Genomic DNA, 72089 nt, shown 5'->3' on the forward strand with positions numbered 1-72089 from the left:
TAAAAACATTTTTTATTCTTTTTCTGCAAAAAAGAAGAAGGAGGAATATAAATTAAATGCTTTGGCAATCATATATCTTGATTAAATCTTAATAAAAAAAAAAGCATAATTCTTGAAGCGAAAGAAGAGAAAAAAATTTATTAGGAATTAATTAACAAAGTAATTCGAAACTTACAAAAAAATATAAAATAATAAGCATATGTTGTTTTAGTTACATATAATTTTTATTTAAATACAAATTGTACCTATTATATCAATAAACTAAGCTAAGCAAATATTAACAATTAATTAAGAAGCAAAGTAGGAGATTAAAAAGTAGATAATTGGAGCAAAATATTTTTAAAATATATAAAAATCAAAAGACTCAAGAGATAAAATGAAGGATAGGGAAGGATAAGAATAGAAGAAGAGGCCGTGTGATAGCTCTGATGATAAAAAGCATCAACATTCCAATCTGAGCTGCATTTGAATTCACCAGCATACAACCAAAAACAAAAAAATAAAATAAAATAAAATAAAATGATAAAGTAAAATGAAAAAAATAAAAATAAAAAGAAAGAAAAAAATTGAGTGGGGGCGCGATCCTATGTGGGTCCGTTGTTGACTTGACGGCAAACATTTATTAGTTTTGTTTTTAAACAAGCCATCTATTTTATGAACAATTGCCAATTGATTGTATTATAAATTATTATTTTAATTTAGATACATAAATTTGGAATGAAATGCATCTATATTAGTCTGCGGGTAAAAATTTTTATTTCATAAAGTTAGAGATTTATAAATAAAAAATTATTTTATATATATTTACCACAAAACACGTGCAAATCCTTTTTTTTTTTTTTTTTCTGGTGAAATCTCGTGCACGTCCTTGGTTTGTATTATACCAAGTTTTGATTACCCTGGTTAACATGAAGTGAGGAATGACTAGATCATTCGCACCTTGTATTAATTAAACAAAAAAATAAAAAAGTATACCTTGTATTAAATAAAAAGTTATTTTTTAATTTTAAAGTGACCTCTCGTCAACGAATGTCTTCTGATAATTTTTTTATTAATGAATATTTAATCAGAAGTAAATCTGACTATTAAGATTTGCTCACCAACTGGTGAATGTATGAGGATAACTTTCTTCCTTTATTATGAATAATTAAACTAAGATAAAATAGATTCTAATTTTTATATATAGTTCAACGGACTTGCTATTACAGATGATGTCTTCCATAAAAAAGTAGAAAATAAATATTTATTATTGTTAAATCCATAAATTAAATGTAATCAGATTTCAATTACCTATTATTTATATAAGATTAACAATGCTCCTTCATCAGATGACGGGCGAACTCGTCCATGTTAACAAAATCGTCTCGTCCAATAAACCAAAAATATACTGCTGCATGATGTGATCCATGACTTGAATAATATGCACCGTCAGAATTAAAAAAAAAACAAAAATAATGCCAACTATATTTTTTGCTTTAAAAAATAATACCAACTATATATATATATATATACATGTAATTATATATGGATAGGTGAAAGTGGGATGATTCTATACCATTCAAATTATGCATAGGCAGATTAAAAAAAAAAACCGATGGTTTTTAAAAAAATTATTATTTTTTCTTTGTTTACATATAAAAAAAAATTATTTTTAAAATTTTTTTTTTTTTTATCTGTATGCAAACAGTCTGGATAATAATTGAACTTAACAAAAGTATATCAAATTGTTTTTGCTTAAAATTATACCCAACTCACAGCCTTATAAATGGAAAAGGAGCAATTAAAGAAATAAAAAATAAATAAACAAAACAATAAAATCAAAGACAACACACACGTAAAGTATATGCCGCCTTTCCTAGTAAACGCTTATGCATGTGAAAGAAACAGAAAACAAAAATTTTAAAGTCAATAAAAATTTAAAGGCCTACTACAAGGGCCACCGAATGTGTACACTAAATGATATGTGTAGATATATGAGTGGTTGAAAAAAAATTAAACCCTAAATTCATTGTATGTTAATCCAAAAATATTCCACCACATCATTTTTGGCTAATATGATTTTGTTGACTAATTTGTTGTCCCAGCATAGCAGTACTCATTGATAATAACTTTGCAGATACCAATTTGTTTATCATTTATTTTTTTTATATGAACCGAAATATAATATTTCAACTTATAATGAATTTCATAAATAAATAAAATTGTATCAGTAGCATTATTTTAAAATTAAATAGAAAAAAAAAATTGGAAACTAGCAAAAAGAGAAATGGGGGCATATTTTATCAAAAAAAAAAAAAAAAAAAAAAGAGGAGGGGCATACGAAAATGGGAAAAGAGAATCTGAAATCTAATGATTTTGGTTGGAAAAATATGAATCTCCAAAATTGGTGACGCAACAGTGGCCATTGTTAGTGGGAAGCCACTTTAGATTGCACTTGAAAATAACACCACAAATGGGAATAGGAAAAGCAAGTGTATACGTGACGTTTCATTTTTCTTTAAATTCTAACAAATAAACACAGAGAATATGAAAAGGAAAATCACTAAGGAATCATCCAACCAATTCATAGGCACCCACCACCTTCATTCTAACTTTACACACATAATTGGCCACCATTACCTAATTGTATATTATTTTTATACTTATCCTTACCTTATTTTGCTTTTTACAATTAAAAAAAAAAAAAGATCACTCTTCCCTCTATGTAGATAATCCATATACCTGAAATATATATATTAATTAGATACAATACATATTATATATATATATATATATTAATAATATATGATTCAAGTTTTTAGTACAAGTTTTACAATTTCGAGGACATAAAGGATGTAGTAGCAAGTACAATGTTCGCTAATTAATAATTATATGTACATGATGAATTGAACAAAGATTCCTCTTGCCCCCTTTGATTTTTCTATTGAATTAAAAAAAACGTCATCCAAATCCCCTTCATCTCTTCATTACCCAAAAAACAACAAAAAAAAAAAATTCCCCTCACCCCACCTTCCCCACACCCCCCTCCCCCCCCAACCCAAAAAAAAAAAAAAAAAAAAAAAAAGCAGTAAAAACAAAACCAAAAAATAAAAATAAAAATAAAAATAAAAAGAAGAAGAAGAAGAAGAAGATGGGTTAGGGAGATAAACACATTTGGTCCCAATCATCATTGTCGTTATATATATGTATGTGTGTGTGTCCGTGCAATTAGTAGCTAGAATAGACCCAAAGATTATTGTAGAAAAGTAATTACATATCTCAGTTGGAATATGCTTACTATTAATTTTATTATGGACGATAAAACTATGTATTGTATTTTTATGACCAAAAAAGGTCTAAATTCTTACATATTTTTAGCCTCATGAGCTCAACTTACACGAGGGGATGCATTAAAGTGCCACTTGGGGTATAGAAAAGGACAGTTATATTCCCTTTGGTCTTCATATATATAATTATAATATATATAGATATGGATAAAAGCAAAAAGTAATGTCTAGTTAGATTTCTATTCTAAAGCAAAGGAAAGTAGTTTTTTTCATCAAAAAAGGGAAGTAGTTTTTTTCTTTTTTCCTAAAGTGATACACTAAAGAGTCTAAGAGATATACAAATACACGCACACATACATCTTGTACACACACACACACACATACATCTTGTACTACCACCATATAGAAATCAATACCAACTATCTATATAGGATCATGACAGATCTAAAACATTGGTCCTATCAATTTTATCAATTTAGTACTATGTTTCTTTTTTCCAAGGAAAACAACTAAGCACAAATGTACTACGATTATATTTTTAGAAAGCACTCTTTCATAGACGTCCTATAGGTTCTACTTTTGGCTCTTTCATCGAAAAAGATTTATAAAAGGTCTTTTTTCCGACTTCATATGTTACTATGACCTTTTTGTACTTATATATATCAATGTAAATTGTCGAGGATTTGTGTGGATCACCGCCTGACCACCATCTAGATGTTGGACAGTTTAATAGTATAAAGTCATTATTATTATTATTATTAATTTTTTTTTGGGGGGAAAATAGTTAAAAACAGTATGGTTTCAAATGATGACATTAAGTATCAATATCAATATTATAGTAAAACATATGAAGACGTCTTAATCAAGTATTTGCATTTGCAAAACTCAACAACTTCCAAGAATGAGTTAAAACATATGAAGAGCACACATAGGCAGATTTCATGACAGATTAAACTTCATTGGATCCATTTGTGGAAAAATTTGAAAGAAATTGAAGATTTACAGTTTTCCAGAGTTACACTGGACTCGTAGGAATTTAGGAAAATAAATTCTCAAACAGGGTAGAAAATTAAGGGTAATGACCCCCATCAATCAAACAAACCATAAAGACAGTGCAGCTTCCATCGTGGTTGTCTAATAGCTGAATGATCGCGTTCTTTTTTCTTTTTTTTCTTTTCTTTTTTTTTTAAGCTTAAGTTATTAAAAATGGATCCTTCTTATATTTATATTACCTAAAAAAGGATTGGCCGAGTTCTAATATGCTTGAATAGGGCTTCTTGGAAAAGGCCAAAATGCCTTTAGATTCGTAATTTTTTGGTAATTTGGTGTACAAATATTATTTTTTTATTAATAATCTTGGACCTTGTTAATATATAGTATCGCATAAGCTAGTTAATTAGTGGATAAATTTAGTGAGTTAAGTCAACTCAGTAATTCAGCCCAACAAAAAAACAAGAGAGATAAGTCAACTCAAAGGTCAAAACCATTGAAAAAATCATGAGAAACATTCAAATTCTGTACTTTTTGTACATTTTTAAGCTGCTGCTTATCTCATTTAGGTTGTCATCCTTTGAAAACTATGTAATATTTTTGTACATTTTAAGGTGGTGCTTATCTAAGTTGTCATCCCTTGAAAACTATGTAGCATTCAGATTTGAAATTAGATTAAAATATTAAAGATTTAAAATATTAAAATATCTATAGAAATATTAAAAATTTAAATATTAATAAAAACTCATAATAAATGATAGAAATTGATAAAAATTTATTTAAAAAAAAACTTTTAGTGAAACTTTAAAATTAATTAATTTATTTAATTAATTATTAAATTGGCTATTAGAATTATAAAAATATTAAATAGATATTATATTTTTTTTAATCAATTGATTTATTTTAAACGTTAATTGTTAAAAAATACTATTTTTAATAAAAAATGCAAAAAAAAATACAAATTTAATAAAATTATTTATTACTTAAGATATAGAAAATAATTATTATCATTATATTATATTTTATAAATCTTATTTTAATACTATAAAAATTTTTTTGAGTAGTTGAGAATTGTTTGTATCTTTATCATTCTCATTTTAAAATATAAAATTTAAAAAATAATTATTAAAAATGTATCTTTTTAATAATTTTATATATAATTGTTAATATATCATCGATATAGATATTTAAGATTTAAGTTTACATGTATCAAATATCATTAATACCAAAATTACAAACATATGATGGAAATTTTCATGGAAAATATGGAAAAATATTAAAGTTTTTTGTGGATATTATAAAAATTATATCCGTTTTCATTTAGAAGTTAAATTTCTTTTTAACGTATTTATAAAAATAAAAATTTTACAGAAATTTCACTAAAAATATCGATATTTTAAACGGCATTAGGCGTCAATATTCATTAAACACAGATTTTGACATACCAAAGAGTGAACATTCACGCATGATTAGTGGCGTATAACTTTTTATGAATCCCAAGAACTATAGTTGGTTATGAGGATTAAAGTTTGAGTGGTTGTGGACTTTAAGGCAAACGGCTTCTGGCTGGCCATGTTAATATCATTTAGGAAAAGATTTTTAAGTCTTTTTGTTTGTGTTTGTTTATTTAGTGTAGACACAAATTTATATTATAAAGCTTTTTGGGTAAATCTTATAAACAATAATTATTTAATTAGTATTTTTATAAGTTATGATTAAATTGTAAGTGCAGGGTTTGATTGAAGAGACCACCATATATTGGTGTTTTATGTATTTGAATGCTTAAATTGTTGTATATACGTTTAGTTTATGTATTTATTTAAAAAATGAGAATCACCTTTTTTAGTGGAAGAACAACTTGCTTTAACTTAAAAGTATTTAATTTTCATAAGAGTTTTTAAAAGAGTTCGCCGGACGAAAGCCAAAAGCTCTTCAAGAAAAATAAGAGAAGGTGTTTTAACCTTTCCATCTGGCATGACTTCTTTAGGTAGAGTTTTTGCTATTAGATCTGTTGTGAATAGATTTATTCAAAGAATAGCTTTTATTCAAACGTTACTTGGAAATGAAGATTTTGACTTTTAAGGGTAGTTCTGTAATTTTATTTCAGAGAATGTAAAGATTTTATTAGACAATAATTTATTCATCAAAGGAAAATTGAAATTTCCTTGCAAGATTATTCTGAATTTTTTTTCCTTTATAAAGAGGAAAAGTAATTTTTTAAAACCCCATAAGCTCCTATTTGCAGCCAAAAACCAACATTTTATGCGAGTAGAGCTTTTGTGTATAGTATAGCTTTTGTAGGATACGAAAGCTAAATCAAGCAGGCTATTAAAATTTTTAGAATAAACCTTAACTTTTCAACTTAATAATTTAAATTTTTTTAACTTTTAATTGACAGATGTAACAGTTATCTGGCATGATTAATATTAAAATGTATTAAATTTTGAACAATAACATACTAAAATGTAAAATTTTAAAATTAATTCTATAATTTTATATTTTTAATATTTTCTAGTTTGAAATTTAATACAATTTAATGTTAGTTAGATGACTTGTATCAATTTTTTTTAATAATAAAATATACTAAATTGCAAAATTTTAAAAAACAATTATAATATTTTACATTTTAATATCTTTTAATTTCAAAATTGATACAATTTGATATTATTCATATGAGATAACAATTATATCTTATGAATAACAAGTTAAATAAGTCCAAATTGTAATAAATTGAAAATTAAAAACCTAAATTACTCATTAAAAAATTAATATCTTAAATTGCAAAAACCTAAAAAGTTAAAGATATCAAAGTATAATTAATCCAAACTTTTATCATTTTAGTTTTGCTCTTTTACATTCAGTAACAAAAATGAAATACCATAATTAAGGAGAAAGTAAAAGTAAAAGTTACCAAAATATGATTGCTGTCGAGCCTAAAAAATCAAAAGTATATATAGCTTTTTAAAAGGCATGCATACGCGAATTTGACTTAAAACACAAATATATATTTATTTAATAGTATTAATATCTAATTAAATTTAAAAGTTTAAATTGCCTACGTAATTTGTTTGGTATCTTGCACTATCATATGCATATAATTTTCATCTTTCCCAAACAAAATCAAAAGATATATAACATTTAAAAATAATATTCTCTTATATCATCGAGAAATTAAAGGGAATGATTTCTGTCCAAAAAGTCCATATCAACGAGTTAGCCTTATTCATACACCAAGTAGATTCTGAACCCACAATTATCTAAGCTTAATTACCTTCCACTTTATTTACCATAGAATATATGCTCTTTGACTTATAAACCATTTAGAACATATCAAAATATTATTTCTTTTTCTAATGCAACTATCTTTCACAATTAATGTCGAAAATAAAGAAAGAAAAAAAAAGGTTAGGATTATTATATTTTCTCAATTATCAAAATATTATTGTTATGTATACTACTAGACACCAAACTTGAAGGAGTTGAGGTCACTTACACCTGTCCCTGTAAGGATTTGAAGAGCCAAATGACCAATACACGTCTAAAAGTACATTAGGTATTCAGGATCATCCAACTTCCAATCAAAATATATAAATAATATACAAGTATGGACAAATATATATTGATATAATATGTAATCTTTTGGAACTAATGGTCACAAGCTTCCTTAATAATATAAGTCAGATGGTGAAACCAATATTGGGTTCACATTATATTCCAATATTGGTACATTTGAAACTACAATAGAAGATCAAATAAATTAAATTTATTTTAATTTATTCGAGTCCTTTAAGTAAATCTTATGAAGCATGCACGCTTCCGGTCATAAAAATCTTCAATACAAAATTTTCATTTTAATTTTGTTTAAAGCAATTCATTCCTTATACTCTGAAAACTATTATCTTTGTTTAGCAAATAAATTAATATTATGAATTTTTCAAATAAAGGTAATAGATAAATTAATCTGCCTACTGTGTTACTTAATCAGATTCCGAACTTCTGCATTTCTATATATTAATTTTGTTGTCAGATTATCATTTTTTTTGGGGATAAATTTAGAATGATCAAATTTTTTTATCAAAATTTTAATATTCATGATTTGTCAATTTTTAAATAATTTATCTACTCATTTATATAAGGCAATATACTTAGTTATCAAAATTTTGGTAAAAAAATTTAGTACATGTAGCATTGCTTTTTTTTTTTTTTTTTTTTTTTTTTTTTTTTTTTTTTGGGTTGGATTGCTTTATGTTTGTTAAACTTTTTAAAAAGCCTGACCCACCCAATTTGAAATCTTCATCCCCAATATTTGAAAAAAATAAAAAATAAAAAAAGCTCAAAATAAACTACCATTAATATGTGAACCAAAATAAAAATAAAAAGTACCGTTACTCAGTAGTTTAGATATTTTATTTTATTATTATTATTTTTTTTTGCAAGATGGTAGTTTAGATTATAAATGGTTTAAATTATATTTAACCATTTTGTTTATATATAAATCGACAAACAATTAAAATGTTTGTAAAATATTGATGCATATTTTTTTAGGATAAATATCAGTGTGGAAAACAAGTATTAAAATTAAATGAAATCGTATGAGCTATAAAGAATAAAGATATAAACACAAAAGTCAAAACCAGACCAATAATCTATATCAAAAATATAAATGAATTTACTTAAAGCAAATTAAATTTAGCTTCCTAACCAAACAACAACATTATAACAGATACCAACTTGCTTATAATATTATTTTAGTAGTCTATATTGAGTTTCAATAATTCATTATTTTTTGGGTCTAATTTCACCAATTCATTTAAAAATTTATTTAACATATTTAGTTTATATTACTCTTCTTTTACTATACTTTTATGTATTACCACATTATTTTGTAAATAAATTGTAAAAAAAAAAATTTATTTTTCTTATTCTATAAATATTTAAGTACAAATTATTAAATTTAATAGTTAATTACATTTTAATATCTTTAATTTTAAGATGTTGCAATTCAGGTTATAGATTTTAAAACCCATTATAGCTATTTTTTCCCCACATGGAGCCATTTATTTTTGATTTGGTATACATTGATTCAACTCTACCAAATTCTTCAACATCAATCAACAAAAAAATTATTTTCAAAACGTTTTACATAATGTCGTAAAGTATAAACAACATCCATTTTTAACTTCTAAAGATCACAGTCCATACTTCCTAATTGTAGTAGGGGTTAAAAACCATAGCTATTAAATCTATAGAAAGCCCTATAGGTATCAAATCACAAATAGATGAATCCATTTTATAAGTTTTAAAATCCAAGATCTAAATGTTAATATTCTAAATGGTTAAATACACTATATCCTTTTGAATACTATATCTTTGACACTTTTTGACACTTTACTACCTTAGCTTTTAAAAATATCATATAACCATTTGAACTATTGTTTTATTTGTCATTTTAGTACAATTTCTCGATTTTTTCAAATAGATTTAACAAAATTAGACTGTAAATATAATTAAAAATGAAATAAAACAAAATAAAATTGTTTTTCAATAGAATTTTCTTAGTTATATATAATTAATTTTATAAATTCATTTATGAAAATAACAATATAAGATTAAAATGACAAAAAAAAGTTTGCACGTTAATGTCAAAAGATATAATAGTTGAGATGGACAAAATATGTTTTCTCTTATTTCAAAATTAATAATATTAAAATACAATTAATTTTAAATTTGAATTGAAAAAAGACAACTCTGAATTTTAATAAGTTTGAATTGCTAAGATGGGCCAAAGCTTCTGGACTTTTTTGAACCCCAGCGGGCAACGCAGGATCAGAATCCTCAAGGCAGTTGGCATAAAAAAAAAAAAATAAATAAAAATAAAATAAAATGCAGGGTACGCATTTTAAACCTAAATGGTGGTATGCCCCTCAAGATTCTGATATTCTCAATTCGGTCCTCAAGAGGATCTAATTCTAATTCCAATTCTAATAGTAATAGCCGTTACTATTCCCACTATAAAAATGGAAAATCCCCAATTTAGGAACACCGACCTCACACGCAACCCAAAGCGCGTGTCCGCACGCTCTCTCCCCCTTCCAACTGCCACTCCATTCCCGCGATTGCCACCAAACTCCTCAGTCCCTCTCCCACGCGCCTCTTCCACGCGAAAACCTCAAACTCCAAAACCGAACCCTTTTCCCTCATCTCCTTCCCCTATCCTCTTCTAGATTCCGCCGGAGATACGATTCCCCGCCGACAAGTCCGCCGGAATATGACGTCAGCGGAACACACACTCTCTGAAAAAAAAAAAGCACATACAATTGGAGAGGAGAAGTTGCACAGGTTAAAAGGATGCGCAGTAAACCAAATCCACCTGGTGCGCATATTAGCACGTAGTGGAAAGATGACGACCACGGCGCTCAGCTAATTTCCAAGCTTTGACTCTCTGGGTCTCTCTCTGTATAACACTTTCAGACAAAACAAAAAATATATATATTTTTTCCAAAAAAAATATAAATTAATATTAATGAACAATAATTGAAAAAAAATAAATTAATAAATAAGAAAATTAATATTTTAATCGGAAGATTAGAATATGATTAATAGTTTGCAAGTCATTTTTAAGCTGTCGTGTTCCCATTCGATTCTTCTGCAAGAATGATGAGACTAATTAGGGTTTTGGTTTTGAAGAAGATAGATTTTCGATTGGGACTACGTGCTCGAAGAGCTTGGATTTAGCTCTGCCAAAAAAAAAAAAAAAAAGACAAAAAAAAAAAAAAGATAACACAAAAAAAAGGTTCGGGTTTTTTTTTTTTTTTTTTTTTTTTTTTTTTTTTTTTGGGTTCTCTGTTTCATACTCTTATAATTTTTTTTTTCCGTTTTTCTTTTTTCATCCCACGTTTCTGCGTCCGTTTGTTTCCTGAGAAAGCTGAAGAATTGAGAATTTGGGTTTTTTTTTTTATTTATTTTTTATTTTTTTGGCTGTTTTGTTTGTGAACATAATCGAAAATTTAGCTTGGGTTGAGCTTTTTTTTTTTTTTTTTTTTTGTTGGTTCAAACAGAACAGAAGTAGTATACAAAAGAAGTACAGACATACATAATACAAACATACATATATACATTTACATACATACACATATACATACATACACATGTGTGTGTATATATATGTTTTCAAACTGGTGAAGAATTTGAGTCTTGTTTAATTTTGGTTATTCCTGTGTTTTCTGATTACTAGAGGTCGTTTTCTGTTAATACTTTTGAGTTTTTGTTACATGGGTCTGCGTATTGGTTTCTTGGTCAATGAAGTTTGGAAGAAAGTAAACAAAGCATGGTAGCATCGTCTGGGAAACTTTCTTCATTCAAAGTTTTATGTACAGTCTTTCTCTTGCCTCTCCACCATTTTGATGCCTTTTCTGGAAGAGTGGCAGAAAAAAATAAAAAAAAAATAAAAAACCAAACTCGGTGTTTCCATACTGGTTTTTCTTTTAGTGAATAATTGTTTATATTATCATGAATAGAATTTGTAATTTTTATTCTTCAAATGTGAAAACTAGTGTGTGGAATGGTCAGATTTCTCTGTTTAATTGGCTCTGGGAAATTGTATTTATTGGTTGCAGCCGTGCAAAAAGGTTCCTTGTGGTTATCTTTTATATTTATATATATACATATTACATATCTATATATGTATATATAGATATGTAATATATTCTCTTATTTGAGACGATCTTCTGTTTTAAGGTCTCCTAAAGCTTTATCTTTCTCTGCTTCCTCTCCTTCACTGTTATGTTGACGTTTCTTTGCTTTGGTTCTTGTTCGTGTTTATAACCTTCTCTTCTGTTTTATTTCCCTTTTCGTGCTGTTGTTTAGCATTTATTTTTATTTAGTATACCACTCAATTGGGGCCATGTTTTCTTCTTTTTATAGGACATTGTGCATTTTCAATGATGGAATTTAGAGGTGTCTTGTTTTCATCGGGAATTCTGAGAATTAATAATATATTTGGTTGAATCAGTAGTTTTCTATACAAAATTTTCCTTGGTTCTCTGGTTTTTAATTTTTAATTTTGTGTGGTGGATGTTTATATAGGCTCATAATCCGTGATACTGGATTTGGTATTGTCAAAGTATTACATAATTGGTTCTCTTCTGAATTTTTGTTTGAATTAGTACCAACTTTGCTATCAATTAATATCAGACACTATTTCACTGCTATTTGCTTATGTTGAAGCAGAAATTAGTACATAATCTTTTAAAGAGTGCTGTTATCATTTTAGGATGGAACCACCGAAGTTCTAATTTATATAATTTGTTACTATTTTGGCTTTAGTTTGTTTTCGTTTTTGTGCTGTGCTTTTATGCAAAAAACTAATTGAGCTGCATTCATTGTCAGTTAAAAAAGCATGAACTTTACATCCACCCAGTTTGTTACCTCAAGAAGGATGGCTGCGTATGAGCCTCTCCACCAGATTAGCATGTGGGAAGAAACCTTTAAAAATAGTGGCAATTTTAATGCATCAGCATCAATAATTGTGGAGGCGGACACAAAACTAAGTGCTCAGGTGCAATTTTTGATTTTTCGAAGTTTAAATTCTTTGGTTCTTGATATTTCAGCAATATTGAGCTAACTCTTTAACTTGTTTAATTTTACCAGTCAGAGGACACTTCACAGGGAATACTGGGAACTTCTAACAAATATGATCAGGAAGCAACAAAACCTGTGGATAAGGTAAAAGTTATATGTTTCCGCCTCAATGCCTGGTGATGTTTCTCCATTCAACTCTCTTAGTTTTCAGTTCAAAATTGATTGTGGGATAGAGACCTTGACAGAGTCAACTTTGGAGTTGCATATTACGGTTGCTTGATTGTATATTCATTCTGCAGAACTGTTTTCGTTCATCCGTCTGTGGGTGAACTTATGTTTTCAATGTCGAATGTTCGTTGTATACTTTTAGATTTACTGTCTTGTGCCCTCTCAATTTAATATAGGTGTATGCTCACAGTTGAGCAATTCAACTAATGAACTATTCACTTTTTTCTTTGTTACTTTATTTTTGTAGGTTTCTAATGAGCCTTTTACACCAGCTACTTATTGCCTGGTCCCAATTTTATTGTAAAAATTGCAGGTACAAAGACGACTTGCACAAAATCGGGAGGCTGCTCGTAAGAGCCGTTTGAGGAAGAAGGTGGGAGGCAGATATGCATTGGAAGAAATTCTAAACACACCAACTGTTTGACTAACCCTTTTTTTTTTTTTTTTGGTTTATTATTTTTATTTATTTTTGGTTTTTAACTTCTGCTCTGCAGGCCTATGTTCAGCAGTTAGAATCAAGTCGTTTGAAACTTATTCAATTAGAGCAAGAGCTTGAACGAGCTAGGCACCAAGTAAGACTCTACAAGATTCGCTTCCTTGCAGCTTCTTCAACTTGTAAAATGATTTTCATTAAAGTTCAATAACTTTTTCTTCCTAGAAAATTAATTAGAGCAATGGACTTTTACTGCAGGGCATGTATGTAAGTGGTGGATTAGATGCTAATCATCTGGGGTTCTCTGGAACTATGAATTCAGGTACATTATTAATATTTGTGACTGCTACATCTTTTGTTTTTTTTCACCTGTTTCGCACATGTTGATATTCCATAACAGTTAACATTGCATGTCTCAAACATCCTGCTTTTTAAAATGTAGAAGAGACACTTTTATTTACTGTAGCATGAATATCTTATTGTTTCATAGAAGCCTTCAAACTTTTAACTGCAAATTTGTCATTGTGCTTATATTTTTAAAATATACTAAGGAGCTTCATGTATATTTTTAGTATGGTATTTTTGAGTTCAAGCTATTAGGAGGTCATTTCAAGTATGTATATCAAGTTAATGCTTTTCATTTTTCTTGTGGTTTAAAACTACCTAAACTATGGGTTCTTTAGGTATCGCTGCATTTGAGATGGAGTATGGACATTGGGTAGAAGAACAAAATAGGCAAACTTGTGAACTGAGGAATGCTTTGAATGCTCATATAACTGATGTAGAGCTTCGCATGCTTGTGGATAATGGCATGAGCCACTATTTTGATCTTTTTCGCATGAAAGCAACTGCTGCAAAAGCTGATGTTTTTTATATGATGTCTGGGATGTGGAAAACATCAGCTGAGAGGTTCTTTCTGTGGATTGGTGGGTTTCGTCCTTCAGAGCTTCTTAAGGTGATGTATGGTTCAATTTAAAACATTGATGTAAAGTAATGCATCTCTTGTTGCATAGAGTGCTCCCGATGTGTTGGATTAGTAATTGAAGGATCTTGTTCTTAACCTTAATTTGACCGAGTTGAAATTTTTGTTAAATCTTAAGATTAAAGAGTCGGTCACATAACAATGACACAAATATGAGATAAGCAAAAACATTGGACATTAATAACTAAAACATGAGATGCTTCAGGCACATATGTGGCTGCAATGATGTATACAGACACTGGTTTAGATATTATATCATGTTCTCTTTTGTTCTAGCTCCATCCACCTTGAGAAGATGACTAAATTCATTTGCTTCAGAACCAACAGGGGAAAAAAAAAAAAAAAAAAAAAAGTGGCTTTTTTCAATCTGTCTGTCTCCTTTATTTTGTCAGTAAATTTCCCTGCTGAATGGTTAATCCTATCTAATATGGAAATGGATGTGTAAAGATTATCACTCTTCTGTGGAAGAGGATTGTGGCATCTCTCTTAGGACCAACTTACTTTTCTGTTTTGAGTAGTTCTTCTTTGGGAGGGCTGGGTCCATTTGTTTATTTGTTTTTACTTAAGATGACTACTGTACTTATTGTAATGCCAAAATTTTCGCAGCTTATGAACTGTCGAAGTTTATGATCAAGCATGAGAAGATGCTAATAAATAAGTTTTTTGTTATTTTACAGGTTCTTGTTCCCCAACTTGATCCCTTGACAGATAAGCAACTTACTGATGTTTATAACCTTGTAAAATCATGTCAACAAGCTGAAGATGCTCTTTCACAAGGCATGGATAAACTCCAACAAGGACTGGCTAAGGCTGTAGCAGATGGTGAACTAGGTGAAGGAAGCTATGCCCCACAGATGGGCACTACTGCAATGAAGAAATTGGATGATCTGGTGACCTTTGTTGCCCAGGTAATGCGTTGTTTCTTTATCATATACTGATAAATGGTTTCCTTCCATTTTATCCAAGTGTAGTTTATCTGTGTGGCATAACCTGCAGGTTTGTTCTTTCAAACTTTATAGTCAACATTGAGTTTTCAAATGGTATTTCAGAATTTCGTGGCTTACATGTCTCTTATGAGAACTACTAGTGTAACAACATTTATTGATACCCAAGACGATGTTTTTAAAAAGTGCTGAGGGAATTGGAGTGTGATTATTATTATTTTTTTCAGGCTGATCATCTTCGGCAGGAAACTTTGCGGAATGTATCAGAGCTCTTGACCACACGCCAGACAGCCAGAGGTCTGCTCACTTTGGGTGAGTACTTTCAACGGCTAAGGGCTTTAAGCTCACTATGGGCTACTCGTCCCCGTGAGCCTGCCTAGTCTTAGCATGGAAGAGCAAACAAGCTAAAAGTTTAAACTTTGTCAGCAAGATATCACCACCAGGGGCTGTGCTTTCCGATGGGAGGCGCCTTTCCTAATGCCATATTAGTCATAATGTAGACATAATTGAAGCGGCTTGCAGTTTTCACGCAGTCTCCCTTATCAATCCGAGGAAAGTTGTAAATATGAATAGCCAGTTTTTCCAGTCCTAGAGGTGAGTGGTTTGTATAAGTAAATTGAATTGTTATGCCTTTTTTTTTTTTTTTTTTTTGTACATTATATAAAAAGCAAATGTGTAGGATGCACATTTTCAAGTCTATAACAGATGGAAATTATGTGGTGTAGATATTTATTTTGTGATCTCAGTGCATCACATACATTATTCGTGTATATTGTAAAAGTATTTTCTTCATGTTAAGAAATGAAGAGATTACTTTATTCTTGGAAAGTTTATATATAAATTGTAAGGACAATCCTGGTTGGTTCCAGGGAGACGGTTTTCCTCTCCTTCTTCTTCTTCTTCTTCTTCTTCTTCTTCTTTCTTCTTCAGTTCCTATTTGTCTTCCGGGCTTTGTTTAAAGCCTAAGATAATAAGCGGTATTTATCTTTATGGACAGAAGTAAATATATTAAACTTGGGACTTTTTTTCAGTAAAAATATTAAGCTTCTAAGCAAGATCTAATTAGACGAGCTAATAGCTATTCAAATTCATATTATCTTATAAGAATTTGAGCTATACTTACGTCAATTACAGTGTTGGTAACTTGGTATGCATATTCATTTTGATCATAAATCTCTTTCATCAATGTATCTCCAACCTTGTGAACAAACCCATCACTGTAATAAAAAGTTTGGGATTTTGTTTTCCTTTTTTTTTTTTTTTTTTTTTTTTTTTTTTTTTAATTCTTAATATTTATTTATTGATTCTTTAAATTTTTAAATTTTTCATTTTTTGCAATTTGATTGACTCAAAAGGAGTTTGTGTTTGTGTAAAAAGGAGTGATTTATGAAAGTACCAGTTGGGATGAATGTGATGGAAAAGAACAAACAACTAAAGTAGAAAGAATTAATAGAGACCGGAGGCACATCAACGAAGGTGCTTATATCATCTAAAAATGGTAGATGCAATCCAATCCATAGCTACTCAACTAAACAACTACAGAAAGCGACTAACAACTCGATGGATGATGATGATCATCATCACTGGTTCAAGGCGCATTTAGACTGCCTGGTTTTAATAATAAACTTGTTACAGAGCTCTAATCAAGATGTTTAATAATAAACTTGTTACAGCTAATGCGGCATGCTGTGACATTGCCAATGCATCGCAAATGAGCAGTCACAGTGGATTTCTGAAAGTACGAGGCTGTTGTTTGGGCATTGGTTTATGAGGATGCAGAGCATGGATCTTCCAATTAGCACAGAGGCTTAACTGGTTCGAACAGGAAAAAGATAATACGCTCCCATGGAAGATAGGATTGAAAATTGTTCAAGGATATTGCTCATGCATTTAACTAATTCCACACTGCATTTTCCAGGCCTATTATCCGTAGCAATTTCTATCTTTCAATAGTAGTTTTAGGCAAGGATTTTGTTGCCAAATTGATGGCTTCCATACACTATCTGTTGTGGAGCAGAGTGATGTGTATAGCCTTGGAGTATTTCTATTCGTCCTCCTAACCAGACAATCAGCTTTTAGTTCCAAGCTGATAAAATTGGTACAGAGAAACCTTGGCGTTAAATAGTGGATCCTAAAATGCTGAATGAGCTAGCAGGAGTTAAGGATGGATATTGGAAACTTTTTGCAATTGCATTAGGAGGCTTTCCTGAAGGTGGAACTTAGATGCACTCGTTTAAGAATTGAAGATAGGCCAAACGAACAGATTCACCATTGCACCTTAAGATCTCAGTTTGAAATAGAGAGCTTCTACTTATTAACTACTCAAGCCAAACTCATATTTCAAATAAACCTATTTCGTTTTTCAAATTGGTTCATTGTTATGACCAAGTCACGTTCGAATGAGATATAAAAGCACGAAATGCAATCATCTGAACTATTTATACCCCCTAAGCTAATCCCACTTTTTGTCAGCTACACAGGAAAAATAAACACATTGATAGAGCACATTTTAAACCAGTGATTGCAAACTGAACACCTCAGTACAATGACCTATAAGGGTTTAAGGTGAAAGCATAATGGACAAGTTTTCATGGATCCTGACTCAGGTGCCCTATATCTATGGCGCATAACGACTATATAGTGACACCATGCCTCCCCTCACGGTTCTTGTAGGTCAGCCCAACAGGATGATTGATATGAAACTTATAGAACTCGCTTGGGGAGGGGTTAACAGAAAAGATAAACTGGGTTTTATCATGCTAGCAAATGAGAACAAATTCAACAAACTCAATTGGTGCATAATTGGAGTTAAATTCTTTATTTATAAGCTGAGAGCGTTAAGCGCATTACAACAATCATGGTGACTCAGTACTGAGTAATCCTCACAGCCTTGACAAACTATAGTCCAGAGCGTCCACTAGAAAATCTGCAGATAAACATGGATAATGTAAGTATATTTTTACACCCCCGCATGCCCAAAAGGAAAGAAAAAGAATGTAATATAAATAGAAAACACATCTAATCCAATTCCCAGTTAAGCTGTTCATTCTCAGCTTTCAGAATCTTTTCCCAATTTCGACCTCTTTTCAACCAAGACAAGGTTTCTTGAAAGTAGAGTGATAAACACGAAGAATACCTGCATCATCTTTGGTAAAACACATTGGTGGTTTTATTCTGAAAACAGTGCCATGCAGTCCTCCTTTCCCAAGTAGAATTCCAAGCTCTTCATTCAGGAACCAGTTAATGATTTTTATAACCGGTTAGGATGTTTTGGAGGAAATTGTAGGGAGAAAAAATATATCTCCAAATGTAAATATTCTTAATTCAAGTTTTTGGTAGGGAAGAATATGAATTACCTCTCATTTTCTCAAATACAACAGCAGTTTCTGCCTTGGCAGGTGTCTTTTCTTTTCTGTCACTAACAAGTTCTACGCCCAGCATTAAGCCTCGGCCTCTTACATCTCCGATGACTGATAAAATACAAAGTCATGCACATATAAGCGGTTCTACATTACGTAAGATTTGGCCACTCTATAAAGGTCAATATATCGCACAACAAAGAGAATATACAGGATTAAAAATATGCAAACTGAAAAAGCACAGAATAGTGACTAAGCAAAAAATTCAAGTGAACAAATGATTGTCATCTGAAGAATAACAGACATTCAATGAGTAGGATGCACAAAATATCTTCTTCTTTTATTCTCTCTCTCTCATTAAATTTATCCTGGATAGGTAAGGACATGCAGTTGAAATATTCAACAATAAAAAAGAAAAATTAATTTACAAGGAGAACTGCAACTTTTCTTGACCTAATGCAGAAACACAAAAAACGAAAATGCTTTTATTGATTGTTAATCCAAGAAACAACTGCAATGCACTGTTCAAAATTTTCAATACTAAATGACTATTCTAAAGAGACTGGATAACTAACTTTGTCTATGGAGTATTCTTGTTATAATACTTAGTTCATTCACAAGCAATATGGTAAGCCACTAACTGGGTAAGTAACTTTGTCTATGGAGTATTCTTGTTATAATACTTAGTTCATTCACAAGCAATATGGTAAGCCACTAAACTTACTCCAGCCGAAACATGCTTCTCAAAATATTTTTTCCTGAATCCTAACCAAACAAATGTACTGTGAAACTCCTATTCATTCAATTTCATCTTTGTTCTTCTTTTGGTAATGCTCTATATAATACTGATTAGGGCATTACCCTCTATGCATTAACATAATAAGAAAAATGCAAATGTGGACACAATCCATGTTCTAGCCCTACATGCTAAAAATGATCCCATTTTGGTCATTGTAAATAATTAATTCAAACAACTCTCAGTCATATAAAAATCTCCATAACAGGGTTTAATGTTTGCCTACATTCAAACCTAAAGAGCTCAACTGATTTCGGTTTGATAAAGGGCAACCAGAACCATAAAAGCAGATGGCAACTGAATCTAACTTATGCAAGATATATATCCAGATGATAAAGAATTGAGTTAGAATAACAAGTTTGAGAATAGTTACTATCATGTCTTTGCTGAAGGGCTCTCAAACGGTCAAGTAAATGAGAACCAACATCATGGCAATGAGCTTGACGCTTCTCCTTATCAATAACTCTGAGCACTGCAAGTCCTCCAGCAGAACACACAGGGTTTCCACCAAAAGTATTGAATCGAACTTTACCGGCTAGGACGCTTGCTATTTCTGGTGTTGTCACCACTGCTCCCAATGGTAAACCATTTCCAATACCCTAAATTGTTAATTGAGATTATGATGGCATTATCAGTCAAGATTCTAAGAAATCCAAAGTGCTTCGTCTAAATGAAAAAAAAGTCAAATAAATGGAGAAGCTATAACAAGCAATGTGTTTAACGTAATTTATATGACAAAACCTTCAGGAAAAACTATTAAACTTCAAAAGATAATTTTAAGACCTTTGCCATGGTAACTATATCAGGGATGACCCCCTGAGTCTCAAAACCCCAGTAATGGCTTCCTGTGCGACCAAACCCAGTTTGTACTTCATCAGCAATGCAGACACCACCGGCCTTGCGAACAATGTCATACACCAGTTTCAAATATCCAGGGGCCAATTCAACTGCTCCTCCAACTCCCTAAAATTGAAAAAAGAAAAAAAAAAAAAAAAGAAAAAAAAAGTGAGACATAATTTAGAATCATCAGTGGCTCAATCACAATGATCATAATTATCAATTTAAAGTCTCATCTAAGAAAAAAATCACTGCCAACCTGAATTGTTTCAGATAAAAATCCAGCAACTCTTCCTGAAGTACCATAAACTATATGATCTTGAACGTCTTTTGCATAAAGTTTGGCATCAGATCCGAAGACTCCATGATATGGATCTGGATTTACAACATGATGAATTTCACCCTGCATATTGTCACAGCAGTTTTTGGTTAAGTCATTTCCACATGAAAAGAATGAAAGATTTACAATTGTTACATTCAAAGCTGACCACAGAGTGAAGCTGTGATGAACGAAAAGAAAAAGAATATTACTGATTTACGTGCAAGTATCCAATCAAATTAAAATTTGAGAAAACAGGATAATGAAGGAAAGTTAGAAAATGTGATTGTTTGAGGTGCCCCCTAAGAATTCAACTTATCCTTGTTTTCTGTATAGCTGACACCATATGATATTAAAATATGTTGTCGGAATAGGATGATGTAAGATAACATTTTTCTGAAGCTATACAAAATTACAAACCTCTGGAATTGGGTACTTCCAAGTATTCAGTGCTGTCAATCCTAATGTACCAGCACTTCCTCCATGATATGCATTTCTCAATGAAATCATGCCAAGATTACCAGTGTATAGACGGGCCATCAACATTGCTAATTCGTTTGCTTCTGAGCCAGAATTCACAAAATAAACTACCTGCATTTAAAATGGTCTCGATGGGGTTAACATTCTAAATAAAGTTTGATGAAGATGCCTATAAGATTCTGCATATCTCATCTACATTATTGGAGAAATATCAAGAAAATAAAATCAAAGCAAAATAGAATCCAAGAAATGTCCATTTCCTCAGTAGGGTCTGCAATCAGCAATTCTAGAATCATAATTAACAATTTCATTGCTCTATATCAATATATGAGTAATTCTCATTCAAAGAAAGGCTTTAATCTTGTATGTTACATGGCAAGACTTTCCAATATCATATGTGACAGACCATTATGAAGAATTATATTTAATGGTAGGATTTGAATAAGGGTAAAGGTTGAGGAAGATGAACAAACCTTTAAGTTTCCAGGCATTTTTGATGCTAATGCCTCAGCAAAATCAGTTATTGCATGGTGTAAGTATATGGTTGTGGCATGCTGTAGAAGCTTGCTCTGCTCCGTGATAGCATTTAAGATATCGGGATGGCAGTGTCCACAAGAAACAGTGACTATACCAGCAAAAGCATCAAGATAGCGCTTTCCATTCTCATCAAATAAGTATTGCATTTTCCCCTCAACAATATTTAGCTGCGTACATGACGAAAAGTTAGTAGCAGAAATTGGTTTATAAATAAAATCCTGTTCAGACTATAGCCGATACAGAAATTTCTGGAAGAGAAAATACTGACTGTTAGCACTATTATACAACAACAACATATGGAAGCCAAACCTGTCATATTATATCACCAAGCTCAACTATTATACTGATTATTTGACTTCCAATTTCTGTTTGGTCATGCTAGTTCATCCATTAACAATTACAAAATGTTGTACCCCATATTAATTTGAACAGAACAAGGTCATAACATGATCCTAAAATGTCAACATTCAAACTGATTTACAGATTTCAAATTAAGTTTGAATAGATAACAACAGCAACAATGACAACAACAATCCAAATCCAAGATGCCTAATTGCTGTACAGCTCAACCACCACAACGAACTGTAAAGGTTCAAACTAATAAACATTCCAAATGATATGATCAGAAATTGTATCATTACTAGATCATGTGCAGGATGGGAAATGGAAGAGCTACCATACAAATAATTGACCTAGAAGTACAATTGGTAAAAGGCTTCTGAATAAGATGCAATTCAAATGGAAGAGCTTACATAATAATTGACATATAAGTACAACTGGTAAAAAGTTTTTGAATAAGATGCAATTTAAAACTTTCACAACTCCACAGAACAAGAAGAAGAAGAAGAAGAAGAAGAAGAAGAAGAAGAAGAAAGACATGTAAGAACCCAAAAATGAGTCCAAAATTGGCTGGAAGTATATTTGAGGGAGTGTGTTAAGGTGATCTACCTCGGAAAAATGGTAATTTAACAAACTTAATTGGTAATTAAACAAACATAAAATAACCAAAATAATATATATATATATATATATACAAAAACGCCGAATGAGGTGAAGAATATTATGGTTTTCACATATGTACAGGTTTGTTCATTTTTTCATTTTTTTCACAACCAAAATTTCATGTATCTATGTCTCTACAATTTTCCTCTGGTTTCCAAGCAGCCAAACGGACCAAAATGGTAAACTGCATTAAACCCAACAACTAGGAAAAAACAAAGCAAAAAACAAAATAAAAACAAAAGCAAAAATCAAAATTCAAAAATCAAAATGGTGAAGGAATTGAGTGCATGCAGAGAGAAGAGAGAGAAGAGAAAATTAACTTACAGGCTTGTTATAAAAGTGAAAGAGACAAGGACCCAGAAACTTCTTTCTTTTCTGGAAAACTTCATCAGCCAAAGGTCCATTGTACGGTTTCGGCTTGTAATCAAACGGAGGCAGAACAGGCAAAGCTTCATGATCAGAAGCAGCAGCAACAGAAGGTGAAGAAGAAGAAGAAGAAGCAAAACCGCAGCAGCGAGAGAGCCTATAGAAATGGTTGATGTTAAACCTGGTGGGTTTAGTTTCTCCTATTGCTTTCTTCAAAAGAAACGCCATGGCCGATTAGATTCCGTTTGAGGTTGTTGCAGAGAGTGAGTGAGAGAAAGAGAGAGAGAGAGAGTGAGTGAGTGCAAGATAGTGTTAATCCTTGTTGTGGGTTTTGGCCTTTTTATGTGAAAAACTAAGGCAGTTTTTGTTAATAATTGCATTGTTTCTTTATCTGTTTCTGACGTGTGTGTTTTTATTCATTCCATTCTATAATAATATCTTATCCTAACTTATGGCCGAGCTCCTACTGCAATCATCAGCATGGCCAAATTTTGTAAAAAAATAAAAAAATTTAAACCTCCAACCTATACGACTGGTGGTAGGCCTTACAAAAAAAAGGAAAAGAAAAAGAAATGGAAACACGTGTTGAAATCCTTCTGGCATTCATTCAATCTCTAATGCACGAAAGAAAGACACTTATCGACGGAAACATCAAACCGTGCTGGCATCCAAATCAATTCAATAACGTAAGGACTAGACATTTGAAAGAATGATGTTTATAGAAGGAAATATCAAAGGTTTCAAAACGAAACACGGAAGAAGGTGGGTTCATTCCATAAAAATATTGGATATCCCATAAAAACAGAAAATTACTAAAATATCAATATTAATTTCAAAAATTTGGAAGGGATATGGAAAAAGAAATTATAAATCTTTTAAGTATTACATTTTTCACATTTTGATTCTCCACTTTTTTCTTTTAGCATTTTGCTTTTTAAATTTTGCATTTTGTTTTTAAGAATTATATATATATATATATATATGTATGTATGTATGTATGTGTGTGTGTGTGTGTGTGTGTGTGTGTGTGTGTGTGTGTGTGTGTGTGTGTGTGTGTTTACACTTTTTTAGCAGCTTTGATTTTTGAAACGCACTTACAGTAGCTATAAAATAACAAAATTACAAAATTACAAATAGATAATTCTATTTCAGAAGATTTGTATATATCTCATTAAATGCGTTACATAGTTCAAATTTGTTAAAAAAAAAAAAAGAAGGGAAAAATGGCTAATAATAATAATAATAATAATAATTATTATTATTATTATTATTAAAATTTAAGAATTAAAGTGCAAAAAAGTAAGTTGTGTTGTTTGTTAACCTATTTATATATATATATATATATATATATTTTAAAATTATATGCAATTTGCTTACTTTAATAGTTTATTAATGATAGTTTATAGTAAATAGATATTCCTATTAATTATAAATATAAGGAGATAAAAAAAAACAAAAAAAAGAGAAACAATATAAAATTGGTTTTGCTTTTGTTGTAGTTTATTTTTTGTTTTTTTTTTTTCATATTTATAGTTAATTGATATGTCTAATCAATTTTAATTACTACTAATTAACATTAATAAGCTATGAATGTAAACAAACTACATACAATTTATAAGGAAAAAAAAAAGAAAATTAAACACCTTAGATGTTGCTTGTTAACATATTCAATATTTATTTTTGGTTTTTATTTTTTCATGATAAATTGTATGTAGTTTACTTATTTTAATTGTTTGTCAGTGGTAGTTTTAATTTATTAGACATATCAATTAATTACAAATGTAAAGGAAAGAAAAAAAAATCCTAAGCCAATATAATTTTAAGTTGTATGTCATTTTTTGTTTATATATATATATATATATTTCCTTACATTTGTAGTTAATAGAGATGTATAAATATCTTCAATTAACATTACAATAATTTTTTCAACCTTGGTATCTTAAATCCATGACCTCATAATCTTACATGTAAGTGGCTTAACAATTAAGTTAACCTTATTTAACTACTTTTAACTAACATTAATATATTATTGAAGTAAGCAAGTTAGACACAATTTAAAAAGAAAATGAACACATTAACAAATGATACTGTTTGTACCAATATTTTTTACCTAGATAAAAGAAAAGTAGAATGTAAAAAAAATAGTATTTATCCTACATTATTTTGTTGGCAAAAGCCACATGATATATTGAAGTATAAGTATTGGGCTTTTATCCCACATCAAAAAATCAAGAGATTGGTGGGTGGTTCTAATGCCATATATTGAAGCCTCCTATGCACTTTGGAGACACATCTCTCCATCTATTACACTTTTCTACCCTAGAATATTGCTTTAAGTTTTAATTTAGTTTTCAATATAGAGTAGGCTTTGGTTATTATTTTATTAAAGCCTATTATTTAATTTTTGTGCTGACCCATAGGTTGCTTATTTTATTGGTTTTAATTATTTACTTTTTTGATTAATTATTGAATATTATTGTTTTTTTAAAAACAATAAACAATGCTTAATGTTGGAAAATATTTTTCCCAACATTACTTTTTGGCATGCTCGATGGGATTCATCAACTAAGAAGCTAAGATAAATTCAACAGATTTAAAGCTCATTCAAGAAAATAATCAAAAATTAACTAATGCAGTACAAGAGCTTACTAAATTACTCCAAAGTTTGGTGGACTCACTATACTAGTAATAGATATTGGCTCCTCAGGCCACTCCATTTTTTTGCTGGTCCTTCAAAATATATCTGCCATAATACTAGTCTCGAAGACCACATCCACCCTAATGTTAGCCACTCAACTGTACCTAAACTTATTCAAGTTAAAGCCCCCTAAGCCACATCTAATTCATATATAGGCCACTCAAATTGTGCCAAAATCTATTGGGTGCATGCTCCTTAAGCTTCATCTATTTAGGTGTCTAGGCTGTACCTAAATTTATTGAAGTATTAGCCCCCCAGACCATACCGAAATCTATTAGAGTGCTAGCCTCAAAAGTCATCTTTGCCCTGATATTGGTCAATTAGTTTGCACCAATCCAAGTGTAGGATTTTCAATAGTAACCAAAGCAACTAGAATGTTGGCCTTTAAGGTCTTATCCACCCCTGTAGCACCTAAAGTCTTATCTGTCATGGAACTGACCCCTCAATAGATTACATTTACTAGAGTGCAGACTATTAAAGTAGTGCCTATATAAATGAGACAGGTTGAACGTGTAAGGCATAAAGTTCAATGATATGCTCCTCCATCAATTAAAAATCAAATTCAAGTTGGATAGAAACAATATATGCACCAAATCCATAACTAGAAATATGGCCGATATGGCAACCTTCAACTATATCAGGTTAGCCTTAAATACCTTAGTTGGAGGAATGGACATTATGATCTTCAAACCAACTGAGACTTTAGAGCGGTCTAAAGCAGAATGAACAAAGACTTTAGCATGGATTTAAAAGTTGCTACAAACATCATTTTGAAGATGACCTATAAGTTTCATCAAATTATTATAATTTAATGAAACATGGGAGAATAATGTTTATAATGATATTTTGGCCAAGATAAAAGTGGTATTTATCCTACATTGTTTTGCTAGCAAAAGTCACATGAATGATAAGGAAGAGGCAAGTGGTCAGGAAGGAAATGAGTGGGGGCTGAAGTCTGTTGTTCAGTTCGAGGAGGCGGGCCTTATCAAGCCCCCTCCTCAGCCATGAGTATTCTATTGTAGAGTTGTTGGGGATTGGGGAGATCCTCGGCAGTAAGAGGCCTAAAAGGCCTTATATGACAGCACTCCCCATTGGGACTCTTTCTATGTGAAACAAAGGTGCAGAAAGAGTGACTTGAAAAAATTCGGAGAAAGTTGGCTTTTGAAAATCTTTTTGTGGTGGACCCTGAGAATAGGAAGAGTGGCTTGGCATTAATGTGGAACAATAATTGGAGATGGTCGATCCTTTCAGTGACTAATAGCATTATCGGTGTGCTGGTTGAATCAAGTTCAGGTGGTCGTTGGATGATGTGGTTCTGTCACTGCCCTGCAGAGAGAGTGTTGAGAGCGGCTTTCTGGGAGGACTTATCCCTTAAGGTCCAATCGGGCTTGAATTCCTAGGTGTGTCTCGGGGACTTTAATGATGTAGTTGACCAATCAGAAAAATCGGGGGGTGGGGGGGTGGGGAGGGGGGTGTAGACCAATAACTTCCAAATCAAACTTCTTCCTGCGACATTTTATGCTCAACGTGGGAGCTATCGACTTAGGGTACCATGGGAATACATGTACTTGGTGTAACAAAGAGGAGGTTCGGCTAACATAAGAGAACGCTTAAACAGGGTGTTAGCTAGCACAGAGTGGAGATTAACCTTTGATAGAGTCGGAGTCACCCATTTGTCCAGTGCTTGCTTGGATCATATTCCCATCCAGTTGAGTTTAAACTTAGACCACCATTACAAACCTAGACCTTTTAGGTTTATGGAAATATGGACGAGGGATGCTATGTGTCAAGAAGTAGTGGACGGGGCTTAGAGAAGTACTGATACCAAAGTGAGGACATCCTTGGTGCGGTATAAAATTCAAGTACAGCTTTTGCGCTTCGGAGATGGAACAGGGATGTGTTCGGATTTTGTTAAACAAGGATCAATGAAGTGGAGGACAGAATTCAATGGCTTCAGAGTTTGGAGCCCTTTGAGGAATATCTTACAGAAGAAAGGAGCGCCCGACGAGATTTGGATGAATGGAGGAAAATAGAGGAAATTCTCTGGCGACAAAATTCTAGGGAGATTTGGCTTAAGGCGGGAGACCGAAATTCTAAATTATTTTATGCCTCAACAGTGAACAATAGATGGAGACTTTTCATTCTGGATCTAAAAGATTCTAACGGATGTGGCGCGAGACCAGAGAAGAGGTTGGGGCCCTGCTGACAGAGGAATTTTCTCATCTTTTCAAAGCGGAGGATATCAGGGGGAGCAATAGATTAAGAGATTTCATCCTGTATTGCATCTTTAAGGAGGAAAATGTTGCCTTGGATGCCATTCCTACAGAGGGTGACATATGGAATGCAATCAAAATGATGAATCGCACCAAAGCTCCTTGTTTGGATGGTATGCCAGCCCTATTCTTCCAAAAATACTGGCACATAGTAGGCAGGGATGTAATAAGGATGGTGTAAAACGTATTCAGGTCTGGCCTCCTATCGAAGGACATAAACCGTTCTTTTATCGTTCTTGTCCCAAAAGTCAGTTCAGTACAGAATTCAAACATCTCCATCCTATAAGCCTTTGTAATACTGTGTATAAGATAATATCAAAGCTCATAGCGGAGAAGCTGAAACCGGTTCTAGCAAAAATAATATCTCCAAATCAATCAACATTTGTCCTAATCAACATTTGTCCTAGGGCGATGGATTGGTGAAAATGCGATTCTAGCTAATGAGGTGGTCCACTCTACGATGCGGAAAAAAAGTTGTAAATGAATAGTCGGAATCAAAATCGATATGCAAAAGGTTTACGACAGGGTGGATTAGGTAGTTATTTGCAGAATATTAACCCTCTTCGGTTTTTCGAATAAATTTGTGAAGTTGGTGCTCAATTGTATTTCTTCAGTGTCCATGGAGTTACTTCTCAATGGTAGTATCTTTGGGAAAATTCCAATGGAAAGGGGATTCAAATAGGAGGATCCCATATCCCCGTTTCTTTTCATCATTATGGCTGAGCTCCTTTCAAGAATGCTTTATAAATGGGAATTTGATCAGAAATTTCATGGAGTCAAGATTGGAAGGTTAGCTCCCTCAATTTCCCACCTTATGTTCGCAGATGTTATTATTGTATTTTGTAAAGCCAACCCAGAAGAAGTTCGAAATATTCAACGTTGTCTTCAGTTGTACTGCAAATGGACCGGTAGGCCTTCAATAGAGAGAAATCCGGCTGTTTTTTCTCTCACAGTATTGGGCAGAGAGCTAAGGTAGATATCAAAAGATGTTTATGGATGAAAAAGCTGAGCAAGGAGTCGAAGCACCTAGGCTTGCATTTCTTTGTGGGAAGGAATAAATCTCAAACCTTTGAGGATCTAAGTAGGAGAATTGAAGCTAAATTTCAAGGATGGCGAGCTAATCTTTTATCCCAAGCGGGTAGACTAACTCTAATAAAACACGTAGCCAACTCAATCCTAGTGTATACTATCTCTGCCTTCTTGCTTCCCAAAGGGTGGAGTGCGAGATTGGAAAAGAGTACTCATGCCTTTCTATGGAGACATGACAACAATTCGTCGAGTGGATGGATTCCTGTACCATGGTAGAGGATATGCAAGCCAAAATCATGTGGAGGGCTAGGGATTAAAAAGATATGGAGCTTCAATAAGGCTATAATAGCAAAACTGGGATGGAATCTCATCTCCGCAGAGCATAAGTTTTGGGTCCAAACGATGAAAGCCAAGTATTTTCCAACCTCTTCCTTTATGAAATGCAGGAAAACAAGTGGGTCTTCTTGGCTTTGGAATGGTGTGCTCCAGGTCTGGTCCTTGCTAGCAAAAGGGATATGTTTCAAAATAGGAAAATGTGATAAGGTGAATTATTGGGAAGACCCGTGGATCCCAATTAGTCCTGATTTTGTCCCCAAACCAAGACTAAATGCCCTTGATTCTTATGGAATGGTGAGCTCACTAAAGAATAGTAATGGAGATTGGGATTTCAGAAAGCTTGAAAACCTCTTTGATCATGAGTCGGTAGAAAACATCAATAAAATGTTTTGGGTCAACAACGAGCAGGAGGACAAGATAATTTGGGCAAAAACCAAGTTGGGGCTTTTTAGCGTTAAGTCAGCTTATCAGATGGAAGAAGGTACTGTAGCCATAGATAGTACTTGGTGGAAACACCTTTGGCGAAGTTCAATCCATGAGAGGACCAAACTTTTCCTTTAGAAGCTTGCCAATTTTGGCCTTCCACTTAAGTCAAATCTTGTGGCAAAAGGAATCTTGGTGGATACCCAAGAGTGCATGCATGGATGCAATTGTGAGGAAAATGAACTCCACTTGTTTTTCCAATGTGACGTAGCACGGGAATTTTGGTTTGCAAGCCCTTGGGGACTTAGGTGGGAGGTTTTGGATGGTGAAGAGCTTGGTTTTTTTCTAAATTGTTTGAGCAACCCAGTAGGGTCACTCCTCGTTCACCCGGAGGATCGAGATGCATTCTTCCTTTACAGTGCCATTATGTTAGAACATATTTGGTGACTGTGGAACAAAGTTTGCTTTGAAGATTATGTTCTTAATGCTGTGCTCTCAATGAATTCAATTAGAGGAAGGGTAGAAGAAATATCAGAGTCTCGGAGTAGAGAGGAAGCCATACAAAATGATATGGTGAATCCGAGTGAGAAGCAGGTGTAAAGATGGAGAAGACCACCAGCTGGTTGGATCAAAATTAACTCGGATGCAGCACTCACGGACAAGGGCAGTCTCTTAGCCATGGTTGCGTGCAATGACAAAGGAGAAGTGATACACGTTAACTCAAAAGTCTCCATACTAGAAGTGGCGGAAATTGCAATACTATGGCATGTTATGAATTTGGCATACCATCAAGGATGGAACAGGGTTATTTTCAAAATAGATGCCCAATCAGTGGTGAAAGCCTTATATATGAAAGACCGGTGTATTCTACACTGGGCATCGAAAATCTTTTTTTGTAATATTATTATGTATAGCCATAAATTTGACCAAGTCAAGTTCCTTTGGGCTCCTAGGTCCGCTAATAGTTTGGCCCATCTTGTCTGTAAATGGGGGGCAACGCATCTTATAGTTGGTCCAGTTCTTTTGAATTGGTTGCCACCCTCCCTTTTGAAATGTATGACTCATGAGGGAGTTCCTATGGAAGCCAATTGAGTTTAGGCCGTGTTAAGCCTTTCCCTTTTGGTTTTTATAAAACCCCTGTTTTAACCAAAAAAAAAAAAAAGTCACATGAATATTGAAAGTATAAGTATTGAGATTTTGATCCGAACAAGATGTGGTAGAAGAAGACGATTGAAGACCAACATGGTCAAGCCAATGTTTATCGAAGGCTTGTAAGGAGAGCTAAGCCAATGTTTATCGAAGGCTTGTAAGGAGAGCTAAGGCCAAAAAGTTAACTATAAGTTTCATCAAATTATTATAATTTAATGAAATGTGGGGAGCAATGTTTATAACTATATTTTTGGCCTAGATAAGAGAAAACTAAAATATGAACAAGTTGTATTTATCCTACATTGTTTTACTAGCAAAAGCCATATGAATATTAAAAGTTATATTTATCCTACATTGTTTTACTAGCAAAGGCCATATGAATATTAAAAGTATAAGTATTGGGATTCTATCATACATTGGAAAGACAAGAGATTGACAAGTGATTTAAACTTATATATTAAAGCCTTTTATGCACTTTAAGGACACACATACTTATATTCTACACCTATTTACACTAAAATATTTCTGTCAATTTTAATTCTAATTTTTTTTTTTTTTTTACATTGTTCGTATTTATTTTTCCTAACTGATTAAAATATTTCATTATTAAAGGATTAAAACCTTCCTAAAGGATTGAAACCTTCTTAACTGTTTGTTTAGCAATTAAATATAACCATTTGATTTATTTTTGTTTTTATACAATTATTATTATTATGTATTTTCTTCAACGTAAAAGGTGACGCCCGTATTGAAAAATATTTTTCCCGGCAGACACCTTAACAAACGCACCTAAATATGTATGGATTCTAAATACCCATTTTTTAAACGGTGGTACAACGGTCATATGAGCCACTCCATAAAATATTACTTGATTAGGAAAACTCAATGATAACGCACAATCATACAAAATGTGAGGCGCGTAACGTTAAAATAAAGAAGTTGTACAAAAAAAACATGTTTCTTTCCTAACATACGGCCGAGTCTCTTCTGTTTCTCTTATCTTTGTTGTTATCATTATTATTTTTTTTTGGGGTGAATTCTCTTATCTCTAATTTAGAACTTCAAAAACAGTATGATTTTTTTTTTTTTCTTTTAACTATTTTTACCACTTTCGTCTAAAAAACTATACCTAATGAGTACAAAAACATGGAAATCCACCAAATTGTTGAAGATTTATCTATTTATTTGGGATAATTTCCATAAGTTTAAGATTTTAATTTTGTAATTACTAGAAGAAAGGTTTCTTAATATTTTATGATTCTTACTTTCTTCTTATTTTTCTCCTCTCTTGCAAATAAGGTGGTTTTATTTAACAACTAAACATTTAGGCGAGGGCCGGTAACCAGTGTTTTTTTTTTTTTTTTTTTTTTTTTAATTTCCAACTTAATTTTGTGTAATTTACTATACCAAATGTTAGTTAATGATAATTATAATTTCTTAAACATTTTAAAAAACAAAAAAAATAAAAAAATCAAAGAAAGAAAAAAAATTAAGGAAAAAAAATTAAAAATCAACCATGTCACAAAATCACATTTCAATTTGACAAGTAATTTTGTTATGGTAATTGTCTCTAACATTCACATTTTTGAAATCGCGATTACGACAAATGATTTTGGTCACCTAGTTGCATGTCACATCCATGTCTGTAAAATTGTGGGTTACCAAGTCAATTGATATTCAAATTATTGGTAAAAAAAGGTTGGTTGCCACGGTTGTCCTAATCGACTATTTGTGTTGCTCTTTTGTAAGTCTGATTGTGTTTTTCTGAGGTGTATCAACAAGAATCGAGTTACAAATGAATCTTTTTTGAACCGAGTTTATTTTACATTTTAAACAAGCCTAAACTCTTTTATTTTTTATTTTTTTATTTTTTGTTCAAGATGAACTTCAAATTATTTAAAAATGAGCTAATTTAAACAGAATTGGAATTTCTGAGTCAATTTATGGTATGCTTGTGCATAGATTCAAAATATCAACCTTTTTATTTCAAAACGTATTTTGTAAAAATTTAATTTAATTTACTTTTTTGTTTTATAAACGAATTATTGGAAGCATTTATGAAGACAACAAATACAACTAAATTATGTGAAAGTGTCGGTGCAATTTTATTTATTTTATTTTTTATTTTTGGTGAGTTAGGTGTCAGTGTCGGCTAGCATAAGTAGCTGGTAGCATATACACAATTTTCGACAGCGTCCGTATACAAAACGACATTGCTGACACAGCCTGAGAGATAAAAACTTTTCCAGAGGCCAAATTGATACATTATTGATAAGCACTCAGACTCAAGGGTTGCCCTTTTTACCAAAAAAGAAAAAATGGGCCTCAAAAGTAGAAAAAGACATATTGCATTAAGATTCCTTTTAGCTAACTATGCAATTGGGCAACATAAAGATAAAATTAAGACAGACAGGCATGATAGGATTGCAGTTTGAGGGTTTCTTCAAAATTTTGTCTACAATATAACTACTTACAATTTTACATTATGCAACTTTTGAGTGACGAAATCTGAAGGGTCCTAATTATAGGAAATTCTTGAATCACCAGTCACTAGTTAATCTCGTAGTTTAGAATGAGATTAGTAATCCCAACTTAAGCAGAGAAATCATGGAGGAGCATACCTACAGGACTATGATAGGTGACATATATATGGTAATGACCTTTTTGCTGCGTATATAACACTGGCAGGTGCAGGTGGTGCAAGACCCTTAACATCATTCCCAGGGATGGAGAAGGCATCCATCCTATTTTTTAAGCGGATTCCAGCACTTAATACATGCACTCACAGCAGTAGTCATGGAATTGGAGATAATATTTTATTATCAGTATGATCAGCAAATGACTGGTACCATGTTGATGGATCTGATTTGACCTGTTAAAAAAACAAGGATTTCATAGAAGTATTTAGAATTTAAATTGTGAGTACACATGTAGAAGTACTATGGCCAGAAGTGACATATGAAGACCAGAACAAGGTATTAGCTTGAAAGATCTACATGATTATAAATGCTCACGACAGTTAAATCACGGTTTAAGCTATAGAACTTTCCTTAGCCTTCCAAATGAATAGAAAAGTAAACCATCAGAGCAAGTAGGATCTTTTTTCCCACAACATAGTCCCATGTGATTGGGCGATTAAAATAAGTTTCATGCACTTAATTCAGGTTTCAAGATTTATCAACCCTTTCTTACTGATGGTCTAGATGTTAAAATCTTTGCAATTGTGCTAGACCACCTGTATAGTACTCCGTCATCGCCCAGACCATAAAACTATACGTTTGACAAGTACATATTTTTGTGAATATTAGTTAGCAGCCAAAAATTGAGACATCGGGAGCAAAAAAAGTAATAAAAAAATAAAATTAAAAAAAGCCGTCAAAACTATGTTTCTCTGGTCAAAACTATGCTTCTCTGGTTGGCATTTCATTTAAGACATATTGAAAGCTCAGAAACCAGCAGATTAAATTTTCTAAAGATGTTATCAAGATGACCAAAGCTACCGATTCCCTAAATGTGGCACTAACACATAACCTTGGAAGCACGGACTGTACACTTACCGTAGCCTAACGGCAGAATTTGTGCATCCACAAGTTCAATACAACATACAGAATATGTAGAACAATTACAGGATAGCAATTTGAAATTTTAGATAAATTAGATAAAATTTTAGTAATTAGAGGATGGATAATATGTTGTTTGGCATCACAATCTTGCAAAAGTAAAAAATTTCATACCTGGTTGATGAAAAGATAAAGATTGGAAGATGGAACACCATTTTTATAAAATAAAACTATAGTAAAGTAAGAACAGTAGAGTTAATGAGCTTACAACAAGTTTCATACCTTCTTCTACCAATGGGCTCTTACAAGCGGTCTCTAGTATTCTGGCATGTAGTATGGTATCCAAGATATCTAGCAAATTAGTATTTCCTACTTCAAAAATATTAAATTGATCTCAGAGAAGAAATTTCTTTACATATAAGTACCACCTGCCTTTTCTCCATGAATCAAACTTTCCGGTAGGAGGTACTAAATAGACAAAGTTTAATTCTTGAGTAATGAATCGTTCCCATCTCATTTTTTTATAACTACCAATAGTCACGACAAGAACACATACCATTCTTGAAATGATGAAAACGAGTAGCATCTCTCACAATGATTTCTCTACCCACTAGCTTGGATATAAATTTAATGGCAGAGTGGCAATCATTACAGACTCTGAGGTTCTTCATGATCCTTAGTGTGGTATTCTCCGGGGTACTTATCAGCCCAAATGCAATGGCAAGTTTCTCACTGTGATGTAAAAGTATGCGCTCCTTCACTTCTTCTTCAAGGTCATGTAATACTGCCTCAGTGTCAGGAATGAAACCCATCTTTTTAATCTCGTTCCATATCTTTTCCATCATCTCATAGATGGCATCTTTCTGTGGGTGAAATCCATCTTCTGCCGCAAATAGATGGACTTTGTTCTGAATCTGAATCCAACTGAAACCTTGCTCCTTCTTCACTCCCCTATCCTTCATCGACTTTCTAATTTTTGCAGCATCATCCCAATTTCTACAAGCTGAGTATAAATTAGCAAGGGCCGTGTAGGCTCCACTATTATCAGGTTCAATAAGGAGTAATCTTTCTGCTGCAACTTTAGCCAAATCAACATTCTTATGAACTTTACAAGAAGATAAAAAAGAACCCCAAGCTATAACATCTGGTTCTATAGGCATAGTCTCAATAAAATCGAATGCTTCTTGAAGCAATCCAGCACGACCAAACAGGTCAATCATGCAAGCATAATGGCTACTGGTGGGTTCAATTTTGTGGATATTTCTCATCAAATTATAGTAGCTTTTGCCCTTCTCCACCAATCCTGCATGCGTACAGGCAGAGAGAACACCAACATAAGTTATTTGATCAGGCTTAATACCAAGTGTGAGCATTGTTTCAAATAGTTCAATGGCTTCTTCCCCAAGACCATGTTGAGCTAGTGCTATAATCATGGAAGTCCAAGACACAGTAAATTTGTTCAACTGTATCAGATTGAATACTTGCTTTGCAGCATTGATGCATCCAGCTTTGGCATACATAGTAATTAGACCATTGCTAACAGAAACTGATGACACTTCCCCTGATCTTAGGGCACTTGCATGAATTTGTTTTCCATGATCCAAAGAAGCTAAAGTTGAACTGACACCCAACATGGCTGCCAAAGTATAATTGTTTGGCTTGGGGCCTTCTCTTATCATTGATCTGAACAGCTCCAAAGCATCATTATACAGTCCATTTTGTGCATAACCTACAATCATGGCTGTCCATGCAATCACATCACGGTTTCTCAATGAGTCAAATATCTTTCTTGCTGGGCTTATATCCCCTAGCTTAAGATATCCATCTAATAGGGCTGTAAAAGCAATAACATTGAGATCTGAGGTCCTGCTGTCTACTAAAATCTTTCTTGCAATTTCAACACCACCAGAATTGGCATACATTGAGATCAGAGCATTTCCTACTTCAACAGAGGTATCAAAATTATTTCTTATAATGTGAGCATGGATTTGTTTCCCAAGTTGCAACTTCTCAAGATTAGCACAAGCTGACAAAACACTTGCCAAAGTAAAGTTATCTGGTTTTAAAGAAGAATCTTTCAGCATATTTGAGAAGACAGTGAGTGCTTCCACATCACATCGATGTTGATTGTATCCTGCAATTATTGCATTCCAAGAAACTATATTCCGTTCAGTCATTTGCTCAAACAGAGAGACAGCAAGGTCAAAGCGACTGCATTGCATATGCAAAGAAATCATAGCATTCAAGGTCAAAATATCTTTCGATCTCATGCTGTCAAATACAACTTTTGCAGTCATTGGGTCCCCAGACTTAGCATACATGTTTATCAGTGAATTCGCAACGGAAACGTAACTACTCAGCCCAAATTTAACAACAAAGGAGTGAATCTTCCTACCAATACCTAAACCTTCAATTGCAGCACAAGAGGCAAGAATATTAGTAACCGTGAACTGAGTCAGTGGAACTCTATTCCAAATCATGTCTACAAACATCCTAACAGCATTGCTAAAACGACCCATGTGATTGTAACCCACGATCATGGCAGTCCAGGAAACAGAATCACGTTCAGGTATCTCATTAAAAACCCGAATGGCCATATCAAACTGACCCCGTTTTGCATAAGCCGATAGAATGGTATTCCAGGAGAAGCAAGTCCTAACAGGCATTTCATCAAACAAACGGTGAGCATCAGAAACAGACCCAGTTTTGGCATAAAAGTTCATTAGGTTATTCATCAAGTAGACGCTGAGATGAAGACCAGCTTTGATGACTAGAGTGTGGATTGCTTTCCCAGCAAAAGGGTCTCTCAATTTGAGGCATGTTTGGAGGTGATACGCACAGAAATCCGAAGATATCAAAACGGGAGATCTTGGGGCCTCCATTATCCTCAATGCTGCTTGTCAAAGACTTTCTATGTTGGTCGAATCACTTCTTTGTATGTATACCGTCCATTGATGAGTAAAAGCTCGAACCCAACATTTGGGCGGGACACAGCAAAATGGCATTGGCGGCGATAACGATACTGGTCAGTGGGGCAGAGAGCCGTTGGAAAAGCAACCACAATCCAAGTTGGGTTTAGGAATTTTGCCCCAATTGGGCCTATTTGTGGCTGTTGATAGAGGCGAATCAGGATTTTTAACCCCTCCCAAGATCCAAAAAAAAGCCCGTCCGATTCTAAGTTTTAGATTTTTCACTCATGGTACTTTTTTAACATTACCTTTCTCAAAATGTTCTTATTGTCTAGGACGAACGGAGTAGTTTTAATAGTTAAGTATTTATTTATATTGTAAAAATATAAATTTGAATCATGAAAAAAAAAAATTTTAGATAGTTTATAAATAGGTGAATTGTTTAAAGAAAAAAAAAAACTATATTTAGCAAGTCTTCAAATATCTTATAATAACTAAAGAGGAAAAAAAAAAAAAGAAAAAATCTTTTACTTCTCTCTCGCATCTCAAACTACAAAGAAGAAAAATCATCATATTATTTTTCTTTTCTTTCCATAATTTGTTATTCCCATAAAAATGATTCTTATTTTTTTTCCCCATATCATCGAATTGTTGATTTCTTTATTTTTTCATAAAGAATATCCAATTGCTGATTCTCTTTTTATTTTTATTTTTTATTTTAAAAAAAAAATCATTTAAGATGTCAAAAATTAAATTTTTTTTTTTTTTTTATAGAGTTGGACATAAAAACTTTTTTGCAGCTGAGTTTTCACTGTCTAATCTAATCATGTAAATCAGACTCCCTAATATGATCATGTATATCATATCTTCATATCTCTTTTATTTTTTTTATTTCTTCCAATAACTAACCTATACCCAAAAAAAAATATATATATATATCTTTCATTTCTCTCTCTCCCATCACAAACTTCAAATAAAAAAAAAAAAAATCATCCTAATTATTTTTCTTTTTCTTTCCATAAAAAAATCGTTATAGTTGACTATCTTTATTTTTTTATTTTTTTATATCATCTATTACTTCCCTTTTTCTCCATTGAAAAAAAAAAAAAAAATGGTCCAAGACATAAAAATTGAAAAGTTTAATGCTTTTTTTTTTTTTTTTTTTTTTTTTTTTTGGGTATTGGACATAAAAGCATTTTCGCAGTTGGGTTTTCACTTTCCAATGGAGTCTTGATGAGATGTAGAAGAAGGAAACATTTTTGCTTGATCCAAATGGGAAAAAAGAACAAAACATAAATAGACAATGTAGAAATTCTAACATTTAGTAGAAAATCCCTATTATATTTTGAGTGTCATTATATGTCACCATGATAGTGGGTCCAATATCTATATGATTTTTATGTATACATGAAATCTACTACGATATATATTATTTTTACTAATATATATACATAGATCCACTGTCATATAGAGTGGTGACAATCACCACTGATGACAAATATCATTTTTCTTATATTTTATAGGTCAGAATTTATTTCTCTAAAAAACGTTGCTCTCTCTAATATAAAATCGAGATCTCATATTATATATCCTGATTCATAATAGTCAAAAATTCCTATTTTAATTTTTTTTAAATGAACTAATTAATCCTTTATTTAGAATAAATTAAGGTGATATTGTACTCAAACCATGTGTATCGGGTAGCATATTATATTTACTTATTAGTTTTTTTAATTTATTTTGATTAAGAAAATGAAAGGTTGATTTTGCATTTCAGATTTTCTTTTAAAATCCTTAGTAAAACTTTTGCATTTTTCTCTTTAAGCTTTTTTATGCTCTTTAGCTGTCAAATTCAGCTTACTTTTTTAAATTTTTTTATATATTTGTTAAAAAAAATTTATTTCAATCAAACCTCATCATTCTAGCAATGATCTATTGGTTGAAGCCTTAAGGATGATGTTGGTTCTCCTTCGATTTGACTATCTCACTAACCATCGGTTCATCAAGTTGACTAATCATCCATCTAGTCAACCATCACACCAACCATTAGTTTACTAAGTTAACTACTCGTTTATCTGACTGACCATGTTAGAGATTTGTCTAGAAGCCTGTTTCAGCTTAACTGTCTCTCACAAGTGGCTCAACTAAGTCAGGCATGTAGTTATGACAGCTCATCTTCTTATTGATAAAAGGTTGACAGCTAGCAGTCTTGCCAACTCATCAATTCGTGCAACTCAATGCTGGCCAATCATATGACAGTTGCATATATTTTGTTATTAGTTCGTTTTCTGTATAAATACAAGACAGGTGGTGTAATTCTTCTATTATGATTAATGAAATGGAAATGCTCTTGAGCTCTCTTTACTTTTCTTTTTTATTTTCTTGATTTCCAACAATTCTTTAGTTTCCCTGCCAACCAAGCAGTTTCATCTAACACCATTATTTCACAAATCACGTTCTAAATTTTCTATTATGGTATCAGAGCCTCGGCCTATGGCTGAGCACAACTCGATTCTAATGGTGTCTCCCTTTCCTAGTAATAAAATCAAGCTTGATGACAACAATTACTTCATATGGAGGTCGCAGGTCTTGCCAGTTATCAGAGGTCACAAATTTATCAAGTTTTTGAAATTTTCATCCTTTGAAGACTTGGTCAATGAAGAAAAACGAGCTCTTAGCTCAGAAGTTGATGTTGAAAATCCAGGCTCAAATCATAGGGATTTCATGCAAGATAAAGAGAATTGGTACATTCAAGACCAATTCTTAGTTGGATGGTTGAAAGGAACAATTTCTCCTGAGATTTCTAGTCATTTCATTGATAAAGATTCAACCTGCAAGCTTTGGAATGCAATTGAGAATAGATATGCAGCCAAATCATAGAGTCGAATTCTACATTACAGAAAATTACTACAAAATACTAAGAAAGGAAATCTGTCAATCGATGCTCTGGTATTAAAAATGAAAGATCTGATGAATAACTTGATTGCTGTTGGAGATAATGCTTCTGAGACTGATCTTGTGACATATATTTTTGGAGCTCTAGGCATTGATTATGACCCTATCTAAACAATTCTTGGAATCATGCCTGAACAATATACAGTAGAAGAGGTATAAAGTCACTTACTTGCTTTTGAATCTAAACTCGAACAGATACATTCAACAGCTTCTTTTACTCTGGGTGATATATCTGCTAACTACATACATGCTAAACCTCATGTTAATGTTGGACATACATTTGATGCGGTATTGCATAATAATAATTTTGGTTCTGGCAATGAAATACCTTTTTTTTGCAATAATGTTGTTGCAAATGTGTCCTCTGTTGGTGAAAATTTTGAAAAACTTGAAATTGAGAGAAATTCAACTGGTGACAAGAGTTATGAAGGGTATAGAAATTATGGAAGAGGTGGAAATTCCAGAAATGAAGGATATAGACACTATGGAAGAGGTGAAAATTTTAGAAATGTCAACATGATTGATCAAGATAGATCTGCATATAATAGACACACTGGTTACATACAGAATTTTAGACCACAGTTCTTTCGAGGAAGAGGACGAGGGGGTAGGAGTAGGCCTCAGTGTCAAATCTGTGGAATGCTGGGTCACATAGTAACAACCTGCTATTATAACACAGGAACATCCTTTGGAAGACCTATTACTCCAGTTTTTGGTCATCAACACAGAGTTCAGTCACCTGTTACAAGTGTGACATACTTTCCAGCATCTTTTGGTTCTTCACAGATCAATACTTTAGTTCCATCGTCTGGAGTCCCATATTTTCCTTCAAGTCAAATTCTACATAATTCAGCTCCTGGTGCATCTGTCTTTACTCATGGTAGTGCAACCACTAATAGTCAAATTGCCTCACCTCCTTTTCAACAACTTTATCAGCCTGGACACAACTTAACTGTTAATTTTGGTCTGCCAGTAAATCAGTTTTCTCAGTATCAAGCTTTCGTTGCTGGTATGCCTTACCTTAGAATTCCATTGTTGCCAACATAACTACCCCTATAACTATTGTAGATCCAAACTAGTACCTAGACAGTGGTGCCACAAACCATGTGGTCAATGATGGCAATGGCTTCGTGCAATACGCTGAGTACAATGGTAAGAGTCAATTACTTATTGGGAATGGTTAAGGAATAATGATTGTTGGTATTGGATATACTACAATATCTTGCTATTCTTCTTCTCAATTGATACTAAAAGATGTTCTTGTAGTTCCTCATATCTTTAAGAAATTGATTAGTGTCTCAAGATTAACTCAAGATAATTCTGTCATCATTGAGTTTCATTCTAACTACTGCCTAATCAAGGATACGCAGTTGGGAGTAGCCTTTCTAAGAGGCACATTTGAAGGTGGACTTTACAAGCTGGATGTATTGCAACTAGTGCACGGAACTACAGTAGCAGAAAGTGACTTCTCCCAACATCATTTGAGTAGACCACATATTGCTGAAAGTGTAGCTGCAACAAATGAAGCTGAATCATTGTAGTTGTCTCAAACACCTATTTTTGTTAATAATGTACCACAACAATTTTATAATGCATTTGTACTATCTGGTGTGGTTTCTGATGTCAATCTTGAAGAGTCTGCTGGAACTATTTCAGTCAATACAGAAACTGATAGTGTATTTGACACTATAGATGCTGAGAAAGATGTTGATATTAGTGATACAGAGATTTCCTCTCCTAAGCAGAACATAGGAACTGATGTGAACATTTTACATCAGAGACTTGGACATGTATCTTTTCCTGTTTTACATAAAGTCTTACAGTTGTGTAAACAATCTCAGAATGTTAACAAAGATAGTCTCTTGTTTTGTGAAGCTTGTAAATTTGGCAAACAACGTCTACAAAGTTTCCCTTCTTCAGTCAATAAAACTAAACAACCTCTTGAGTTGGTTCATTCAGATCTCTGGGGACCAGCACCAACTTTATCAAAGGAAGGGTATCATTATTATATTCATTTTGTTGATGACTTCACTCGGTATACCTAGATTTATCCATTGAAGACTAAGAGCGAAGCTCTCATTATTTTTATTAACGTTCATAAAATGATAGAAAGAAGCACAGGGTCTCTACTTAAATGTCTCCAAATAGACTGGGGAGGTGAGTATAGAAGTTTTCTTCCCTATTTGAAGCAACATGGAATTAGTATACGACACCCTTGTCCTTATATACATGCTCAAAATAGAAGAGCAGAGAGGAAGCATCGACATATTGTTGAAGTTGGATTATGTTTGATTGCTCAAGCACACATGTCATTACAATTCTGGTGGGAGGCCTTTCAGTCAGCGATTTTTCTTATCAATCGGTTGCCAACAGCAGTACTTAACTTCAGTAGTCCTTTTCAAAGGCTATATGACAAAGTTCCAGATTACTCTTTCCTCAAGGTGTTTGGTTGTGCTTGTTACCCTTTTCTTAGACCATACTACTCTCAAAAACTCAATTTTCATACAACTAAATGTGTGTTTATTGGATACAGTCTAGAAAATAAAGGATACAAGTGCCTAGATTCAAAAGGAAGAGTTTACATTGTTATAACGTGTTGAATTTAATGAAAAAGAATTTCCTTTTGCACATGGATTTTCTTCCTCAGCTTCGACTGGTGGTATATCTAGTGTTGCTGCAACTCAAAACTCAACATGGTCTACTAATCCTCTTTATATTGTTTTAAATAAGTCAACACACAATGGAACTGTTGATATTGCTAGTAATGATACAAGACCTGATTAGGGAACTACTGAGGGAATTTCTACAGAGCCTACTTCAGAGTCTACTTCACACATACCTTGCTCGGATACAGCAGTAGAACTTTCTACAATTCCTGCTTCAACCTTTAAGGACACAAATACTACAACCTTGGGTGTCTCAAGTGTTGACAGGTTAGAAATGCCTACTTCTGCAGTGTAGCGTTCTCAAAATTCATTTATTCCTATATCTGCACAAGAACTTCATTCAAAATCATCTGCTGCTCAAAATACTCATCCTATGCAAACATGATCAAAAAGTGGTATAAGTAAAGCCAAAACTTTTCTTACTCAATGCCAAGGTGTTTCAAAAGAATCTAATACACAAAATTGTCCTATTCAAGAGTTACCACAAACAGTTAAACAAGCTCTTAAAATTCCTGAATGGAAAGCAGCTATGGACAGTGAGTATGAAGCATTGCAAAGAAGCAAGACTTGGAGCTTAGTACCTGCAACACCTGAAATGAACATTTTTGGTAATAAATGGGTTTTCAGAGTGAAGTATAATGCAGATGGGTCTATACAAAGGCACAAGGCCAGACTTGTTGCTAAGGGTTTTCACCAACAACCTGGTTTTGACTTCTTTGAAACATTTAGACCTGTGGTGAAGCCTACAACTGTACGAGTAATTCTTACTTTAGCTTTAGCTTATCACTAGCCTGTCAAGCAAATTGATTTCAATAATGCATTTTTAAATGGAGATTTACTTGAAAATGTGTATATGAGTCAACCTGAAGGCTATATCAATCCTCTTTTTCCTACACATGTGTGTTAGCTGCACAAGGCTCTTTACGGATTGAAATAAGCTCCTAAAGCTTGGTTTGATAAACTGAAGACTGCTTTACTACAGTGAGGCTTCACTGTCTTAGTTGCTGATTCATCTCTTTTTATTTTAAAGAATTCAAGTGTGCATATTTTGCTGCTGGTTTATGTTGATGACATCATTATCACAGGATCAAATTCAAGGTACATCACAGAACTTGTTTTCAGTTTAAATAAAGATTTTTCTATGAAAGATCTTGGAGAGTTCATTATTTCTTAAGCATAGAAGTTCAAAGATCTGCTACTAGAATGTATCTTTCACAGACCAAGTATATCAAGGATTTGTTGAGCAAAACCAAAATGCAAGCTGCCAAAAGTTGTTCCACACCCATGATTGTAGGTAAGCAACTTTCCTGTCATGAAGGGGATTTACTTACCAATCCTGAAGAATATAGAAGTATAGTGGGTGCTTTGCAATATTTATTACACGACCTGAGATCACATTTTCTATGAACAAATTGTGTCAGTTTGTTCACACTCCAAAAACTAATCATTGGGAAGCATGTAAGAGATTACTAAGATATTTGAGTGGAACCATTCATTGTGGTTTGCGTTTCAGTATTCCTGCTCCTCAAAAACTTATTTTTCATGGCTTCACTGATAGTGACTGGGCAAGCTGTCCAGATGATAGAAGGTCATGTAGTGGCTTTTGTATTTTTCTTGGTCCAAATTTAATTTCTTGGAGCTCAAAGAAACAGTCTGTTGTTGCTCGACTAGTACAGAGGCTGAATATCGTGCCTTAGCAAATTTTTCTACTGAACTTAGTTGGCTGTCTGAGTTGTCTAAAAAGCTACAACTAAGTTTACAGACACCTATTGTATGGTCAGACAGTTTGGGAGCAACAGCTTTAGCCTACAATCCTGTCTACCATTTTCGTACAAAACATATTGAAGTTGATGTGCATTATGTTCTAGAAAGAGTGGTAAGACAGTTGCTTGAAATCAGGTATGTTTCTACTGCTGAACAATTAGTAGATATTTTCACCAAGCCTTTGGGCACATCTCGTTTTTACTTTCTCAGATCAAAATTACAAGTAGCTCAAATTCAAGATGTTTCAGCGTAAGCTTACGTTCTTCAGTGTCAAACAAAAGTCTACGGTTAGTTTGAGTTTATTACAATATCTATTTGTTTGTTGGGGGGGGGGGTGTTAGAGATTCTTCTAGAAGCCTGTTTCAGCTTAACTATCTCTTACAAGTGGCTCAACTAAGTCATGCATGCAGTTATGATAGCTCATCTTCTTATTGATAAAAGGTTGATAGCTAGCAGTCTTGCCAACTCATCAATCCGTGCAACTCAATGCTAGCCAATCATATGATAGTTGCATATATTTTGTTATTAGTTCATTTTCTGTATAAATACAAGACAGTTGGTGTAATTCTTCTATTATGATTAATGAAATGGAAATGCTCTTGAGCTTTCTTTACTTTTCTTTATGATTTTCTTGATTTCCAAACAATTCTTTAGTTTCCCTGCCAACCAAGCAGTTTCATCTAGCACCGTTATTTCATAAATCACGTTCTAAATTTTCTATTAGACCGTAACTCCTTCTGATCGACTGTCACTCCATTGATTGATCACGATTTAATTGTTTCTAATTACTATCAGACTACTAACCTGCAACCAAAGATAGAGTTAAACCATTGGGATGCTGGTGTTGTGTTGTACTAACCAAAGGCATTTTGACATTCAAATCAAAAATAGACTTTGGTGTTTCGTAGAAGACTTATTAGAGATAATTTTTAGAACATACCATTCTTGGAGAAGCAAGAATTATTTATAGGAGTGTTTGAGCCTTTGAAGATGGATGTGCTATTTGAAGTTGAAATCATCAAATCATAATTCAAACTATGAGTAGATAATGAGATATTCTTTTATCCTTAGATACTGAATTATTCAAATAAGTGATAGTTTATTCAATTATACATTGTATCTGTTATTATTCAAATTTTAAGCTTATGAAAATTCTTCTCTGTGACATCCATGATATCGATGGTAGACAATATATCTGGTTGTCGTGAGACCATTTTCTAGTTAAGTAGATGAGATTGGCCCCTGAAAAGATGAGACTAACACCAAGTTGAATTGAATAGATGAGATCAACCCCTGATCAAATAGATAGGATCAATACTTGATCGATATGATCATCATCATCACTCTATTTAATGGTTTTAACGATAGACAATTATGATTGTGCCATGTGCCCTAAACTTATTTTTTCCACAACAGTGTTAGCCATTACTTTTGTACTTTGCTTTTTTTTTTTTTTCTGGATTTTTTTTCTTATGATTGAAAAAGTAAGTACTAGATGCATGCATGGGTTTCTACAAGCCCGAATTTGGTGGATTTGAGTAGGAAAAAAAAAAAATCAAAAGAGATTTTTCCAATTTTAAGCTCCATTATGTGAATGAGGAAAAGTTGGTTATTTGATTTTTTTTTTGGGGGGTTAATTTGTGTTTCTGGATTTTGTTTGATAGAGAAAGAAAGTTTTATATAAGATCAAGAGAGATCCAAAGAGAAAAAGAGAGTTTAGGTTCAAAAAAAAGAAAAATAGTGTAATCATGAAGTCAAGTCTCTCTTTCTTTTTTTTTCTCTCTCTCTTACAAAAGTTGAAGACAAGGGTATCTTTTTCTCTCTCTTACAAGGGTATTTTGGGAAGACAATATGAAAATGCTATTAGGGGGACAAAAATCTATACTTTAGAATTGGATGGTTGCTTCTCTTTAAATGGATCATTGGAAGGGCAAAAATCATAATTGCCATGTTGATACATAAGGCACACTTCCTCCTTGTAGTCGTTGATGTGATTTCATGGCTTATAACCTTATTAGGATTTCTACCCCTTCCGAAGTTCATTTGAAGAGAAAAGTCTTATAATTCCCAAATATTAGATTTTTGTCCCCAATAAGCTTTTATGTTTTTTTAATTTTTTTACATATTTTATTTCTTTCAAAAATACCTTCATTTTTAACCTTACATTCTCTTTTATTTCTCTCTTTCCTAATTTCTTTCTCTCCTATGATAACTAATCTAATAAAAAAACCCATATTTTATTTCTCTTCTTGCTTTGATTACTAAGCCTCCACATACTAAAAAAAATCTGCAAAAAAAACCCCATTGCAAATTTTTTTCCCATTTAAAAAAAAAATCATATCTGGAATGTAATTTATATGTACTTTATGTGTTCTCGATTGGTCCATTTAATCGAGTCAACCCTTGTAGGAATGGAAAACTCCAAGATGGTTTTATTCATTTAGATTTGTATAGAATTAAATGTCCAATTAAAACTTGTCATATAAGTTGGTGATTGTCATCAATGGTTATAAATAACATGACTTTTTGTACAAATAGTACATACTATGAACCAAAAAAACTATATATGACCTGCAATCCTATTAATTCCATACATATACAAAATCCATCGACCCACAAAGTAAGCATGAGATTGCTCTCTGACTAATCCATTCATTAGGTAATTGAATATCTAACAACCGTGCAATATATATATATATATATATGCCAATTAATGCCATTATTCTTATTTTTTTAATTAATACCATTAAATATGTGGCAATTAATGCCATTATTATGTTTAAATATTTCAAAAAAAATTCTTTTATAAGGAAAAAAAAAAATTAATACCCATAGCTTTTCAAGTAATATGTTGGTTCCATCTTTGTAAAACATCTCCACCCCTAAAGTGGGGATTCCCTACTCAAGTTCAGGTGCATAAAATATACCACTATATTTTAAAAATCTTGACTTTTAAATTAAGGATTCCCTACTTAAGGTTGGGATTTTAAAGTAGCATTTATTTGGTTTAATGTCTTTCCTTGAAGTCCCAAAAGTCTCTGCCTTAGAGATGGAAAAAGAAAGTTTAAAACCAATATATATATAAACATAAACTCTTTTTGTCAATGGCTTCAAAGGAGATCTTCCATGCAAAAATCAGTTACATTTTTCTAATGCTATCAAGTTGAGACAATCTAGTTGGTTTCGATGCTATGTATGAATTTGAGGAGAGTCTGATATATGGGATTTGAACTAGAATTCAATTTCAGCTTTAGATCATTGAAGAAATTGATACCCATGAAGGATTTGAAGAAGTTGGGTGGTAGGAACGTGAGCCTCATACAAGCTGAGAGAATGACAACGTTGAAAGTGACCTCTGCAACATTGCCAGTTAACATACTGGACAAATTGAAGATTTTGAAAGATAATTATAAAGAACAAAGAAGAAAAGAAAGTGATGAAGATGGAGAAGATTATTATGATGATGATGAAGAAAGTGAAAGAATGTCGGATTTCGAAAGGCATAGATTAGAGAAGGGTGATGAATGCAATTTTAAGAAAATTGGATTTGAAGAATGAAATTAATAGATATATATATATGTATATTATTTTTGTTTAACATTTATCCATAGAAATCAGTTATCGAAAATTTTTTTGGTAGCCCAATGACTATAGCTATGTGTTACATTTCATGTAAAAGGGGTGGAATCCTTGAGGTTTAGCCGGAAGGTTCGACACTCTCCATGAAGATTCAAGAGAAACCTAGACTAATGTAGATAGGAATCTCTCTAGAATAGTCCTTGTAAACATTTAGTAGAATAGTCTAGAACCTCATCTAGATAAATGCCATGTGTACATATCTAGAACTTTGTATTCTTGTGATACATGCCAAGCCCTTTATATAAGGGGTTGGACTGTTATTTGTAACACATTTAAGGATTCAAGCAATACAAACATTCTCCACATTCTCTCAAACTCTCTCAAGCTTTCCTACTTCCTACTCTACTACTCTTAGCTTCCACATTGTGATAGCTTGTGGGCAAGGCTTACTTAGCAAAAGAGGTGCTAAGTGCCGCACGGGAGCATTGGAAAAGTTAGGCTCGTGATAGTTGGTATCAAAGCCAATTGCTACCCAAGCACACCGTTAGTATAACGTGGGAGTAGGCAAGATGGCCGGTTCAGATGTCACCATCAATGTGGAGGGAGCTATAAATGTGTGAGGTCGTGAAGAGCAATGCAACCCCATTATGGGGAGGCAGAGGCACAAGTTCAAGTCTAAGGATGCGATGTCTAGCTTGGAGTTACGCATGGAGGAGCATGTGGCTCGAGTGCATGAACGATTTGAGGCGTTGGAGAATCGCCTAGATGGGCTAGAGTCGGAGGATGTTGCCATCAAGCAAGTCATGAAAGGGTTACTCAATGGGCTAGACGATGCCTTAAGGAGGGAGCTCCACTTAACATGCGACCAATGCATAGGGGAGGTAGCAGACTTTTGTGCGATGTTAGAGAGAGAACTGGATCCTATCAGCGCACAGATGGATGAAGTACAAGGTGATTGGGCTCTTTGCAAGAGGGCAGTGGCATCGGGGACAACCACCATACATGAAGGGCCAAGAATTGATGTACCTAAGCCCAAGTCCTACTCGAGGGCAAGGAATGCAAGGGAGCTCGAGAATTTCCTTTGGGGCTTGGAGCAATACTTTGAAGCAATGGGCATTGTGGACGATACTTCAAAGATTAGGACTGCCACTCTCTACTCAATGACACAGCCATGTTATGGTGGAGGAGGAGGCATAGTGACATAGAGCGAGGTACGTGCACTTTCCATACCTTTGATGACTTTAAAAAGGATCTTAAAAGGCAATTTTATCCGAAGAATGCCGAAGATGAGGCAAGGGGTGGACTTTGACGACTCAAGCAAGTGGGCCATATCCAAGAATACATCAAAGAGTTCACTAGCTTGGTGTTGGAGATCCTAGACCTATTGGATAAAGACTCCCTTTTCTACTTCATGGATGGCCTATAACCTTAGGCAAAGACGGAGTTAAAAAGGCATGGAGTATAAGATCTAGCTAGTGCCATTGCAAATGCCGAGAGCTTTATCGGCTATTCCATTCAAAGGGACTCCTCGAAGCCAAAGGAGAAGAAGAACAACTATGGAAATGGTCGGGGAGAATCAAGCAGGCCCAAAGAAAGCAGAAGAGAGGAGGGTGCACACAAACCTCAAAACTCAAAATGGAAGCCACCTAAAGAAGGTAAGGATGCTTCCAAACCTAAGAACTCTTGTTTCTTGTTCGATGGTCCACATTGGGTTAGAGATTGTCCAAAGAGGAAGGCGTTGAATGCCATGACCACTTAATATGAGGAGAGGCAAGATGAAGGAGTTAGCATGGGCTTCTTGCAAGTGTTGAATCCTATTAATGGCGCCCTTAAGGATTCAAAGAAAGGTGGCCTAATGTTCATAGAAGCAAAGATTAATGGAGTGCTCACCAAAGCATTGGTGGACATGGGTGCTACTCACAACATCCTATCGATAGAAGAGGCACAACGACTTGGGGTCAAGGCCATGAAAGAGGGTGGATCAATGAAGGCAGTAAACTCAGTTGCAAAGCCTATCCATAGGGTTGCTGGAGATGTACAAGCCACCATAGGAGAATGGGTTGGCCAACTAAACCTATTAGTAGTACCTATGGATGACTTCAAGGTTGTTTAAGGCATGGAGTTCCTAGACCAAGTGAAGGCCTTCCTACTCCCATTTGCAAACTCTATATGCATTATGGATGGAGGGATGACTTGCATGGTGCCTATGGAAAGGACTAGCAAAATGGAGGCCAAAGCTTTATCAGCCATGCAATTTAAAAAGGGCATTAAGAAAAAAGAGAAAAGCTACCTAGCTGTTATTCAATAGCTCAATGACCATAAGGATATCCTAATATCTTCTAAAGTGCAAGAGGTGCCAAAGGAATTTGAGGACATGATGCCTAAGGAACTGCCTAAGAAACTACCACCTAGGAGGGAGGTGGATCATAAGAGCCCCTATCGCATGGTACCACTAGAATTGGAAGAGCTTAGGAGACAACTCAAGGACTTTGTCAATGTAGGTTACATCAGACCTTTGAAAGCTTCATATGGTGTACCGATGTTGTTCTAAGAGAAGAAGGATGGGTCGCTGCAAATGTGTATCGACTATCGAGCCTTAAACAAGATCACCATCAAGAACAAATACCCCATCCCTATCATTACGGATCTTTTTGATCAACTTGTCAAGGCCAAGTACTTTACCAAGTTTGACCTTCGCTCAGAGTACTACCAAGTGCGCATAGTCGAAGGTGATGAGACCAAGACCATATGCATCACGAGGTATGGTTCCTATGAATTTCTACTGATGACTTTTGGTTTGACAAATGCTCCTGTAACATTTTGCACTTTGATGAACAAGTTATTCCATCCATACCTTGATCACTTCATAGTAGTATACTTGTATGACATTGTCATATATAGCAACACTATGGAAGAGCACTTACTACACCTTAGACAAGTCTTCCAAGTACTATGAGATAACGAATTATATATCAAGCTAGAGAAGTGCTCATTTGCATAAGAAGAAGTCATGTTCTTAAGGCCAAGACCAAGGATGGGAAACTTATGATGGATGAGGCAAAGGTGCAAGCTATACAAGAATGGGAACCACCAAGCAACGTGCATGAGCTAAGATCCTTCTTAGGCCTTATCAATTATTACTGACGATTTATCAAGGCCTACTCGATGAGGGCTGCTCCATTGATCAACATGTTGAAGAAAAACAAGCTTAGAGTTGGACGGAGAAGTGCCAACAAGCCTTTGAAGACCTAAATAATGCAATCACGGAGGAGCCGGTGTTGTGCTTACCTGACCACTCTAGACCATTTGAGGTGCACAGGGATGCATCGGATTATGCATAGGTGGAGTGCTAATGCAAGATGGGCACCCAATTGCATTCAAAAGTAGAAAGCTCAATGACACGGAGTGGCATTATACAGTGCAAGAGAAGGAGATGACGGCGGTTATCCATTGCCTATACATGTGGAGGCATTATCTTCTAGGGAACTTCTTTACCATCATGACGGATAACTTCGCCACTAGTTACTTCCAAACCCAAAAGAAACTTACCCCCAAGCAAGCTTGATAGTAAGGCTTCTTAGCGGAGTTCCATTACAAGATGGAATACAAGCCGAGGAAGGGGAATGTGGTGGCGGACGCACTTAGTAGGAAGGCCGAACTTGCATCGATAAGCTAACGCAAGTGCACCTTACTGGATCACATCAAGGAAAGGCTCCCATAAGACCCCATGGTGAAGAACATCATGGCCCTAGTTAACAAGGGAAAAACTAGGCGATTTTGGGTGAGAGATGGCTTGCTCTACACAACGGGAGATCGCATGTATGTGCTTAAAAAAGATAACATAAGGAAGGAATTGATCAAGGAATGCCACGACACCAAGTGGGTTGGCCACCTGGGTACTCGACGCATGCTAGCCTTAATAGGAGCTACATATTACTGGTCCCATATGAGGGATGATGTGGAGGTCTACGTGAAGACATATCTTGTGTGCCAACAAGAAAAGATAGAGCAAAAGCAACAAGGAGGGTTACTAGATCCGTTGCCCATTCCAAATGGACCATGAGAGAGCGTCTCAATGGATTTCATTACGTGCTTACCTAAGTCAGAGGGCTATGGCATGTAGTGAAGCTGTGGAGAGACAACTCGACTATTTCAAAGGCATGTGGTGAAGCTGTGGGGAGTGCCTAGTAGCAAAGTGAGCGATCGAGCCGATTTGGCTAGAACGTACTTGGACAAGGCATTCAAGAAGATGAAGAAGTGGGCAGACACCAAGAGAAGTGATACGAACCTAGGACAACCTGTGCCTAAACAATATGATATTAGCCGGATCTAATTATATTCATGTTCTAATGGTCACCTTGACTCCTAACCAACCTGTGATTAGAAACCTTGATATATAATGAAGATACCATAACAGGTAATGAATATCCTATTGATAAGTCAAACTAAAACACTCATTCACTAATGGTGTTTTAGGTGTTCAAAAGAACAAAGAGAAATTCAATCTCATAAAATAAATTCTGAATATTATTAATAGTGTGCTCTTCCTAAAAAACAAGGTCTTTTATAGGCTAAGAGAAAACAAAATAAACCCTAATTACAATAGGTAAAATCGCCCATGCAATGAAAATTCCTAATATGGCCAAAAGCCTTCTCCTTTTCTAATCTAATTTTGATTCATTAATTCATTTATTTTGAATTAGGAATTAATTAATTTACAATGAAAATAATAAAATAATAAATTTCCTAAATTTATTTGTCCAGCAAAAAAGAAAAAAAAAACGTAAAGGTAATTTTCTAAAACAAAAAGTAGAAACCAAATTAGGAAACTAAAATACTATCTTTTTTACTAAGTTGACATTGACCAATCTTTGACCAATTTAACCTCCGAATCAGCTTCTATATGCCTTTTAGGATACCAAATAGGCTGATCATGAAGTCCTACATGTTTCCCTTACTTGGAGGAAAGAGAAAAAGCCAACTCGGCAAAATACAGTAAAGCTAGTGGAAAATACAGCAAAACCCAGCCAATTTCTCTCTCATATGCGCACCACTTAAACGACCAGCTTAGCTTCGGCCTTGACCAATTCCCATGACTTCTTAATGATATCAAGTGAATTCAAGAAGATTTGACCCCATTTCCCACTGCCTGGAATCCATAAACGCACCAAAACGGCTACCCGGGTCCGTATCGACTTTCACCACTTGTATGCCCAAAACAGGTCTGGATTTTCGGATATGGACAAGCCCTCTTGACCCCCTGGATAAAGGCAGCAAGTTTATGCCTAAACCTCTTAGCTTGAGCCCTAGTGATCGGCCCGGTCTTCATTCATATCGGGTCCGCACCCCAGCAGGTTGTCAGTTGTGTGGGCACAGGCGAATTTGCATCATTCCCCTCCTTTGGAAAAAAGATTTGCCCTCAAATCAAAATCATCACTTGTAGCAAAAGGAGACAAATCAGCAACATTAAATGTAGCACAAACATTTTACTCACCCGGCAAATCAAGTTTGTAAGCATTGTCATTTATTCGCTCCAAAACATGAAAAGGTCCATCTCCACGTGGCATAAGCTTGGAATTTCTTTGCTCAGGAAACCTCTTATTTCTTAGGTGCAACCAAACCCAATCTCCAGGTTCAAAGATAACTTGTTTTTGGACTTGATTAGCATTCTTTGCATATTGCTCGGTCCACCTCTCAATATTTGCCTTAGTCTTTTCATGAATCTGCTTCACAAAATCAGCTTTTTGTTTTCCATCTAGATTAATACGTTCACTTAAAGGTAAAGGTGTTAAATCTAATGGAGTCAAATGATTAAAACCATAAACAAATTCAAAAGGAGTAAATTTAGTCACTGAATGTAAAGACCTATTATAAGCAAATTCAACATGTGGTAAACATTCCTCCAAGTTCTCAAATTTCTACTAATTAATGCTCTCAACAATGCAGACAAAGTTCTATTCACTACTTTGGTTTGTCCATCAGTTTGTGGATGACAATTGGTTGAAAATAAAAGCTTAGTATCTAACTTAGCTCACAAAGTTTTCCAAAAATAACTTAAGAACTTAGCATCCCTATCTGAAACAATAGTCCTAGGCATTCCATGCAATCTAACAATTTCTTTGAAAAATAAATTAGCAACATTAGATGCAACATCAATTTTATTACATGCAATAAAATGTGCCATCTTAGAAAATCTATCCACAACAACAAAAATTGAATGCTTACCTGTCCTTGACCTAGGTAAGCTGAATAAAATCAATATACAAATCTACCCAAGGATAAGAAGGAATAGGCAAAGGATGGTATAACCCATGCGGTTTCAATGTGGACTTGGTCTTTCGGCATTTCAAGCATCTTTCATATATTTTCTCAACATCCCTCTCTATGTTAGGCCAATAAAAATGTTCTCGCAGCAAGGATAAAATTTTAAAAACACCAAAATGACCCATTAAACCACCCCCATGACCTTCCCGAACTCCCTAATGCTACAATTAGGCACACAAAGTTTGTTTTTCTTAAACAAATACCCCTCAAATATGTAAAATTTATTAAATCCATGTTTCAAACAGGTTCTAAATATTTCTCCAAAGTCACTATCATGTTCATAAATTTCCTTTAATTGTTTAAAACCAAGCAATCTAGCATCTAAGGTAGAAAAGAGAACATACCTTCGGGATAATGCTTTGGCAACCACATTTTCCTTACCTTTCTTGTAGCGGATCACATATGGAAAGGTTTCAATAAATTAAGTCCACTTGGCATGCCTTCGGTTAAGATTTCCTTGACCTTTAATGTGCTTTAAAGATTCATGATCCGTATGAATCACAAATTTTTTTGGCATGAGATAGTGCTGCCGTGTTTCCAAAGCCCTCACAAAGCAAACATCTCCTTGTCATATGTCAGGTAATTTAGTGCAGTTCCATTTAATTTCTCACTAAAGTAGGCTATGGGTCTTCCTTCTTGCATTAATACAGCTTCAATATCTACACCCGAAGCATCACATTCAATTTTAAAAGTCTTAGAAAAATTTGGCAAAACTAGTAAAGGTGCATTACTTAATTTTTCTTTCAACAAATTAAAAGATTTTTATTGTACTTCCCCCCATTTAAAGCCAACATTCTTCTTTACAAATTCATTCAAAGGTGCTGTGATGGTGCTAAAGTCCTTGACAAATCTTCAATAGAAACTTGCCAAATCATGAAAGCTCCTCACTTGAGTGATAAAGGTTGGTGTCGGCTATTCCTTGATTGCTTGAACTTTAGATTGATCAACTTTGATTCCTGCAGCACTTACTAGAAATACTAGGAAAACAAGCTCATCTTTGCAAAAGTCACACTTTTTCATGTTATGAAACAACCTTTCTTTCCTAAAAATATTTAAAACTTGCCTAAGATATTCTACATGCTCATCTAAGTTTCGGCTATACACTAAAATATCATCAAAGTACACAACCACCAATTTACCAATAAATGGACGCATAACATGATTTATAAGCCTCATGAAAGTACTAGGTGTATTAGTTAAACCAAAAGGCATGACCAACCATTCATACAGCCCATAATTAGTCTTAAATGCGGTCTTCCATTCATCACCTTCTTTCATCCTAATTTAATGGTATCCACTCTTAAGATCAATTTTAGTAAACATGCAATTCATCAAGCATATAATCTAATCTAGGAATTGGATGTCTATATTTAATGGTGATATTATTTATAGCCCTACAATCAACACACATTCTCCAAAAACAATATTTTTTAGGCACTAATAAAACAGGAGCAGCACATGGACTCATACTCTTACGAATGTAACCTTTATCAAGTAACTCACTTACCTGTTTTTGTAGCTTCTTTGTTTCTTCACGATTACTTCTATATACAGGTCTATTTGTTATGGCAGCCCTAGAAAAAAGTCAATTTGATGTTCAATCTCTCTAATAGATGGTAATCCACTTGGAATTTCATCGGGAAAGACATCTCCAAATTCTTGCAAAAGAGAAAGAATTAAACTTGGCAATTCAAGTTCTTCAAAGTTAACTTGATCATTAAAATAATTATCTTTATAAATCATGGCCAGCAATAGTTTCTTGCTCAAGATAGTTTTATTAACATCGCCAAAACTCAAATAAAATTTTTTATTTTTCCTTCCTTTTCTTTCTTTTCCTCTCTCTCTCTTTTGGCCACCACATAACTTCCTTCTTTCTCTCGGGTTTCTCACAATGGCTCTCGGGTTTCTCCGTTTTTCTCACCCCACATTCATCTTTCTTATGATTTTTCCACTCAATTTGTGTTTTAGAATGCTTACCTTGGACAGCAAGCTCGTACTTATCTTCTTGGATGGATGATGAAGCCATTGGTGCCATACTAGATTTCTCCTTGAGTTTTTCGGCCTCCCTCTTTTGTTGTATTTGCAATTGGTCTCTATAAACTTCCTTAGGAGTTAACGGCTCCAGCTTGACCTTCTTTCATTTAAACCTAAAAGCAATACAATTCTCTCGACCAAAATGAGTAGTATCTTTATCAAATTGCCATGGTCTACTTGATAAAATATGTCCGGCATGCATAGGCACAACATCACACAAAACAACATCCACATATTTATCTATGCTAAATTTTACCTTGGCTTGTTTATTCACTTTCATCTCACCACTATTATTAAGCCACTGTAATCTATATGGTTCCGGATGTTTAATACTTGTTAAGCCTAATTTATCAACCACAATGTTACTAATTACATTTGTACAAGTTCCACTATCAATAATTATACTACAAATTTTACCTTGGATTTCACATTGGGTGTGGAAGATATTTTCCCTTTGAACTTGATCCTCATCCTTGTATACAGCAAGTACTCTCCTAGACACCAAGTTTAATTCGACATGGGATGCATGGAGTGTCTCGGCTTCATCTTCAAGTTCTTCCTCTCCTTGTTCGGTTTCACACTCACTTTCTTCACTTTCCGATTCTAGCTCACCATTAACCTTTAACACCATGATGCTTCTATTCTGGCATTGGCTAGAGATGTGTCCTCATCCCTGGCTCTTAAAACAAATCATTTCTCTAGATCTTGAAGGTTTAGGATCAGATTTTACCTCATTCTTTGGTGCTTGGATAGATTTGGCTTTGGAATCCCTTTTTGGCCGATTTGAACTTTCTTCTCCAACTTTTGGCTTTGGTTTGTTTTCAAAGGTAGGATTGTTTCTCCAGCCACTTGGATTTGATCTTCCGCTGTTGGAAACAACTTCAAACCGTGATCCTACACCCCTCCTCTTGAATTGATGCTCTAATTTAATAGCCACATGCAACATCTCCTCTAGTTCCACATATTGTTGCAATTCTAGATGATTGGCTATTTCATGATTCAAACCAGTAAGAAACCTTGGCATGGTTGCTTCTCTATCTTCATTCACGCTTAACCTCATCATAAGCATCTCCATCTCCTTGTAATAATCCTCCATGGACCTAGTTCTTTGAGATAACGATTGAAGTATTTGATGTAGCAACCTATGATGTGATGGTACAAACTGCTTTCTCATGGTTCCTTTCATTTGTCGCCATATAGTGATCAAGTCATCACCAACTCTCCTTCGGGTGTTTTGCTCATTGGTCCACCATTGGAATGCATAATGACCAAATTCCATTGCTACTAATTTCACCTTCTCAGCCTCCGGATAGTTATGGCCATCGAAGATCATCTCCATACGCTCCTCCCATTCCAAGTAAGCCTCCGGGTCATTTTTCCCCATGAAAGGTGGTATGTTTGTCTTGATGTTGCCAAGGTCATCATCTACCTCCTCTCTCCTATGCCTCCCACAGCCTAGCCTCTCTTGGACAGCAAGTGTTTCATCCATTCCTTCCTCGAAATCATCACCAAAATTTTCCTCTTCAAACTCTTCTCTAGGTTGTCCACGGCCTCCTCGACCTCCATGGAACTCTTGCCTCAAATTCGATCCACCATGAGATGTTTGTATTCTATCCATCCTTTGATTTATGTGGTCAAATTGAGCATTCATCCACTACAATTGTTCCGAGACAGCCTTCATGTCCGTTTGCTCACCACTCCCTTAGCTCGAGAATCACCATGGAATCCTACGGATTCTTTTTCATTGATTCTTAGTGGTGGATCTCCTCTCCTCAACCTTGAATCTGCCATGTTAGTATAAATAATGCAAAATAAAATATATTCTCACCAAAAATCACTCCCTCACATGTTTCACTTAATCAAGGTTTCGACACTCGTGTTTTCACACTAGTTTCGACTTTTACCCTCTTTTAAGCTCACACACTCTTGTCTTTTTTCACTCAATGAATTATCTCAAAGTTCTAATTAAACACCCACAAAAAAGTAACTAGATCATAAGTATGTTTTAATTAAACTTATCAACCAAACAGTAGCGAAAAGAAAGCAATATCGAATGAATTAACAAAACCTAGTTTTCGGCTTCTCTAGGAAAAATAAGGCAAATCAATAAGAAACTTTTGGAATTAATAAGAACTGGACTAGGTGGTAAGAAATTAATAATCCAAGAATGAAATTTTAGAGAAATAAATTCAAACTCAAACAAGAATCAATTTAAACAAAATTAAAGAGTAGTGCTGCTTGTTGTTCTTGTAATTCTAGTTTTGTATCAAATTCCTTTAACTAATTTTAATCCAAATAAATTAAGCACCCAAAATTCAAATATCCAGAAACAAAAATAATTCTCCAGCAACTCCAAATATTGAATAGACAATCAACAAAACAGCAGCTCTAAGAAATTTCCAGCAACAAATTTCTACACCAAATTCAATAAACCGAATTTGGTTTTTATTCGGCTTTTTCTTCTTCTTCTTCTTCTTCTTCTTTTATTTTTACTCACAGAACATAAGACAAATGAAGTAGCAAAAATCAAAACCAAAATTACAATTCCAACACCAACCAATCACCAAATCCGTGACCTCTCAAACAAAATACAAATTGTACAGTTTTTTTTTTTAATATATGTTCGGCTTTTCTTTTTCTTTTATTTTTTTTAAAATATATGAATGCAAATATTTAAGACTAAAAAATCAAAGAAAAATCAACAAAAACTAAAATTAATGAGAACAATAATGAAAGACAACCAACAAACTAGGAAACAAAAACACAGTCAAACAAGGAAAACCTAATTTGACTAAGAATGAATTTTTTTTTTTTTAATATGCAGAACGTGTATGATGATAGAAGCAACCTTAACCTAATGATAAAATTGCAAAATAACACAAAAAAAAAAATAAAGCAAATAAAGATAGATCAAACATGAACAAATTTGGCTCTGATACCAAATGATACGAACCTAGGATGACCTACGCCTAAACCTGTATTATATTAGCCCGAATCTAATTATGTTCAAGTTCTAATGGTCACCTTATCCCCTAACCAACTAGTGATTAAAAACCTTGGTATATAATGAAGACGCAAGAATAGGTGATGGATATCCTATTGATAAGTTAAACTAAAACACTCATTCACTAATGGTGTTTTAGGTGTTCAAAAGAACAAAGAGAAATTCAATCTCACAAAATAAATTTTGAATATTATTAATGGTATGTTCTTCCTTAAAAAAAATCCCTTTTATAGGCTAAGAGAACAAAATAAACCCTAATTAGAATAGGTAAAACCGGCCATGCAATAAAGATTCCTAACATGGCCGAAAGTCTCCTCCTTTCCTAATCTAATTTTGATTAATTAATTCTTTTATTTTGAATTAGGAATTAATTAATTTACAATGAAAATAATAAAATAATAACTTCCCTAAACTTATTTTTTCTGCAAATAAATAAATAAAAACCAAAAATTAAAGGTAATTTCTTAAAACAAAAAGTAGAAATCAAATTAGAAAATTAAAATACTATCTTTTTGACTAAGTTGACTTTGACCAATCTTTGACCAATTTAAGGTCCAAATCAGCTTCCATATGCCTTTTAGGATGCCAAATATGCTGATCATGAAGTCTCACACGTTGCCCTTGCATGGAGGAAAGAGAAAAAGCCAACTCCGTAAAATACAATAAAGCCAGCAGAAAATACAACAAAACCCAGCCAATTTCTCTCTCATGCGCACAACACTTAAATGACCAGATTAGCTTCGACCTTGACCAGTTCCCATGACTTCTTATTGATATAAAGTGAATTCAAGAAGATTTGAACCCATTTTTGGTTGCCCGGAATCCATAAACGCACCAAAACCACTATCCGGGTCTGTATCGGCTTTCACCATTTGTACGCTCAAAACAGGTCTTGAATCTTCGGATATGCATAAGCCCTCTTGAGAATGAATTATCCCCTAGATAAAGGCAGCAAGTTTGTCCCTAAACCTCTTAGCTTGAGCCCTAATGATCGGCCTGATCTTCATCCATATTGGGTTAGCACCCCAGCGGGTTGTTGGTTGTGTGGGCACGGGCGGATTCGCATCAAGAAGGCATGTGGCATTCGAAGAAGGGGGCTTGGTCATGGTAAAACTACTACCCTAGCAATTCAAGGCACTAAGAAAGGTACATAAGGGGTTCATACTGATGTGAATCTGCCCCCATACAACCGACAACCGGCTGGGGTGCCGATCCGTTACGGATGAAGGTGGGACAAATCACTAGAGCACAAGCTAAGAAGTTCAAGGATAACCTTGCTGTGCTTATTCAAAGGATAAATCATAATCAAGAAGGAATGATCATGACCAAAGAACCAAGACCTGTTTTGCTGATACAAGTGCTGGAGGCTGGTACTGACCCGGGTGAAGGTTTTGGTACATTTTTGGAGTCCGAGAAGCATGAAATGGTTCCAATGCTTTACGGGTTCAATACATATGCCTAATAGGTCATGGAATCAAGTTAAATCAGACTCAAATGTAATCAAAAAGGGCTTGTACGGACGTCATCAACAATTTGGCAGAATTTGCTGTATTGCTTGCTGGCTTTACTGTATTAGCCTTTTCTTACTTTTCCAAGCATGGGCAACGTGTGGGACTTCATATTTAGCTTATTTGGAATCCTACAAAGCATCTAGAAGCTAATTTGGAGCTCAAAGAGGTCAAAGGTTGATCAAAGTCAACTTGATCAAAAGGCTAGTAGAATGATGCGAATCCGGCCGAACCCGTACAACCGACAACCGGCTGGGGTGCCGATCCGTTACGGATGAAGGTGGGACCAATCACTAGAGCACAAGCCAAAGAGTTCAAGGATAACCTTGCTGTGCTTATTCAAAGGATAAATCATAATCAAGAAGGAATGATCGTGACCAAAGAACCAAGACCTGTTTTGCTGATACAAGCGCTGGAGGCTGGTACAGACCCAGGTGAAGGTTTTGGTACATTTTTGGAGCCCGGAAAGCATGAAATGGTTCCAATGTTTTATGGGTTCAATACATATGCCTAAAAGGTCATGGAATTAAGTTAAATCAGACTCAAATGGAATCAAAAAGGGCTTGTGCGGACAGCATCAACAATTTGGCTGAATTTGCTGTATTGCTTGCTAGTTTACTATATTTTACTGTATTAGCCTTTTCTTACTTTTCCAAGCATGGGCAACGTGTGGGACTTCATATTCAGCTTATTTGGTATCTTACAAAGCATCTAGAAGCTAATTTGGAGCTCAAAGAGGTCAAAGATTGATCAAAGTCAACTTGATCAAAAGGCTAGCAGAATGATGCGAATTCGTCCAAACCCGTACAACCGACAACCGGCTGGGGTGCCGATCTGTTATGGATGAAGGTGGGACCAATCACTAGAGCACAAGCCAAGAAGTTCAAGGATAACCTTGCTGTGCTTATTCAAAGGATAAATCATAATCAAGAAGGAATGATCATGACCAAAGAACCAAGACCTGTTTTGCTGATACAAGCGCTAGAGGCTGGTACGGACACGGGTGACGGTTTTGGTACATTTTTGGAGTCCGAGAAGCATGAAATGGTTCCAATGCTTTATGGGTTCAATACATATGCCTAAGAGGTCATGGAATCAAGTTAAATCAGCCTCAAATGTAATCAAAAAGGGCTTGTACGGACGTCATTAATAATTTGGCAGAATTTGCTGTATTGCTTGCTGGCTTTACTGTATTTTACTGTATTACCCTTTTCTTACTTTTCCAAGCATGGGCAACGTGTGGGACTTCATATTCAGCTTATTTGGTATCCTACAAAGCATCTAGAAGCTGATTTGGAGCTCAAAGAGGTCAAAAATTGATCAAAGTCAACTTGATCAAAAGGCTAGCATTTTTAGTTTCCTAATTTGTTTTTACTTTTTGTTTTAGGAAACTACCATTACTTTTTGACTTTTATTTATTTATTTTCTGGACAAATAACTATAGGAAGGTTTTTATTTTATTCTTTCCATTGTAAATTAATTAATTCCTAATTTAATATAAAAGAATTAATTAATTAAACTTAGATTAGGAAAGGAAGTATAGTTTTGGCCAACTAGGTTTCTTTATGTGTGGTGGCCGGTTTTCTTTATGTTCTAGGGTTTTTAAGTTGTCTTTTAAAAGCCTATTTAAAGGCTTAGTTTTCAATAAGAATACAACTTTAATTTGATTAAGAAAATACTTATGAGATTAATTATCTCTTTGTTCTTTGAGAACACCTAAAACACCATTAGAGAACTCGTTGTTTTAGCTTGGCTTATCAATAGGTTTTCTATCCCCTATTGTGGCGTCTACATTATACCAAGGTTTCTAATCACAGGTTGGTTAGGGGTTGAGGTCCATTCCATTAGAACTTGAACTTAATTAAGATCCGGGCTAATATAATACGGGTTTAGGAGCAGGTCGTCCTAGGTTCGTATCAGATACGACTCTATAAGGGACCATTTCCTATTGTGACGAAGGTAGGTAAGGTTTCCTATCAACTACAACTTCGTCCTAAATTGAAGATTTCATCTTGTTTTCCATGTGAGTGTCTTGAATTCCTATCATCAAGACATGGAAGACCCTAGTAGAGGTGAATAAAAGAGGGCACCCACAATAGTTGTGACTTCATTTGACAAGGACGTAGAGGCTATACTTGTGGATTGGGTCATACGACGTAGAGGAGTACTTAACTATACCTAGTACCTTGTGAAATGGAAGAACCTACCGGATAATGAAGCTAGTTGGGAGCATGAAGAGGCTCTATGGCAATTCAAAGACCACATTTAGAGGTTCAAGGAAGAAGACTCGACGAGGATGTCGCGAGATTAGGTGGGGGAGGGTGTCATGTTCCGTGCAAAAGGGGTAGAACCCTTGAGGTTTAGCCGGAAGGTTCTACACTCTTCATGAAAATTCAAGAGATGTCCAAAAGATTCTAAGGGATTCAAGAGAAACCTAGACTAATGTAGATAGGAATCTCTCTAGAATAGTCCTTGTAAATATCTAGTAGAATAGTCTAGAACCTCATCTAGATGAATGCCATGGGTACATATCTAGAACTTTATATTCTTGTGATATGTGCCAAGCCCTCTATATAAAGGGTTGGACTCTCATTTGTAACACATCTAAGAATTCAAGCAATACAAGCATTCTCCACATTCTCTCAAACTCTCTCAAGCTTTCCTATTTCCTACTCTACTACTCTTAGCTTCCGCATTGTGATAGCTTGTGGGCAAGGCTTACTTAGCAAAGGAGGTGCTAAGTGCCTTACGGGAGCGCTGGAAAAGTTAGGCCCATGACATATGTCTCTCTTTCTCTTGCTCATCATAGTTTATTATATTTTATATATTTTTAGGCAGCTATTTTTTTTTTCCATCTTTTGAAGTTATATATATGTTTTTTTCACTCTCTTCAACTAAGGAATCCCTATTTTAGATTTGGTGATTTTTGAAAAAGATTTTTTTCTATTCCTTGCAAAAAATCCTTTTAAGTAGGGATTCCTACTTTAGGGGTTGAGATATTCTATGAAGATGGAACTGACAATATTGCTTGAAAAGCTATGGTTTTTGATTTTTTTTTTCTTGTAATAGAATTTTTGAAATACTTAACCAAAACAATGACATTAATTAACATATATTGGAGCGTTGTTAGAGATTCAATTACCCAATCAATGAGTTAATCAGAAAAGCAATAAAATGACTCGATTACAGGCTAAAAATAAATTTTTTTTTTTCATTTGTAGTCAATTACTTCTATAGATATACATGAATTTCGATGAATGACATCATCTTTCTAATTTTTATATGAGTAGACTTGGTTAAATAGACCGATTGGAAACATATAGAATATATTATATATTACATTCCATATATACGATTGTTAGACATAAAATATTTTTGATTTTATGTCACTTTATTAATTTATTACTTGTTAATATATAGTTAATTGTTAAGAAAATTTCTCTAGTTGAGTGTGTTTTTTCTCAACGTAGTAGAAAGAGAATGAATTTGGTAATTTTAGCATAAAATATGAATTTCTTAAGTAAGAAATGGTGGGAACTAATATTTAAACTCAACTGGACCTAGATTCTAGAAGATTTAAAAAAGATTCTGTAAAGATTTTTAAAAGATTCGTAGATAGACCCACATCTCATAAGATTCTCTAAGGTTTCTTGATTCCAAAAATTATATAAAAATTGGAATGTGGGGCATGTGTAAAAAAAAAAAAAAAAAACAAGCATTTGAAGTTTGAAAGGAAGAATATTCTAGAAGAGTGAATATTCATTTTTTTTTTGGGTGAATTGAATGTTCCTTTAATTCTGCCATCAATTAATAGAGAAAGTTATGGTAATTCAAGGGTTATAATTATGACAAGTGGTGGCAATTGATTAATTTATTTTTAATGAGACATATATTATGCCATATGACTCATTAAAGATAAATTAGACTAATTAATAATTTTTCTGAAAAAAAATTAGAGAATATGATGGGAGTAGTTATATACACACTACAAAATATTCTAACAATACTTCAATTTTAATGATTTTTTAAAATTTCAGCAATATTATAAATAAAATGTCTTAAATGACCTTAAGTATTAAAAAAAGAAAGAAAGTATTATTAGATGCACTATTAAAAAAGAAAACAATGTCTACATGAAAAAAATTAGGCGGCTTTTCATTTTTTTTTTTTTTTTACTTCTCAAGTTCAGCTCAAACTTCTTAAACCTAATTTTATTTTTTTATGTGTATGTTAAGTAGTTTTTTTTATTTTTATTTTTATTTTTTTTAAAAATATGAAGTTGACCATCACTAGCTTTTCGTTATGCCTTTTGAAGATTTTGATGTTCTATGGAGTAATCTGCATCATCTAAACTATTCATAGATTCATTTTCAATATTCATAGTTGAATTTGATTTGTGCCATGAACTATGGCATTCGAAATTTTTCTTGTCTTTTGTTTAGATTTCTTCTTCTTCTTTATCTATCTGTAAGTGAGAAACAAAGTAGGAAGGATGAGAAGAAGAAAAGAGTGGGTGTGACATAGATTTCTTAGATTCTTAAAGATTTTGAAAAATTGGGGATAAAAAATGGTTTATTTTATTGTCTTATTTCATTAAGGGTAGTAAAGGAAATTAAGCGATGTAATGTATGTAGGCTTAATTTTAAGTCATTAAAGGCAATATAGATACAAATTATTAGTGTAGTTAGCAAAAATAAAATTTAGAATTAATGTGTATATATTCTAGTACAGCTAACATGCTTGGTATTGTGAATAGAATTTCCCATATGAAAGCTATGGGAAGCATGTAAACTCAAAAATACCTCTTTCGCCCATTAAATTTGCCTAACCCCTTATTAAGTTAAAAAAGGTGTCTTCCAAGAATTCACATTGAAAATAAAGAGAGAAAAATGCTTCAAAGGTCTTATATGTATAACCCATCTTATTGAAGGAAAAAACATAAGTTTTAAAGAGTTATTTAAGAACTTTTAAGATATTTTAATAGAAATGTACCAACTTTCATAAGTTTCTCATGTTCTCTTAAGGTTTTAGAGTTTTTTAAGAGAAAAGCAAAGGATTGTGCATCCAAGTATGGGAGGAATAAGAATTATTCTTCTTTGCAAGATTGTGTATCCTTTTCTTAAGCTTTTGGAAACTTAAATTAAAAAAGCAATCAAAGAGGAATCAAGGCAGCATCTACGGGTTATAAGAGTTTAAACCTATGACTTGTTTATTCTTCTTTTCTTTATTATTCTATTTTATGTTTCCTAAGAAAATGAAGTAAATAATGGAAGTTAATAGCAATCATTTTCTATTGGCTAAAGTAAGTATGGTTTCAACCAACATCTCAACTTTGATCAAGCCTAGGATCAAGGTTGATGTGGGATAAACTTCATCCCAAAGAGAATGGAAGAGAAATATCATGTTTAGGGGGGTTGTTTGGCTAAAAAGACCAAATCACCCACTTAAGTGCCTTGTATTCCATTTACCATAAGGGCAACGAGGAAGAGACGAGGCAACCTACAAAGCCTTGAGAGATGAAAGTGACATGGTTGTCTTCTAAAAATGATGGGATTAAAAATCTTATATTGGTGTTCCACCATCCAGGACTATATCCGAAGGGGCAAGTTGAGACTAAGATCTAGTTACTTCTTTTATAGACCATAAGACAAGATTGGTTTCTCAGAGGATTGAGAAGCTGAGGACTTTAGGCTACCTATCATAGGGGTGGGTCATTTGTACATTTAGGATATAAGTCTTTTCAACCTCTTACCAAGACCCAAAAGAGGTGATGTAGCAATGGCATGTTTAGGTTGAGAAAGTAAAGACTATGGGAAGGACGTTGAGAAACAACATGTAGTGGTAAGTTTACCAGAAAGTAAAAAGTTTGACAACATGCTGAAGGAGTTAGAGTAATACCTTTGTGGCATAGAGGATAGACTACAAAACATGAAGAAGTTGATTAAAGCTCTAGCCTAGAGGGTTGCCATTCTATCTGGAGCTAACACTTCTAGAGTGAAGAAAGGACCTAACGTTTGGTTAGAAAGGAAAGTGTAGAGGCCATCTAATGCTTAAAAGACCAAGAGGATGATATGATGGAAGAAAACATAGTTGTTTCTTTAATTTACAAATTTTGACCGTCAACTTTGGAACTATGGGTAAGGTAGCTTGCAACATGGTTGCTATTCTACCTTTGTTATTTGAGCCTAATCTCAACCAGCTAAGCGTTATGGAAAGAGATACTATCAAGACGGGAGATATTAAGTCAAAAATTGTAAAGGAGTATGAACCAACAAAAAAAGGGTTATGTTAGGCCATTCTAGCCCTCAGAAAATGTTGTTCAAGAAGTCGATTGAAAAGATGGCTAGAGGTGTGAAAATCATCTGGACGCATAAATATGGCACAAACATAGCATGGGAACAACATGACACAAACCATGCCATTTTGATCATGAAGCACATGATAAGCCATGCCTGGCTAGGCACGACATGGGTTTATGATGGGCCAAAAAATGGCATTGGCCTGTAACACGATTAACATGAGTAATAAATGAATAATATATTATATTATTAACTTATATTTGTCATTATTTTGTTAATAATTTTAAAATTAATCAATATAATACATTAGTAAATTAATCTTTATTTATATTTAAAGTTTTTGATCATTTATTATCATATATTAGTTTATATAGAGATTTTTTTTGCCTAAAAGTTACGTAATTAATTAGTTATTTATTTATTTTTCTTTTTGTGTAATATGAATTACCTAATAAATGATAAAATAAATTTATTACAGTGAATTTAAGTTATTTGTTATATTTACTTTGTATAATAATGTATTCGTTTTAATCAATAATAATTAAAATAAATAAAAAATTATTAGCATAAATATAGAATTGGACCACACAAATACGACTACTCTGACATGGGCATGACACAATAAATGAATAGGCTAGCATAAATACAACATGATAAATAAATAGACCGACATAAACACAACACAAGTATGAATGCCAATGCAATTGAGGTTTGGTGCTATAAGGATGGGGTTGGTCTCATTTAGTTTTCTGACAACAGCAAACATAGCTATCCAATAGGAGTCATGACATGGAAAGATACCAGGAGAGTTCACAAATTGATGAGAGAAGTATGCAATAAGTTGGCTCAACCAATGGTAGCCTAAATATCGAAGGTAAATACAAAAAGTTTCCAATGTATATACACAATAATGAACAAGGAAAAACAATGGTAGTTTAAATTACTATTAGAAGTTAGTGGCTTATAAGGCGAAAAAAAAATTTCAAAGATAAATTGGCCATTGATTCAGTTAAATGAATTATAGAATATGATTCTAAGGTTGGTGTTTATTTAGAATCCGTCTTTGATGAGTTTTAGATGGCAACATTTAAAATGGATGATTCCAAGGTCAAGGTTTAAAAGGCTAACATTTGTAAGTGGTCTATTAGTCGTAGAGTTAGTGGCCGGAATTATTTAACTTTTGATAGAATTCAAGGATTGTTTCACCTAGGACTACTAGGAGGTGCTTAGCCTAGATAGGGACTTGGTGGAACACCATCTACAATAAAGGAGGGATTTTAGCCTTTTAAGTAGCCACTAAGAAGAAAGTTATTGAAAATCATATTCAAAATGAAAGAGGAAATTGAAAGGTGGGTTAAAGCTGGTTTTATAAGGATGACTTGCCATGTAGAATGGTTGTCTAATGTAGTCTCAGTTGTGAAAGAATGAAAAGCTTAAAATACGCATTTTTTAAAAAATTTAAACTTACCCACACCTAAAGATGAATATCCAATGTCGCATGGCCAATTTATTCATATATGCGGTGGCCAAGCATGAAATTCTTTCTTTCATAGCTAAACAAGATGTTCTAAAGATGAATTTTAGATGTCTGGTTGCAATTGGAACATTCAAATGGATTGTCCTATCATGTAATTTAAAAAATGCAAAAGTCAACTACTAGAGGGTGATGAAAGCAATCTTTCACGGTAGATTTAACATCTTTTAGAAGTCTATATTAATGATGTTGTGGTGAAGTTGGATGTTATACGATGTCATATGGTAGACTTGAGAAAGGAATTCAAAAGAACTAGAAAACATAAGCTGAATATGAAACTCAGAAGTACATTTAGAGTCTTGGTGGGAAACTTTCTAGATTTCTAGGTTCATCATACAGACACTGAAGTTGAAAAAATTAAAACCAAGACTATTGTAGAAGCAAAATCACCTTAAAATAAGAAAAAGTTGCAGAGCCTTATTCGGAAAATCAATTTCGTTAAAAAGATTTATATCCAAATCATTTGGATATATCCAACCTTTTTCATTCTTACTTAATTTGAAGAAAGAGAAGAATTTAGAAGAAAAAAATCATCGCTAAAAGGCCTTTGATTGCATTAAGGAGTACCTGACCAATCCACTTGTTATATTCAAGCTTTATATTTTGGCTATTGAAAATTTGTTGGGTGTCTACTAGCCCAAGACAGGAAACTGGGAAGGAGTATGTTATATATTACTTGAGCTGAATTCTCACGACAAATGTGTTGATATATTTTAGAATTCAAAAATTATGTTTGGTGTTATTTTTTGCAATACCAAAGCAATGACACTACATATTACCGACTATCATGTTCATCATCTCTCATACCAATCTCATCAATTATATGCCTGGTTAGAGTTTGCCTTTAAATATGTGTTTGAGAAAGAAATGAAAGGTGAAGCCCTGATAGATTTCTTAGATGGCCATCCATATCTAAAATTAGAAGGAGAAATGGATATGGTGGAAATAGAAGCTATTTCCCTTACACCTTGGAAATTAAGCTTTAATGGGCCAAGGGTCTTACTTTAGTAGAATTGGGAATCTTTACTGAACTCCTAATGGGATGAAAGGTGTAATTTTTATTCTAACTTGCTTTTGAATGTTCAAGCAATCAAGCCGAGTATGAAGTATTGATTTTCAGATCTTAAAGGAATTGGTGGCATCTACGGTTGAAATTATAGGTGCTTACTTTTGGCATTGAAGCAGTTAACTGGAAAATACCAATGTTGTAGTTGGGTTTTGTCTCCATATTACATGGTTTCCAATCAATTTATTCAAAATGTTGATGACATGATTTTTTGATATGTTCTAAGAAAATTGAATTAGGACGCTATATATCGAGAAGATAATTAGTATACAAAAGAGGGATCTTTCATTATTGCAAGAGAGAAACATGATAGGAGATATCTTTTGTATTAAAATTGATGAAAATGATAGGAGATTTCAGCTAGTAAAGTACTTGAAGAATCTAAATTGGAAAAATGAAAGGAAGACCAGGTTAAAAAGTAATGAAGAAGTAAAATCATGATTGAGCACTTCAAGGATCATAAAATCATGCCAAGACAGAAGCAAGGCTGGTCATTCATCACATTTGCACATGAAGTTTCGTGTTGGCGGAAAATGTCCAATTTGGCACTAGCTTTGACTTCTTTTGTTGATTAAGTAAGTTTGACTTATTCCAATCAAAGGAAACATATGAAAATCAATATTAATCCTATTTGGCATCCTACGTGTCATATTTGAGCTGATTTGTAGCCTAAACTTGTTGGTGATTGGATAAAGATAGCTTAGTTGGCAAACTAATCAACTAGTTCCCAATTTGTACATTTGTTTTTTGTTTTAGGAAATAGTTTTTACTTTGGTTTTTAATTATTTATTTGCTGGAAAAATTACAGGAAGGTTAGAATTTTATTATTTTGATTTTAAATTAATTAATTCCTAATTCAAAATAAAGGAATTAATTAATCCAAATTAGAATAGTAAAGGAAGTGGAATTCGACCACATTAAGGAAACAACTAAGGTGGCCGATTTTTGACCTAATTCTTTAGGGTTTTGTTTTGTATCTTTAGCCTATTTAAAGGCTTATTTTCTCAATAATATTCAGTATACTATTCATACAGAAAAATATTTGTGATAAAGAATTCTCTTAGTTCGCTTTCAACACTTAAAACATTTAATAGAAATAAAGTGTTATAATTTGACTTATCAATAGAACATCCATCACCTATTGTGCCGTCTTCATCATGTACCGATGTTTCTAATCACAAGTTAATTAGGGGTTAAGGTGATTATGAAAATCTGAACTTAATTTTTGATCCAGACTAATGGAATAGAGGCTTAGGATCAAGTCAACCTAGATTCATATCATTTGGTATCATAGATGAATTTTGTTCAGGTTTGATCTATCTTATTTGCTTTATTTTTTTTTATGTTATTCTGCAATTTTTAACATTAGTTAAGGTTGTTTCTATGTCATTCACGTTCAGCATATATATATATATATATAAACCATATTTTTCTTCATAGCCGAATTTGTTTCTTTGTTTTAGCCAAATTTTTGCTTCCTAGTTTATTGGTTGTTTTGTATATTACTTCTTAGGAATTTGGTTTATTGTTGATTTTTATTTTCTGTTTTAATCTTAATTAGTTGCATTCATATATTCAAAAAAGAGAAAGAAAGAGAGATTTAATAACATATTACATAAAACCTACAAATTTTTTAAAATTTGTTGTTGTTGGAGTTTGGATTGGGTTTGTTGAATTTTTGACATTGGAATTGCAATTTTGGTGTTGTTTCTTGCTATTGGAGTTGGTGTTTATAATATTTGAGTGATTTAAAAAAAAAAAAAAGGAAGAAAGCCGAAGATTTAAAAAAATAAAAATTTTCTGCACAAAGGCCGATTTAGGTATATTATTGTTGGGAAATTGATTGTTTTCGGGAAACAC

General features: G+C 33.5%; 3 protein-coding genes across 4 annotated transcripts; 1 reads left to right on the plus strand and 2 right to left on the minus strand.

The window, feature by feature from the left end:
* The first annotated feature begins 10740 nt into the window (after positions 1-10740).
* On the plus strand, positions 10741-16310 carry LOC107425422 (transcription factor TGA4). 2 transcript variants are annotated; one of them, XM_025076630.3, is made up of 9 exons: positions 10741-11049; positions 12645-12813; positions 12906-12980; positions 13378-13437; positions 13559-13636; positions 13756-13819; positions 14181-14452; positions 15157-15387; positions 15651-16310. In XM_025076630.3, exons 2-9 carry the CDS (start codon positions 12655-12657, stop codon positions 15801-15803), a joined length of 1092 nt encoding a protein of 363 aa, XP_024932398.1. In that variant the 5' UTR covers positions 10741-11049; positions 12645-12654; the 3' UTR covers positions 15804-16310. The 2 variants fall into 2 exon arrangements, with proteins under 2 accessions (XP_024932398.1, XP_015890910.1); XM_016035424.4 differs by lacking the exon at positions 10741-11049 and adding an exon at positions 11174-11626.
* A 1904-nt stretch (positions 16311-18214) lies between these two features.
* Positions 18215-23479, minus strand: LOC125423957 (alanine--glyoxylate aminotransferase 2 homolog 1, mitochondrial). The gene is made up of 9 exons (XM_048479970.2): positions 23078-23479; positions 21688-21918; positions 21155-21325; positions 20675-20818; positions 20362-20541; positions 19952-20177; positions 18780-18893; positions 18560-18646; positions 18215-18349 (listed from the first exon to the last, which is right to left on the minus strand). Exons 1-9 carry the CDS (start codon positions 23345-23347, stop codon positions 18306-18308), a joined length of 1467 nt encoding a protein of 488 aa, XP_048335927.1. The 5' UTR covers positions 23348-23479; the 3' UTR covers positions 18215-18305.
* Positions 23480-33359: 9880 nt separating this feature from the next.
* LOC107425413 (pentatricopeptide repeat-containing protein At2g22070) lies at positions 33360-37818 on the minus strand. Its single transcript, XM_016035415.4, has 2 exons — positions 34870-37818; positions 33360-33899 (listed from the first exon to the last, which is right to left on the minus strand). The coding sequence occupies exon 1, from the start codon at positions 37467-37469 to the stop codon at positions 35115-35117; it is 2355 nt and encodes a 784-aa protein (XP_015890901.3). The 5' UTR covers positions 37470-37818; the 3' UTR covers positions 33360-33899; positions 34870-35114.
* Positions 37819-72089: the final 34271 nt, after the last annotated feature.

The sequence above is a fragment of the Ziziphus jujuba genome, chromosome 7 (assembly GCF_031755915.1).
Source record: "Ziziphus jujuba cultivar Dongzao chromosome 7, ASM3175591v1".
Taxonomy (NCBI): Eukaryota; Viridiplantae; Streptophyta; class Magnoliopsida; order Rosales; family Rhamnaceae; genus Ziziphus; species Ziziphus jujuba.

Excerpts from the sequence above, each read along its gene's own strand:
- LOC107425422 (XM_025076630.3), top strand. The coding sequence starts at position 12,655 with ATGAACTTTACATCCACCCAGTTTGTTACCTCAAGAAGGATGGCTGCG. Across the intron at positions 12,981-13,377 it reads CAACAAAACCTGTGGATAAG|GTACAAAGACGACTTGCACA; the intron begins GTAAAAGTTATA and ends TAAAAATTGCAG. Across the intron at positions 15,388-15,650 it reads TGGTGACCTTTGTTGCCCAG|GCTGATCATCTTCGGCAGGA; the intron begins GTAATGCGTTGT and ends TATTTTTTTCAG.
- LOC125423957 (XM_048479970.2), bottom strand. The coding sequence starts at position 23,347 with ATGGCGTTTCTTTTGAAGAAAGCAATAGGAGAAACTAAACCCACCAGG. Across the intron at positions 20,819-21,154 it reads GGAAGTACCCAATTCCAGAG|GGTGAAATTCATCATGTTGT; the intron begins GTTTGTAATTTT and ends GACAATATGCAG. Across the intron at positions 20,178-20,361 it reads ATATAGTTACCATGGCAAAG|GGTATTGGAAATGGTTTACC; the intron begins GTCTTAAAATTA and ends TTAACAATTTAG.
- LOC107425413 (XM_016035415.4), bottom strand. The coding sequence starts at position 37,469 with ATGGAGGCCCCAAGATCTCCCGTTTTGATATCTTCGGATTTCTGTGCG.